Genomic DNA, 71,590 nt, shown 5'->3' with positions numbered 1-71,590 from the left:
AGGGAGCGGACGACACAAGCAATCAATCTGTTAGAGAAGACGAAACCCCACAAGACGCCGCGCCAGACACTGAAAGTGAGTCAGATTTGTGCAGCCAATCAGGCGACATCGTAGATATCTTGGAAAACCAGCTTGGAACGTTGAAGCCAGAGAGTCTTCAACATAGGATAATAACCCACATGCTGGAAACGGAGCAGGCAAAGCAACAAAGACGAGTCCTGTTTGAGCAGGAGCGTTACGCTCAGCGAAAAGCCTGGTTAAAGGACAAAGGCGTGTCTAGCCAGAACGCAGAGCTTCTTCCCGAGGAATCTGATGAACCAACGCCCTCGCCGATCGTGAGAGATCTCGAGAGGTTTACACGCGCCCGAACGGAAGCCGAACAAGACACGCGTCGCCAATCTGCCCGGAAAGCCTTCGAGGGTGCGTGGCTGAAGGAGATGGAAAAAGAGTTGCGGGACTGTTTAAGGCGCTTGCACTCTACCCAACATCCCGCGACAAGAAATTCATTGGAGGCATACCGGGAAGTATGGGAAGATAAGCCGAGAAACCACCACAAAAACCTTGGCACGCTTGGCTCTAAAGAGGCCTTAGAGGAGCGGAGGCGCACGTGCGTCTCCCTTGGTCTATTAGACAGGGGACACCAGCATTTGGTGAAATGCGTCTTTGAGGCCTTGCCAACCAAAGAAGAAGTTGGATCTTTGCCTACAGGCTCACAACAGAAGACAGGAGGGACACGGCCTGGGACAGCGTCAGAAAGTGAGAACGAAAGAAGCTTGTTCATTACGCCGCTGCCCAGGGATGCTCCACTGACCTCGCCGTCGCGTGCAAGTTCAAACGTCTACGACCTGGCGGTTTCAGAAGAGTTAATGCGTAACAGCACTGGTAGTACGCGAAAGAGGTCAAAGCGTCGTGCTCACAGTCAAGTGAGTGAGAAGAGGCCGCAAAAAAACACTGCAGAATTACTTCAGTCATAAATAGAAATGACACTTAATAACGGAACGAATATCATTGTACCAAGTTTAGGCGCAGAAAGAGTTTAAGTTGAAGTTACGATTGACTCATCTAATTGTTTAATGATTATATGTACATGCAGTTGAAAGAGGAACAGAGTTTGACGTTAAGACTGACTACTTTTGTACACGTTTGTAGTGTTATTAAACTAGCGGCATTTTGAGTCCAGCCCTTTTCTAGAGAGAATCTGCTGTTCTTCCCTCTTGAAATTTGAAATCGGGATCTCTAAGAATGGCCGTCCATTGTCCATATCCGTGCCTGTTAATTCCTTGCTTGAGAAAATCGTCTTCGTCTGCCGTGAATTTCATCACCCGATGAAGTTTCCTCTGATTTCGCAGGTTCTCAGTGGGAATGACAACCTTCCTGGGGGGAGACAGGCTTGCCTTTTCCATAGTTTAAACCGACAGTGTCGAGCTAGAAGTTGAACCGCCAAACCTCGCCTGTACATCTTCGTCCATCTCTGAACCCTTGCTTCCTTAAAGCTTTTGTAGACACTCGCGAGCCTTCACAGCAGCTTCGCGCGATCTCCGCTTTTGATAGTGAACTTTGGCAACAGCAGAACTGTGCTTCTGGTCTTCCGACAAAATCCTTTGCTCCTCACTGGTGAGTTGATTGAGGCTTTCCGTCTCAACAATTTGGCAATAACGCGTAGGATGAATGTACTTTCCAATAGTATCAAAACCAGTTTGCTCATAATTTCGCCCAATTTACCGTGTTGGCCGCCATTTCTCTTGACGAGAACGAAATCACACTCGGGTTTGAGCAGCGGTCTGACGTACAAGATGTAGCCATTGAGAACTTGCATGTTTGCATCAGTCAGAATCAAAGAATCAAATCCACACTTTCCAGCAGTCTTGAACGTTTTCTGATCAATGAATCCACCCTTTTCCTTAGCTGTAGCAATCGTGTCCACCGTCAAATATTGATAAGTCATGGGACGCGGCCCCTTCACTTTGATGAACAGATACATGGCAACGAATTTCGTGGCAAATGTCACGTCTTAAGGATTAACTTGAGCTGGACTCGATTTGCAAATCTTCGGGGTATTTTCGTAACGCGGCAGATGAAATTTCACCACCTCCAACAACTCCATTGTTGCCCAGTGGCCTCTTGCTTCCAGTGTTTCAATGTCAAAACCTTGCGTCCACTGCAATCTCGTCATTTCTGCAACCGTCTTTCGCGCTCTTTTGAGGTACAACTCTGTTGAAGAGAACTTTCGAAGAATTGCCTCCGGCGCGCCATGAAGTTTTCTGAAGTCGATTATTTCAGAAATGGCATCTATGTAGCCTAAACGCAAACCATGTCCAAGCTTGCATTCGTCTCGTAAGTAGTCGATAAACTTGAACAAGAAATTGGGAGAACACAAACTAAAGTCCACCACGTCAAAGGTCAACTCTTCCTCGTCTTCAAAACAAAATCTAAGAAACTTAAAGCATCTTGTCACTATTTGTTGAGCTGCGCGATCTTTCTTGCAACCGCCACCACTCCAGTCAACCATCTCGTGAATACTTTGCCAATGTCACACGACAATTAAAATGAGGGAAGTAACTTTCCGGCATGTGTTTGTGGTCTCACTTGTTTGATCTTGAATTGGAATTGGAACATTTCTTGCTACCTTTAGCGATTCTGTGATTTCTTTCGAATTGGGCCTCTCATCGAAATAAAATAATCAACTGTGTTTCGTATTAACATGTTTTCTGCACCCTCTTTGACTTTGAAATCCATCATGGTCACACTCTTGTATTGGGTAGTGATACAAGCTGTCGGTTTCATCCTTTTCCAGGTGAAGCCGTTTTGGTTTGGGTGATGCTCCATCGATATCCGATGGACTTTGCACTACTTGCTCACTTTGCCTTTTGAAGAGCATTTGGTCAACACGATCTCCTTTAAATCTGAACCATAACCAAGGAGTCGATGACAAATAAAGGAACTGCATACATGTTTGTATTTGCCAAGGCATGCCCTTACTTGCCCGCCCTCATTACTATTGTGCACAATTCATGACAGTGAGATGCAACCAAACTTGCCCAAGCAGGTCTAGGTGCGCCCTATTGTTTGCCTAATTCACAAAGAGCACCTTAATTTGGGAACAAAATCAGAATGCGTTAAAAAAAAAATGATCCGAAATCTGTTCCCAAGTGACCAATTTGGGGACAATACGTTCCATTTACAGATAGGAACTCGGAACAAAACAGTCCTAAATGTCCAATTGTTTAACAAACTGTTCCATTTACAGATAGGAACTCCGAACAAAACAGTCCTAAAATTTGGTAATAAATGGCCAATTTGGGAACAAACTGTTCCATTTACAGATGGGAATTCGGAACAAAGCGATCTTTAAAATATCAATTTGGGAACGACATGTTCCATTGGCATATGAGAATTCGGAACAAAACAGTCCTAATTTACCAATTTGGAAACAATATGTTCCATCAACAGATAGAAACTCGGAACAAAACAGTCCTAAATGACCAATTTGGGAACAATGTGTTCCATTAACAGATAGGAACTCGGAACAAAACAGTCCTAATTTATCAATTTCGGAACAATGTGTTCCATGCACAGATAGGAACTTGGAACAAAACAGTCTTAATTCATCAATTTGAGTCCAATATGTACCATTTACAGTTTGGAACTCGAAACGAAATATTCCTCTTTTACACTAGAGTGAACGTTTTGTTCCTACCTTGTAAAAAATCTGGTCCTCTTATGGTCAATAGGAACACAAAAACGAGGGACAGTCGATGCTTGAGGAACGTTCCTTTTGGAATATAGGAACAGCCAACGGAGCTTAAAATCAGCGAATAAACGAGGCAAAGACTTAAAAAATACTCGAAAAAGCGTAGGTAAGGCGCTTAGGTGAAATGAAAACAATATTTAAAATCTGGTGAAGTTTGTTTCACTCAAACGCAGCAAATCGCGCAATGATAAATTTTTGGGAAATGTATAGGATCAAAGGAAGACAGGAAGGAGGGAAGGAAAGTTGAAAGAAAGGAAGGAAGGAAGGAAAGAGGGAAGAAAAGTTGGTAGGAAGGAAGGAAGGAAGGAAGGGGGGAAGAAAAGTTGGAAGGAAGGAAGGAAGGAAGGAAGGAAAGAGGGAAGAAAAGTTGGAAGGAAGGAAGAAAGGAAGGAGGGAAGGAAAAATGGAAAGAAGGAAGGAAGAAAGGAAGGAGGGAAAGTTGGAAGGAAGGAAGGAGAGAAGGAAGGAAGGAGAGAAGGAAAGTTGGAAGGAAAGGAGGAGTCGTTATCGTTATCCTTGATTCTCAAATTAAATCAGACATTTATCGCTTTTCCTCTGTAATTCAGGGATTATTTTATCAGTGTGCACGATTTGAATTGACACAAGTTACATGCGAAATAACGTCTTTAGTCAGCTTCGTTCACATGAAGTAACTTTTGGGAGGCGAGGTTGCCTCATGGTCAGAGCGCTCGCCTCTGGATCGATCGAGCGGTCCCAGTTCGAGTCCTGCCCGGGGTCATTGTGTTGTGTTCTTGGGCAAGACACTTTACTTCGGGCTTTTGTGCCTCTCTCTCCAACCAGGTGTATACATTGGTACCGGCGAATTTAATGCTGGGTGTAGCATCTATCAACAGGAAGACGAAAAACGCTTAGTCGCTTCATGCTACTGAAACCGGAAATAAGCGCCGGCCTGATGGGCCACTTGGTTCGCATGCAGACTTAACCGTTACCTTTACCTTCACTTTTGGGTCTGGGGACAAGCTTGTTTCATTTGCCCTTATATAGGATCTAGAATAGAGGTGAGATACTGGAGATTCCTTACCAAGACCAGCAAAACCAAGAAGAAGGACCACGAAAACTGTAAATCTCATTGTGTTGGATCTGAAATGATATAAAAATTGAGATTGTGATTTAAGGACAAGAAATTGTCTAATTTTGTTAGGCTAGTTTCGCAAAACTTACAACAAAAACCGCAAGTTACGTACATCACCCGCGAGAGGAGCCGGTTAGACTGTAATTCAAGGCTAAAGAACACTTCCCCCTAAAGAATACTGAAGAGCCAATTTTTTTTTTACAAAATGACGAAATAAAATGCAGGAAAGGGGATAAAAGGACACCTTCAACCAGTGTTATTTGGCTGAGTATGTGCGCAGTTTGTACTAAAGGGTTGCACGCCGTCATGTAAAGCCAAACCAAATTTCAGGTATTACACCGGGGATAAGTGTAAAAATCTGGTTACAACCAGTCACACTCTAAGGTTTGGTTTGAAAGGAGAGACCACTTAGTGCTCACCTGGTTGATTCGCCTTGGCTGCTAGAACGTTAACGTTTATTTGGCATGGGTAGTGACGATTTCCCGAATTCCCAAAAGATAGAAATAAAAAATCATGCATCCTATGCCCAAATTATGCCCGCATCCCGGGTAGCAGTCAAATCCCAAATCCCGTCACGTTAATTAGCCTTCTCGCGATTCCCGCACCGTATTTTGGTCAAATCCCGATCCCGGGACCTCTACTGTGTAGATAACTCTATTAACCTACATCCTCTCTGCGTAGAACATACAAAATAAACTCTGTTTGGTGATGTGATCATGACAGAAACTGATGGTTTGAATGAAATAAGCTCGCCTTTGAAGAGGCTTAAATTTTGACTACCGACACAAAGGCATTCTCCCAAGCTGAGAAATTAAAACAACCATTGTTTTATATAGGGAGCAGAAAATAGCCTAAATAAATGCACGTCAAGCCGAGATTTGGAACCGGGTATGCAAGCCAATTGCGACAGCTGGTTGCTCGCAAGTGGCTCTGACGGGAAATATTCTCGACTAAAGTAAAATATCTTTCAAAAGTGAGAACGCTGATTGAACATCAAATATTACCACAAAGGGATCAGTTTTTTTATCAAAATCTGTTTTCTTCGATGAATTCAAAGAAAAAAAGGATTTCCTTCACGGGGTCCTACATAGGTTTTAGTTTCACTTTACTATTTTACTTATTTTCGAGTACAGGTGGTAAACAATTTTAAATCTGTAAACGTCCTGTTTACAGCTAAAAGCCGTTTTCTACAGACCAAACATAGCTAATCCTCCTGTCGTTTTGTCGTTGATTTAGCGCATTTCCTCAGTTGCACATTTGTAGCTTTTTACTCGTTTATAAACAGAAAAATAGGACGAGTCTTGAACTTTAGAATCGACCTATTCTGCGAGTGTTAAATTTTCTGCCAAATGTAAAATTAAAGCGGGTAAACGATGGCTTGCAGTCTGCGTGCTGGGTCGATCAGCAAGTTAATTGTCAACAGCTCCTCATGCTGTTTCATGCGTCAGCAGTCCTTGTTGAATCCATAAGGTCCATTAAGCCTCACTAATATTGCCGCCAAATTTTTAAGAACAACCACTAGCCTGTGGTTTTAAAGGAAGCAAATAAAATCTTCAAAGAAACCGAACAATCATTTTATCCTAAATCAATCACTTAACTCCGTGGATACCGCTCCAAACACAGCTCAATTCTAATCATTTAGTCAAAGAAAAGTTCTATTCTCAGTCCAAAAATAGAATCCCTGCAGCAATTTCTATTTTCTTTGAATGGAAATTAATTGGAAGATAAAGGCTTTAATTACTTATAAGGCCAATGTTAAGGGGTTTATATCCAGTTGATTTACTGAATAATAAATGCTGCGTGTGTGAAAGAATATGGATAGGAACTAAAATTCGCTTTGACTCAGGTTTCAGCGTTTAAAAAGTTCTTGAAATAATTCAGTAAATTCTTGTGCTTTGTTTTCCAGTAGTTTACAAGCATCTAAACCATTCGATCCTATATTGCTTTTAATTAAGCATTGAATGTCAGGAACTACCCGATGAATAATGTTTGAAAGATTAAGATCACACTGACAACGAAACATGTTTCAGCCTAAACTTAATTATTGTTTCATCAACTCTGCACCCTAAATGTTTTTGAAAAAAAAAACCTCATCGCCAAATAACGTACTACTTGCTCCTTAACTCGTGTTGAAGTTTATCGAGAGATAATCTTCTACTTTTTCGTTTTAAAAAGTCTTACTTTCAAAATGGAAAATTGCCCACGTTTTCTACATATTTTAATGAAAAACGGCATTGTTCTTGGAAGGAAATTGATTAATATGAAACATCTAAGACATCCGTTGAAATCGTTAACCAAGATAACAACACAAAATATCTTGATCAATCTTAGTCAGCATCTTCTAGGTTCGAAAGAAATAATATAAAATACTTTGGTAGCTCGAAAAAAGCAAATATTACCTTATAATCTAATTTCACCTAAGGAATCGGAATTTTTAACTCTCTTTGTACAGAAGCTAGGATATATTTGCACTTAAGACTCGGGGGTTTTCTGGTTCGATTCATTTTATATAAGTTAAATCTCTGTTAAGAGTTAACATCAAATACCTAACAGAAGCAGAGGGTTTCTGTTATACTGAGAACTTGTTCAGTCTTTCTCGCATTTTGACACCGTGATGACAACTGAAATTAATAGCCTTTCGTTTATCAAACTCCTATCTGAAGTCCACTAATAAAAAAGACAAACAGTGACCTACGTGTTGACAAATATAAACACCTTTTAAATTTTCAATGTTTAAAATGGATTTCGCCAATAACAGGCGATATATCATGCGTTACGATCACTGACCATATGTTATTTAACACTAAGATTCCAAAATTACTTCCAAATGCCAGTCCTTGCCATTGCATTTGAATGGAAAATCAGTCTTTTAATTTAACCATTATAAACATAATATTTCAACCTTCCTTGGGGTGAATTTGCGATATTAGCTTGTCAGATATAATCGTAGAGTTAAAAGACTGTTGTGCTCTGGGTTATTTTGAATTATGAAACGCGCATTTTCTTGATTGATAAATATCGTGGGAACCTACTCAGCATGTCCCAGGTGCTTTGGTTGACCAGATATTGTATAAAACACAGCAGAAAAAGAACGCCAATGGCAGTATTTGCTTTTAAAAAACAACTCTCTGATAAATCGGAGATCCTGAACTTCCAAACTTTGGGATAAAAATTACTTGATTCGGTTTGTGAAAAGCTCTGAACAGTGCCCTTTTTTCCTTTTTTTGGAGCTGAATTAGGTGTTAATTTTGTATTTTGTGGGTGACTCATGGAGGCGAAACGACTGATTAATAGTCAACGAGTAGAAACGCCCTTAAGTTCAAACATCAAGCTTTGAGGTCCAGTTTGTTCAAATCAAAATGTTCAGAAAATCTCAAGGCTAAAAGTTATAGCGGAAAATGAGCTGTGTTCACAAAATAGAAATATGATCAATCATTTCTATTGTTACACGCAAGAAAATATATATTTAAAACAGCCACGGAAAACTAGGTTGAAAAATACGCCGGAGAAACAAGAAAAAATATATATTTATAGATATAAAGAAGAAGTTTTTTTGTGTCGAAAATTTCGCATACCTGGATACGATATCGTCGTATATACCAGCGAAACGATGCGGAAACTTTACTTCTGGTCTTGATCCCGTTTGGACTTTAAGAATTTTCAGCGAATGGCAAAGACCACACAATACTACTCAAATATAAAGGCATAAGATGATTATAAAAAGCTGCCATTCTATTGGTCGATTAAAAACAAAATGAAAAACTTTCAACGCATCATCAAGAGAACTGCTTTTCTGTGGATGTTATTAGTCGACCGTTGAAAGCTGTCAATCATACATAATACCTGTATTATACCCGTCCCACCGCAAACAATGCACCCAGGTCGATAAATTTCCGTATTGCCTCTCATTTCCATTTACAGTCAAGCGGTAAACGATTTTTGGAAATAGGTGTTGCCAAAGAAATCATCCAAATTTGCCCCACTGACACAACGGGTAATGACAATTTTATATTAAAAGTTTACTCGCATGTAAACAGCAGCAGTAAAATTGAAATTTTGCATTGTGATGATCGATGGCTGGGGGACTTTTAAAAACGGCTGGATGATGAAGTTCTTTTGTGCATGACAACTCAAAAAAAAAGGCAGAGGAAGGATCTTTTTCCGCAGATGCTAATTTCGATGTAAAGGCGGCCTACAGGTGCACTTTTGATTTTACAACAAGAAAACTGACATTAAGATATAAAATTCGTTTTGTTCAACGAACATATCTTATGAGTTCTGTGTTAGCAATTGTGCAATACTGAAAAAGCTTTCATACATGCCACGTAGGTAACCGATCTACATCGAATAATACTTTTTCATTACGCATTAGCTGGTTAGCAGCTGCAATATTCTTCTGTAATGAACTCCAATTGAGTTTATATCTGATCAGAGCATTTCTCGATACTGTGAAGTCCTGTGAAGTCTTGCCCCTTTATATCGCTAATGTAACGGCTTCACTTAACTATATGTTCAATTCTAAACTTGTTTTATTCAACTTCATTTGAAACACGGCACACTATAAGCACACGCTCCGTGTTGACTGACAGGCATGGGCCTCAGTGATCTAAACAGAGCTCGTTGTGAAATCAAAGACATTAAAGGTAGTTGCCGGAGTCAACAAAAACAAACTATGATTTAAATGAGAGAAAGCTCTCGTTTATTCTGATGTCTTACGAAAAATGCTCAGTGAATACGCTATGTATTGCGTGTGAAAAAGTTTCACCATTTTAATTGGTTACCTAAGAGGTACGTATTTTGCAGATTTAACACCTCTCGCGAATTAATATCGCTGATTTGCATTTCTAATGGAAACATTGCACAACGAAAACTGTTTACTGTTAAGTGTAAACCCTCTTCCGCTTATGTATAGTGCATAGTTTTGATTAGAAGACTTGGCTTGTTTCCAAAATAGTTTCCAAATAATACTGTGCTATGTTCCTGTTAAGCCTGTGTCGATGTTTGTTTGGTTTTTTTTTTATTATTTTCAAAACAAACTTTTATATATTAAAGGTTGTAAACGCTTTTGAAAGTGTTTCATTATGTTACATTTAATACTTCAATCCATCGTATGGGAGCAAATTTCTTCCCTTTTTCGCGTTTTCGTTAAATAATTCAAGATGCGTATCGCAACAAAAGACATGATAATTTGCTCTTTTGTGGATTTTCAGGTCGGCCAGACAGAGCCAAGGGGAAATCATCATTAAAAGAACTTCCAAGGTATAAATTTAGGAACCGCCGATGCAAGTGTAGCATTGCGATTGGTCCCCTGCAGGGGCCAAATATTCAATAAGAATCGACTGCTAAGTGGCAGCACTAAAGTATTCACTTTAGTCGGCTCGTTTCTACTTTCTAATAATTTCATTTAATTATAAACTACTGAGAAAGTGCTTGATAAATGCACCAAGTAGATATAATTTGTGTTTTAATTTCTTGCGCGCGTTTCCACACACTGGATCGATGCACGAAATTGGACGGATTCAGCAAAATTGTGAAGGGCCTCTGATGGCGAAAACTTTAATGAGCTATCTTGTTCAGTATATACTGGAAAAATTGATCTTATTTTTATCTTTCTTGTTTCGCTAGTTATTGGTGCATTTGTATATCGTGAACCTTCAACCCTTGCATGACTTCCCCTGACGCGGGCCTGATGTTAGTCCAGCAACATCCAAGGCATATGGTTATCAGTGATAAGATTTACACAAAGGGAGCGGAGTATGGAGGCGTATTTCGCGACCAAAGCAGAATCTGTAAATTGAAAACAAGTTTAATTTAATTCTGTTTGAATACGCCTAAAGCAGGTCCGGAAGATCGCGTTACGAATCACCCACGAAATACTTTCTTTAGCACACGCAATTCATCCGTGAAACAAAGATTTGTTCATGCGAAGAAAATAAGCTGCTAGGGACAATGCGTGAAACTTTTGTCTCGAATTATTCTTTACGGAGATGCGGAAGGGCTCCTGATATTTTTTTTTCTTTTTTTAAAATTTTTTTCACGGCCTGATCATCTAGTCCCTGTTGTATCTAAGAGGAATTGTTAAGAGTTATCTAAACTTCTATCTGGCAAGCCTTTAGTCAGTGTTTATGCAATTCAAAATGCTTTTATGAGATTTTTTCTTTCCGTACCTACACACCATACGGATTCTCATTCAAATAAACAGTCCCTAAAATTTCCTTCTTAGTCTGAATAATTCGTCTAAGTCTTTGTTAGATTTTCAGCCCTATAAATTACCAAAACGGAAATTTATAGCACCCCACGTGTCTTTTTTTGAATTTCAATTATATCATCGACACAGTGCTACACAGCACTTCAATACTTTGTTATAGTTACCAAAGTCTTTCATGGTGCAACTGAATATTGCTAAGGGGATAAAACTACTTTCAGCTTGAAATTGAAAATATTTGGAAGCTGCCATCAAGCTATTTTGAACCATAATTAAGTATTAATTTCTTTTTCTTTATTCTTTAAATATATTTAAGTAAATGGTAAATAGAAAAAAATATTGATATACCTAACCTTTTAACATTCGATTAATCAATGAGGGATACGAGCAAGTTTGACGATATTGGGCAAACATTTTCATGAATAAGTTCGGTACGTGATTAATCCCGAAGACAAAAGTCGACATTCAATATACGTTGGTCGAATCAAAGAAACTAATGCTGAGTTCCTCGAAGTTCAACATTAAATGACCCAAAGTACTTCGTCTGAAACAATTATTATTATAATTCACTACGCAATCATCCGTTCATCGGTAAAGAAAACTCGCCCCTGGAAAGAAATGACCCAAATCTTTTCCGAAACTTTTAAAAATGTTTAATATTTTATAACAGGACTTTTCAGCCTAAATTGCTCTCCTAGAGTTTCTGTTCCAACCTGGAGATACTTCTCATAGCTGATTGCGTCGCCAAACCACCATTCATAAAATTTAATTGGAATCAACCGGAAACTTTGGTAGTTCAGAAATTTACGCCAAAGGTCACAAAGGATGCAAAAGCTACTGAAAGACAAGCTAAATCAAGCTCAATAAAGTTAGTGTTATTAAATACGTATTGATTACTAGACAGTGTTAGGTTTGACTGGATGGGAAAATGTCTCTGTTTATTTCACATGGAAAACGTGACAGGAGCTATGGACTCGGACCAGATGATTTTTTTCCCTCCGGCCCTCCCACTCAGTAGGCTCATAATGTACTTCATTCATGTCTTAAACAAAAATGGCAGTATTTTGGCTTGGTTATCATCATACTGTGAAAAAGCGATATCACATGAAATGGATTATTTAATTTGATTTAGGTTTCTGTACGTGGCATAAAACATTCAAGGCAATAAAGTCTGCATACGAGCCAAATGGCCCATCAGGCCGGAGCTTATTCCGGTTTCTGAAGTATGAAGTAACTAGGAGTATTTCTACTCCCCCCTTTATGGGATACTAGTCCATCGCAGCGTTATCCCCAACTCTAAGTTCGCCGGTACCCATTTATGCACCTGGTTGGATGAGGCCATGAGGCCACCGCGCAATAAAGCTAGAGGCAAATGATTTACGTGAAAACCTACCTCTTGAAGCTCAAAATGCGAGTTGAAAACCTCAAACGTGGCGTCTGGTACTGGTCACGTGCCCCTTAAAGGTTCGCCGTTAGCGGGAAACTTGCATCTAAAACTCTCGATGGGTTTTTGAAAACCGCAAAATTTCTGAGCAGTAAAACCACTAATAAAGCTATTTATTTTTATAAAATGTTGAGTTTTACTAAAATTGCCCCGTGCCACAGAAAACAACGCCTTTTATTCGTCGGGGTCAATTCTCTTGGTGCAATTTATCGTTCCACGCCTCTTCAGTACTGAAAGCTGACACTTTTGTTGCTCGATCAGAAACTGAAGCTCTTTTTGCCAATGAAGCAAATATTGGAAACAAAGATATCCCTACCTACATATTCAAATCTTTGGGCAACAATTGCACTCGTACCGCATCTAACATTTCTTGAAAAGAAATAGAAATAGACCCAAATAGAGCTGTCTGTACTCCTGGTCTCAAGATCAACTTCAGACACATTGGATACGACTACACTGCAAAATTTTCCAAGCGAGGCCATTGTTCGTAGGTGATGTTTTAACAAACCGCTTGATGTCAGAATAGGTTTACTTTACTCTACTGTACACGAACGGATTAGTGGATTACATCTGACAAAAATCGAGAACTTGCTCCAATTATGTAGGTATCTATGAAGCTTTTTACATTCACCACTTTGACAAGTTTGTTTCCAAGCTCTTATCGTTTGCACAGCTTATAATGCGTTGTCTACGGTTCGCAGCTACAGCCCTTCGGACATCGTCTCCAATATATGTATCAACAACAACAATTTTGCAATATATCTCACCCATAATTAACGACACTTGTTCAAAAGTCGACCCCAAGCCTCGTTTATGCTTTGTCAGGAATGGTATTAAATAAGTAGCTTCCCTCTCCATAGACACTGGGTGCTTCCCATTCAACCACAAATTCTGCAGTTTCGAAACGGGGACTCGACAAATGGGAAGGAGATGTAGATTTCGCTTCCTGAGTTAGTTTTAAGCTTCCAGATTATCCGGAAATTGCTGAATTTCTGAAAAATGAACCATTAAGGCAAAAATAAATTCCGGGAGAAAGTCAAAGGGCACGAAATGTAAATCGGAATGTTTGGTCGAATGGAAAGTGCTCACTGACAAAACTAGAACCATGTTGTTTCATTGCATTATTCAACGGGTGAAAATTATTTTAACATGACAAATTGGTCTACGACCAAATGGAGGTTTGTGATTACTTCCCTGTGCGCTCCAAATCTCGCTATGCAGAACGCTGAGGTGAGCCACTCAATTTAGCTCTTTGCACCGGTGTAAGATTGGAGCGTCCAAAGCGCTGATGAGCCAATTTATTGGTTCACCCCATGCAAAAAAAGTATACAAATAAAGAAAAAGTTGAACCACTCTTTTTAGCTCTTTGCACCGATGTAATATTGGGTGTCCAAAGCGCTGATGAGCCAATTTATAAATTCACCCCATGCAGGAAAAGTATATACTACATCGGGCTCGGAGCTTCCGAGACATCGTACTACACCCTTAGATCAGCAAATGAAGTGTATGTACTAATAGGTCGAAAAACGTAACCAGGATTCCTACATACTTGTTTATTTGTTTATCTTATTTTTTATTTATTTTATTTACTTCTTTATTTCTACATTTCCACATCGAAAGGTGTTACAAACGTTGCATAGTTTCAATGAACGACAGTTCTTTGTACGGTTAAAACATTTACCTTTCGTGAGGAAGATGCGAGTGTTTCACCCAAAATAGAAAATTCAGAGTAAGGTAAACTTTATAATAATGTTTCAATAAACTTTAGATATCTAAGAAAAAAAGCAAACTTAAAACCACACTAACCGACGTGTAAGGATTTGGGAGGATGGCTTAAGGCAAATTAAGGCTTGTCTTTTTCCATGTTGATTTTTTGAGCACAAATATCCTTAATTGCATTTCGTAATAGTGTCGAGGGTATTCCCGCAGGGATTGTCGTTGATTTTGTTATCCGGTTGTATGCTTTCAAGTCTTTGTTTGTCCAAATGATGTGGAAATGTCCTGAAAGAGTAGATATTTTCTTCATATGCCAATTATTGGATTGAAAATTAAACATTTCAATTACTGCTCCGCCTGGCGCCATAAAAATAGGAAATGCATGAGCAGCCCCGTGCATTCCGAAGAAAATGTCTGCTGAGGCAACAAGTTCCAATTGGCGTTTTAATGGCAATGAATCTAACTGGGCAGCAGTAATATTTAAGTTTGGAAAGCTGTTCTCCATTTCATTCATCACATCTTCCTCGTTGGCAATTTTCCTGTCGATAACACCCTCTAAATTTCTTGGGTGATTCTGGTAATCTCTTCTGAAGGTGACCAGCACGTTAAGTTTCTTCTGACCGCAGTCTCTGAATCTTGGTTCAGATGGAATGCCAAACCGCTTCAACACAAAAGACCTAAATGGTTGAATGAGATTGGGAGTCACTGCATTCCTGTCCAATAAAGGACAGTTCACTCGCGGATATCTCCAAACCAAGTTTTCAAACATAACGTTATTTGAGTGCTTAAAGATATCATCAGTGCCGAGCTTTATCAGCCTCTGGAACAAGACACTCCAGAAGGGATCCAGTGAAGAGGGAGGATGAGCATCCATTAGCACAATGTTAAGCTTCTCTGGTTCGATTCCCAATCGTTGAGTCGTGATAAAAATGTCCAGCAGGTCAATAATTGTCCAATAAACGTTGGCATATTCAAACCTTTGGATAGCAAGGTATTGGCCTGCATGAAATGATTGCTTCGTTCCAAGAAGTACAGAAATTGAAGGGTTTGCAACTTCAAAAGCCGAGATCCATTTGCTTAACGCGTAATATCCTTCTGCTGAATGTAATCTCTCCTTCGCGTCGTTGACATTACCAACACAATACAACGTGAAGAAGCCTTTCTTTAGGTGAAAAAATTCATCTTCGGCTGCAGGCTGTTTCAAAGAAGTTTCAAGAACCCTGGCGCGGCCAAGCTTTGATTGAATTGTGATATTTCTAAAAAGCACTATCCCTCCATCCATTACATTTATTCTATGTACACATGATCTGTTTTCATTCTTTTGTAAAACCGCCTTGAAAGTGAGATTACTTGCAATCTTAAGATTGCTGCCACTTTGTGGTATTGCCGTTTTCACTTGTTCTTCATTCTCCCAAATTATCTTTGATGTTCCCTTTGTCGCGAAGTCACTTGTAAATGTCTTCTTAGGCAGATTTTCAGTGGTCGTAAAATTCTTTCTTCGTTCTGAAGGGATCGCCTCAACTAGTCCAGTTCTTAATGGGACCGTCCATTTACCTTGTTCTTTATTGTTCCAATTTATCTCTGATGTTCCCTTTGTCGCGAAGTCACTTGTAAATGTCTTCTTGGGCAGATTTTCAGTGGTCGTAAAATTCTTTCTTCGTTCCGAAGGGATGGCCTCAACTAGTCCAGATCTTAATGGGATTGTCCATTTACCTTGTTCTTTATTTATCTTTGATGTTCCCTTTGTTGCGGAGACACTTGTTAATGTCTTTTTGGGCAGATTTTCAGTGGTCGTAAAATTCTTTCTTCGTTCCGAAGGGATCGCCTCAACTAGTCCAGTTCTTAATGGGATCGTCCTTTTACCTTGTTCTTTATTGTTCCAATTTATCTCTGATGTTCCCTTTGTCGCGAAGTCACTTGTAAATGTCTTCTTGGGTAGATTTTCAGTGGTCGTAAAATTCTTTCTTCGTTCCAAAGGGATGGCCTCAACTAGTCCAGTTCTTAATGGGATCGTCCATTTACCTTGTTCTTTATTTCTCTTTGATGTTCCCTTTGTTGCGGAGACACTTGTTAATGTCTTCTTGGGCAGATTTTCAGTGGTCGTAAAATTCTTTCTTCGTTCCGAAGGGATGGCCTCAACTAGTCCAGTTCTTAATGGGACCGTCCATTTACCTTGTTCTTTATTGTTCCAATTTATCTCTGATGTTCCCTTTGTCGCGAAGTCACTTGTAAATGTCTTCTTGGGCAGATTTTCAGTGGTCGTAAAATTCTTTCTTCGTTCCAAAGGGATCGTCTCAATTAGTCCAGTTCTTAATGGGATCGTCCATTTACCTTGTTCTTTATTTATCTTTGATGTTCCCTTTGTTGCGGAGACACTTGTTAATGTCTTCTTGGGCAGATTTTCAGTGGTCGTAAAATTCTTTCTTCGTTCTGAAGGGATCGCCTCAACTAGTCCAGTTCTTAATGGGATCGTCCATTTACCTTGTTCTTTATTGTTCCAATTCATCTTTGATGTTCCCTTCGTCGCGAAGTCACTTGTAAATGTCTTCTTGGGCAGATTTTCAGTGGTCGTAAAATTCTTTCTTCGTTCCAAAGGGATGGCCTCAACTAGTCCAGTTCTTAATGGGATCGTCCATTTACCTTGTTCTTTATTGTTCCAATTCATCTTTGATGTTCCCTTTGTCGCGAAGTCACTTGTAAATGTCTTCTTGGGCAGATTTTCAGTGGTCGTAAAATTCTTTCTTCGTTCCGAAGGGATCGCTTCAACTAGTCCAGTTCTTAATGGGATCGTCCATTTACCTTGTTCTTTATTGTTCCAATTTATCTTCGATGTTCCCTTTGTTGCGAAGTCACTTGTTAATGTCTTCCTGGGCAGGTTTTCAGTGGTCCTAAAATTCTTTCTTCGTTCCAAAGGGATGGCCTCAACTAGTCCAGTTCTTAATGGGATCGTCCTTTTACCTTGTTCTTTATTGTTCCAATTTATCTTTGATGTTCCCTTCGTCGCGAAGTCACTTGTAAATGTCTTCTTGGGCAGATTTTCAGTAGTCGTAGAAGTCTTTCTTCGTTCCAAAGGGATCGCCTCAACTAGTCCAGTTCTTAATGGGATCGTCCATTTACCTTGTTCTTTATTGTTCCAATTTGTCTTTGGTGTTTCCTTCGTCACAGGCCAAAATTTAAGAAAGTAAAGATTGGTGAAAAATATTATTAAACCAAAAGATAGGATTCCGATTAATTTGGTGCTTTTGATGCGTCGTGGTAAAATATAACTTGCAACTAGGCCAGCCATGTTGATGTCTTTTTTCTCCAGTAACAGTTACTAAGCTGAAAAAATAAAACAGAAGAAAACAGTGAGCGAAAAAAGTGCTCCAGGTAGTTTCCTTTGACACCAAAACTCAATTCGCCGACGCGATGACCTTTGATTTTCGTTGCAATGGATAGGCCTCAGTTATCTCGTTATTGCGCTGATTTGTTTTCAAGATAACACCGAAAATTCGCCGGCGAATAAAACAAAGCTCAGTGTGAAATCGTACGGTGTTGCTATAGTGTGAAAGATCACTTTTGTCTGCTTCGAACGTCTTCCAACATTTATTGACGTCACAAAACTGTCTAAAGCTTTCTGATCAAATCTCTCGGCTCGTGACTCCACTTGAGTTTTGAACAATTTATGATCTGTAACACTGTAGACGACCGGGGGGTATTCCCAGAAAAGTTGGGTGGGGTGTGCGGCCCACTTCCCAATACCCTTACCCTATTTATGACCAAAATCTGCGATTTTTGCTACCCTATTCATGACCAGACCAAAAGTTCGATACCATATTTATGACCGTTGCGGCTGGCACAGTTGCCCTAAACATAAGTTATGAAGAGCTTTTGTTGACGGTCTCATTGTTAATGATGAAAAAGTAGTTTTGTCTAAGAAACATACCCAATTCAAGACTAGAGTGCAAAAAAATACCCTATTTAAGACCGAAATGGCCAAAAAAACTCTACCCTTTGGGGCAGCACATACCTATATAGCCCATATAAGGGAGAATCTTCGCCCCCTCCCCCCCCCCCCCACCCCCGCCCGTGTAGACGGTTGGAAAATGTCGGGGTGAATTCTCAAGTTCTACCGTCTTGCGCTGATAACTTAGCGAAATCTGTTGAAAAATAACTAAGATATTGACTTCGGCCTTGTGTTGCCAATGTTAAAAGTGACGATATCACGGCGTCCTTCTGCAACCAACAATGGATCTCAGCAGAAGCTTCTGATTTCAGTTATTTAAATCGTGCAGTGAGTCATTGATCATGCCATTAACCTAGCCCCCAATATGACATCCACAATTTCAGACCCCACGCTTTTCGTGCGAGATTACAATATCAGGCCCCGACAATGTCAGACCCCACGCTTTTCGCGGGAGACTACAATTTCAGGCCCCGAACATGACACCTACAATCTCAGACCCCACTCCATACGAGTGTCTGGGATGTGACCGACAGTCCAAAGACATGCCGGGCTTCAGAGGGTCGGGAAAAGGCAGTGCGTTGGCGTTCTATTCCTACGACGAAGACGCAGGACACCCAGGTTACTGTACATAGTCTTGTGCGAGTAGGTACGGCAATTATTGGGATCCCCTCGAGAGTGATTCGGAACAACTGAATGCGGCTGAACCACCGAATGAGGATGAACAACCAAATGAGGTGATTAATTGAAAGGAACATGAGAGATTTTAGTATTTAAGCGAGACTCCGGAACTTGTTATATTCACTTTTTTTTTTTTTCAATAAAAGAAGTTCAATAAACTAGCAATTCGTTTATCATTCCGATTAGGTCGTCCTACAAGCTTGTTTCTGAGGTTATTTCTATAACTGAGGTATATTTAGCAACTTGAACTACGTCTTTCTAGTTTACAGTAGATAAGTGAAGTACAAGCAAATGGTTTGTCCCTGTGGGGAAATTAGAATTTGTTACAATTAAGCAGAGGCCAAACGTGAAACTTCATTTTAAAATTTTCAGTCAATTACATGTATTTATGTGGAATAAATTGGTCATTTAATAGGAGTCCATACCCGCTGGTTGCAAGCAGACGACTTATTTTCACCTGTAAGACATTGCTTAAATCGGTGTTTGAAAATAGTGAAAGATGCCTTCCAGTGCTGACGATGAATATAACTATAAAAATTTCGGGCGTGAAATTATACAAATATCCCAATAAAGAAATGCTATAAAATCACCTTACGCTTGATCTTTATCAACGTGTTATACACTTCTCGTCGGTCTACCTTATTGCATAGAAAAGCTTCGGTACATTAAACGAGTAATATGCGAGTGTGAGAATTGCGTGACTACATGAAGCAATCGGATAATAACTTCTGAGACGGACATGATACCAATCTGTCAGCGAAGTCTGCTCATAAACAAAGGCATTTCGAGGTCAAAACAAGTTTCAAGACGCTGGTTGCGTGACTTGAAACAAAGTGATGCATATAATTATCTTAGAACGTTCTGGGACCGATGTTTGCTTCAAAAATATATTTTAAAAGCATTTATAATTTATATATTTCCTTTAAAAAAAAAAGTAGTGCCAGAATACGGTAATAAGAAACGCGATGCTGTTAAGTCTATAGGCTAGAAAGGAAGTAGCAACAATGGCGACTTTCTCTTCCAGTGAACTCGCAGTTTGTCATTCGTAATAGCCATATTTCATAATTTCAATCCACTACTGAAAAATTACTGTATTACTTAGCACAACAGTTGACATAAAGTTAAACACGACACATAAAACGGTCAAACCCGACTAATATGATCGGGGTCTGATCCGGGGGGGGGGGGGGTGGCACTGCCATATATGGGCTATATAGGTATGTGACGCTATGAAAGGTATGGTTTTCAAGCAGTTTACTCTTTACTCTACTCTCCACTGTCCAGATATGATAGACTATCTTTACATTATGGCATGTTCAGTTATCAAGCAACAACTCAAAAATTGGCTGAGGGGTCTAAAGCAAGTAACCTTTATAATGCACGACCCCATAAGCCACTGAGCTTTAATTTTAATCGTGCCTAAATAATAATCTGTCTCTGTCTGTTCTGTGATATCGAAATCATGGTAGCGGTTAATTACCGAGCGACACGTGAGAATAAGAAATCTCGTAGTTGCGAATTTAATTTCGATTAAATAAGCAGCAGCAAAGTTTACAAAGCTTGAAAAAAAAAAGTTGCAGGAGCTTGTAGTCGAGTGAAATTTGTAACACATAAGCGGTCATTTATTCGAAATTGTACGTGAAAAATAATTTGAGCGAGTGATTTTCCGTGCAGTTTGAACACAGTTTACATGCAGAGTTTGTAACTGGGTTTGTTCATAACTGAAACAACCAGCGACTCTGTTATTTTGTCACTCAAGACGCTTAATAAAGCTCATCAATAAGCCCTGAAGACAAACTTCTGTGTGTTGTATTACTGCTTTCGCTGCTTCTACACGACTTTCGAAATCAAAACGCTCTTTGTAATGTATCTCCGTCAATCAAATAGCGGTACTTTTATAGAATACTGTTCTGCCGAAGCGGTTTCACACAGCGAAAATGTTGGCGATGGCGAACTCTTAGGTACGTTTGAAAGCGAACAGAGATGATAACTACGATTTATTCCTGCTTGAGCTTTGTCTCTAGTTGTTGTCGGGGGAAGTGAAATCTGTCGGCATGTTGCCGATATGCTTATCTCCTTGTTGCGCACTCTTATTTTTTGTGCGGACACATTAGCTTATACCATGCTCTAAAGTCCAGCGATGTGGCAGACGAAATGGTGCGTGTACGCAGCGTTCACCTTTTTCGCCTAAAGTTTTTCTGTACAACAGTCTTAATTTCATCTTCTCTCTGCAAGTGTTATTGGAAATGAAAATAGTATCGCGGCAAAGGTCACGATAATTCGGCCCGCCGACCATAAGTACAAACTGATTTCATGACGCGACAGTAAATAAGAAACTTACTTTTATATTCGGACTTTTCAATGTCTGTGTGTTCCTTCCAAAGCACGATATTCCCTTTGTTCGAAGCTACCTTCCTTGTTCCCGACATTTACGCCGTGAGGGAATTCACTTTCGCAGTCTAATATTTCATAAAAGGTACCGCTGTACAAAGATGTTTTGACTTCCGTCCCCCCGGGGGGGGGGGGGGGGGAGTACCCCAAGAAAAGTTGGGTAGGGGTAGGCGGCCCACTTCCCAAAACCCTTACCCTATTTATGACCAAAATCTGCGATTTTCCATACCTTATTTATGACCTGGCCAAAACTTCGATACCCTATTTATGACCGTTGCGGCTGGCGCAGTTGCCCTAAATTTAAGTTAAGAAGGGCTTTTGTCGATGTTCTTATTGATAATGATGAAAAAGTAGCTTCTTCTAAGAAACATACCCAATTCAAGACAAGAGTGCTAAAACCATACCCTATTTAAGACCAAAATGGCCAAAATCGATACCCCCTTTATCACCAAACGACTGAAAAACCCTACCCTTGGGGGCCGCACATACCTATACAGCCCATATAAGGGAGTACCCCCCCCCCCACCACGGGCTTCCGTCGAAGGCCGCCTGGCAGTGAAAACAGTCTGGTAACTATTTGCTTAGCTGAGCTTCTATGACCAGAGCTAACTGACCAGTTTTGTTCCTTTTCAATATCAAACAAATTCACAGCGGCCTTTTCACCTTATCTGTCCAATATTGACAATAACCTAACCTTCCCGTCCACCCTAAGAAAAACTGATTAGCTCTTTAGTTTTGACTGATCAGTACTCAAGACAGTCCAAAACTTAATCTACTTGTAATTACTTCCAAGTGCCGTTATCAAACGCCTACGCGAGGATTTGCGAAAGAAAATTACTTCTTGGTGTTAATTGGAGTTTCCGACAGCGTTAAAGTGGAAAAGATCAAAAGTGAAAATATGTATTTACGGCAAAACACTATTCACTTTATAATTTTTCTTACTGGCTGGAGAGCCAGAAACGAATTAAAAGAAAATGACACTAAGTTTAGAGAGTTATTGTCAGTGGTTTTCTAAGAAAAAGCGCAAACCTTTTTTTAAATTGATGTTCAAATCCAAAGATCGCTGTGATTACTACTTGATTCTTCATGTAAATTGCACATTAACGAAAAGAAATTTAAGGTAAACTTAGCTAGATTATAATTGGCGGGAAAGATTTAATTAATTCCACTCGGAAAAATAATATCTCCTAAACCCCAAATGGAAGTAATTGCTTTATATTGAAAGAAGTTCCCCAATTCAAAATTCATGGCTGAAAACAAAATTTGGGGAAGAAAAAAATTAGGAGCAAAATACGATTTTTGTTACTCAGCTTAGTCCCCTTTTAGTGCAAAGTCACGGAACTCTTTAGCGCGAGCTTTCATCAAGTGAGTTATACTCAAGGAAATACAACCACATTTTAACTTCGTTTTCTAAAACCTGCGATGAGGTGCAGGTTGAGTTACTTTCGCGCTCTCAGGAAAAGGGAAATTCTTATACATTCTCTTATGCAGTCGCACGAAAGCAGTGCCTAATTAAATCTTTTTAAAAAAAAAACTTGTTAAATTGATTGTGCCGGTTGTCTTGAATGATCTTTCTAGTACGGAGTAATGAAGTAGGAGACTCTATGCCCATTCATAAAGGAGAAAGGTCGAGAAAATATCATATGTTTCAATTTGACTTTAAAATAATTTGACTTTAAAATATTTCACCTCCCTTAAAATCAAGTACTTGGTTAAACAGCAACAAATCACGCGTGGACTTCTCGCAATCCCGCTCGTGACTCGTATTGGGCGTAACGGCCAATGGGCCCTTTGCACGATCCGGTCACATGGTACTGAATTAATTATGCAAACAAAAAATTCGTACCAGTCCAGCCCGACTTTCCTTTGTTTTGGAAGTCCCACTGTGTAACTTGTGTCCAAGCGTGATTTATTCCGTACCATGTGACCGAATCCTGCAAAGGGCCTATTCCCTCAATGAGAGTCGCCTGCACGGAATCATGGTAGTTGTATTCATGAAAAACAAATATCCAGTCTGAGATGATGAACATAGAGAGACTCTCAATTGCGAGTGGGGATGAGCGGGGGTCCCTTTGACGGTTAAAAATATATGGTTGGCCATTCGTTTCAAAATTACGACAAAGTATACGCGGGTTTTTCTTTCGCGTATACTTGTTTAAATACGTTACATACGTTATTTTCAAAACAAACTTTTATATATTAAAGGTTGTAAACGCTTTTGACGGTGTTTCATTATTTTACATTTAATACTTTAATCCATCGTAAGGGAGCAAATTTCTTCCCTTTTTCGCGTTTTCGTTAAATAATTCAACATGTGTATCGCAACAAAAGACATGATAATTTGCTCTTTTGTGGATTTTCAGGTCGGCCAGACAGAGCCAAGGGGAAATCATCATTAAAAGAACTTCCAAGGTATAAATTTAGGAACCGCCGATGCAAGTGTAACATTGCGATTGGTCCCCTGCAGGGGCCAAATATTCAATAAGGATCGACTGCTAAGTGGCAGCATTAAAGTATTCACTTTCGTCGGCTCGTTTCTACTTTCTAATAATTTCATTTAATTATAAACTACTGAGAAAGTGCTTGAGAAATGCACTAAGTAGATATAATTTGTGTTTTAATTTCTTGCGCGCGTTTCCACACACTGGATGCACGAAATTGGACGGATTCAGCAAAATTGTGAAGGGCCTCTGATGGCGAAAACTTTAATGAGCTATCTTGTTCAGTATATGCTGGAAAAATTGATCTTATTTTTATCTTTCTTGTTTCGCTAGTTATTGGTGCATTTGTATATCGTGAACCTTCAACCCTTGCATGACTTTCCCTGACGGGGGCCTGATGTTAGTCCAGCAACATCCAAGGCATATGGTTATCAGTGATAAGATTTACACAAAGGGAGCGGAGTATGGAGGCGTATTTCGCGACCAAAGCAGAATCTGTAAATTGAAAACAAGTTTAATTCAATTCTGTTTGAATACGCCTAAAGCTGGTCCGGAAGATCGCGTTACGAATCACCCACGAAATACTTTCTTTAGCACACGCAATTCATCCGTGGAACAAAGATTTGTTCATGCGAAGAAAATAAGCTGCTAGGGACAATGCGTGAAACTTTTGTCTCGAATTATTCTTTACGGAGATGCGGAAGGGCTCCTGATATTTTTTTTCTTTTTTTTTTAATTGTTTTCACGGCCTGATCATCTAGTCCCTGTTATATCTAAGAGAAATTGTTAAGAGTTATCTAAACTTCTATCTGGCAAGCCTTTAGTCAGTGTTTATGCAATTCAAAATGCTTTTATGAGATTTTTTCTTTCCGTACCTACACACCATACGGATTCTCATTCAAATAAACAGTCCCTAAAATTTCCTTCTTAGTCTGAATAATTCGTCTAAGTCTTTGTTAGATTTTCAGCCCTATAAATTACCAAAACGGAAATTTATAGCACCCCACGTGTCTTTTTTTGAATTTCAATTATATCATCGACACAGTGCTACACAGCACTTCAATACTTTGTTATAGTTACCAAAGTCTTTCATGGTGCAACTGAATATTGCTAAGGGGATAAAACTACTTTCAGCTTGAAATTGAAAATATTTGGAAGCTGCCATCAAGCTATTTTGAACCATAATTAAGTATTAATTTCTTTTTTCTTTATTCTTTAAATATATTTAAGTAAATGGTAAATAGAAAAAAATATTGATATACCTAACCTTTAAACATTCGATTAATCAATGAGGGATACGAGCAAGTTTGACGATATTGGGTAAACATTTTCATGAATAAGTTCGGTACGTGATTAATCCCGAAGACAAAAGTCGACATTCAATATACGTTGGTCGAATCAAAGAAACTAATATTAGTTCCTCGAAGTCCAACATTAAATGACCCAAAGTACTTCGTCTGTAACAATTATTATTATAATTCCCTACGCAATTATCCGTTCATCGGTAAAGAAAACTCGCCCCTGGAAAGAAATGACCCAAATCTTTTCCGAAACTTTTAAAAATGTTTAATATTTTATAACAGGACTTTTCAGCCTAAATTGCTCTCCTAGAGTTTCTGTTCCAACCTGGAGATATTTCTCATAGCTGATTGCATCGCCAAAACACCATTCATAAAATTTAATTGGAATCAACCGGAAAATTTGGTAGTTCAGAAATTTACGCCAAAAGTCACAAAGGATGCAAAAGGTACTGAAAGACAAGCTAAATCAAGCTCAATAAAGTTAGTGTTATTAAATACGTATTGATTACTAGACAGTGTTAGGTTTGACTGGATGGGAAAATGTCTCTGTTTATTTCACACGGAAAACGTGACAGGAGCTATGGACTCGGACCAGATGATTTTTTTCCCTCCGGCCCTCCCACTCAGTAGGCTCATAATGTACTTCATTCATGTCTTAAACAAAAAATTGCAGTATTTTGGTTTGGTTATTATCATACTGTGGAAAAGCGATATCACATGAAATGGATTATTTAATTTGATTTAGGTTTCTGTACGTGGCATAAAACATTCAAGGCAATAAAGTCTGCATACGAACCAAATGGCCCATCAAGAGAATGAACCATTAAGCCAAAAATAAATTCCGGGTGAAACTCAAAGGGCACGAAAATTCTCGGTAAGAAATTTCCGAAAATATCGGTATACCTTGCAAGGTTGTCCTCTTTTTCTGGAAATTCCGGAGATGTTGTTCAAGTCGCCGCTGGCAATTTCCAGAAATACAAATCGGAATGTTTGGTCGAATGGAAAGTGCTCACTGACAAAACTAGAACCATGTTGTTTTATTGCATTATTCAACGGGTGAAAATTATTTTAACATGACAAATTGGTCCACGACCAAACGGAGGTTTGTGATTACTTCCCTTTGCGCTCCAAATCTCGCTATGCAGAACGCTGAGGTGAGCCACTCAATTTAGCTCTTTGCACCGGTGTAAGATTGGAGCGTCCAAAGCGCTGATGAGCCAATTTATTGGTTCACCCCATGCAGAAAGAGTATACAAATAAAGAAAAAGTTGAGCCACTCTTTTTAGCTCTTTGCACCGATGTAATATTGGGTGTCCAAAGCGCTGATGAGCCAATTTATAAATTCACCCCATGCAGGAAAAGTATATGCTACATCGGGCTCGGACTTTCCGAGACATCGTGCTACACCCCTAGATCAGCAAATGAAGTGTATGTACTATTAAATAGGTCGAAAAACGTAACCAGGATTCCTACATACTTGTTTATTTGTTTATCTTATTTTTTATTTATTTTATTTACTTCTTTATTTCTACATTTCCACATCGAAAGGTGTTACAAACGTTGCATAGTTTCAATGAACGACAGTTCTTTGTACGGTTAAAACATTTACCTTTCGTGAGGAAGATGCGAGTGTTTCACCCAAAATAGAAAATTCAGAGTAAGGTAAACTTTGTAATAATGTTTCAATAAACTTAAGATATCTAAGAAAAAAAGCAAACTGAAAACCAAACTAACCGACGTGTAAGGATTTGGGAGGATGGCTTAAGGCAAATTAAGGCTTGTCTTTCTCCATGTTGACTTTTTGAGCACAAACATCCTCAATTGCATTTCGTAATAGTGTCAAGGGTATTCCCGCAGGGATTGTCGTTGATTTTGTTATCCGGTTGTATGCTTTCAAGTCTTTGCTTGTCCAAATGATGTGGAAATGTCCTGAAAGAGTAGATATTCTCTTCATATGCCAATTATTGGATTGAAAATTAAACATTTCAATTACTGCTCCGCCTGGCGCCATAAAAATAGGAAATGCATGAGCAGCCCCGTGCATTCCGAAGAAAATGTCTGCTGAGGCAACAAGTTCCAATTGGCGTTTTAATGGCAATGAATCTAACTGGGCAGCAGTAATATTTAAGTTTGGAAAGCTGTTCTCCATTTCATTCATCACATCTTCCTCGTTGGCAATTTTCCTGTCGATAACACCCTCTAAATTTCTTGGGTGATTCTGGTAATCTCTTCTGAAGGTGACCAGCACGTTAAGTTTCTTCTGACCGCAGTCTCTGAATCTTGGTTCAGATGGAATGCCAAACCGCTTCAACACAAAAGACCTAAATGGTTGAATGAGATTGGGAGTCACTGCATTCCTGTCCAATAAAGGACAGTTCACTCGCGGATATCTCCAAACCAAGTTTTCAAACATAACGTTATTTGAGTGCTTAAAGATATCATCAGTGCCGAGCTTTATCAGCCTCTGGAACAAGACACTCCAGAAGGGATCCAGTGAAGAGGGAGGATGAGCATCCATTAGCACAATGTTAAGCTTCTCTGGTTCGATTCCCAATCGTTGAGTCGTGATAAAAATGTCCAGCAGGTCAATAATTGTCCAATAAACGTTGGCATATTCAAACCTTTGGATAGTAAGGTATTGGCCTACATGAAATGATTGCTTCGTTCCAAGAAGTACAGAAATTGAAGGGTTTGCAACTTCAAAAGCCGAGATCCATTTGCTTAACGCGTAATATCCTTCTGCTGAATGTAATCTCTCCTTCGCGTCGTTGACATTACCAACACAATACAACGTGAAGAAGCCTTTCTTTAGGTGAAAAAATTCATCTTCGGCTGCAGGCTGTTTCAAAGAAGTTTCAAGAACCCTGGCGCGGCCAAGCTTTGATTGAATTGTGATATTTCTAAAAAGCACTATCCCTCCATCCATTACATTTATTCTATGTGCACATGATCTGTTTTCATTCTTTTGTAAAACCGCCTTGAAAGTGAGATTACTTGCAATCTTAAGATGGCTGCCACTTTGCGGTATTGCCGTTTTTATCTTTGGTGTTTCCTTCGTCACAGGCCAAAATTTAAGAAAGTAAAGATTGGTGAAAAATATGATTAAACCAAAAGATACGATTCCGATTAATTTGGTGCTTTTGATGCGTCGTGGTAAAATATAACTTGCAACAAGGCCAGCCATGTTGATGTCTTTTATCTCCAGTAACGGTTACTAAGCTGAAAAAATAAAACAGAAGAAAACAGTGAGCGAAAAAAGTGCTCCAGGTAGTTTCCTTTGACACCAAAACTCAATTCGCCGACGCGATGACCTTTGATTTTCGTTGCAATGGATAGGCCTCAGTTACCTCGTTATTGCGCTGATTTGTTTTCAAGATAACACCGAAAATTCGCCGGCGAATAAAACAAAGCTCAGTGTGAAATCGTACGGTGTTGCTATAGTGTGAAAGATCACTTTTGTCTGCTTCGAACGTCTTCCAACACTTATTGACGTCATAAAACTGTCTAAAGCTTTGAGTTCAAATCTCTCGGCTCTTGACATCCACTTGAGTTTTGAACAATTTATGATCTGTAACACTGTAGACGACCGGGGGGTATTCCCAGAAAAGTTGGGTGGGGTGTGCGGCCCACTTCCCAATACCCTTACCCTATTTATGACCAAAATCTGCGATTTTTGCTAGCCTATTTATAACCAGACCAAAAATTCGATACCATATTTATGACCGTTGCGGCTGGCACAGTTGCCCTAAACATAAGTTGTGAAGAGCTTTTGTTGACGGTATCATTGTTAATGATGAAAAAGTAGTTTTGTCTCAGAAACATACCCAATTCAAGACTAGAGTGCAAAAACATACCCTATTTAAGACCGAAATGGCCAAAAAAACTCTACCCTTTGGGGCAGCACATACCTATATAGCCCATATCAGGGAGTATCTTCGCCCTCCCCCCCCCCCCCCCCCCCCGTGTAGACGATTGGAAAATCTCAGGGTAAATTTTCAAGTTCTACCGTCTTGTGCTGATAACTTAGCGAAATCTGTTGAAAAATAACTAAGATATTGACTTCGGCCTTGTGTTGCCAATGTTAAAAGTGACGATATCACGGCGTCCTTCTGCAACCAACAATGGATCTCAGCAGAAGCTTCTGATTTCAGTTATTTAAATCGTGCAGTGAGTCATTGATCAAGCCATTAACCTAGCCCCCAACATGACATCCACAATTTCAGACCCCACGCTTTTCGTGCGAGATTACAATATCAGGCCCCGACAATGTCAGACCCCACGCTTTTCGCGGGAGACTACAATTTCAGGCCCCGAACATGACACCTACAATCTCAGACCCCACTCCATACGAGTTGTCTGGGATGTGACCGACAGTCCAAAGACATGCCGGGCTTCAGAGGGTCGGGAAAAGGCAGTGCGTTGGCGTTCTATTCCTACGACGGAGACGCAAGACACTCAGGTTACTGTACATAGTCTTGTGCGAGTAGGTACGGCAATTATTGGGATCCCCTCGAGAGTGATTCGGAACAACTGAATGCGGCTGAACCACCGAATGAGGATGAACAACCAAATGAGGTGATTAATTGAAAGGAACATGAGAGATTTTAGTATTTAAGCGAGACTCCGGAACTTGTTATATTCACTTTTTTTTTTTTTCAATAAAAGAAGTTCAATAAACTAGCAATTCGTTTATCATTCCGATTAGGTCGTCCTACAAGCTTGTTTCTGAGGTTATTTCTATAACTGAGGTATATTAAGCAACTTAAACTACGTCTTTCTAGTTTACAGTAGACAGGTGAAGTATAAGCAAATGGTTTGTCCCTGTGGGGAAATTAGAATTTGTTACAATTAAGGAGAGGCCAAACGTGAAACTTCATTTTAAAATTTTCAGTCAATTACATGTATTTATGTGGAATAAATTGGTCATTTAATGGTAGTCCATACCCGCTGGTTGCAAGCAGACGACTTATTTTCACCTGTAAGACATTGCTTAAATCGGTGTTTGAAAATAGTGAAAGATGCCTTCCAGTGCTGACGATGAATATAACTATAAAAATTTCGGGCGTGAAATTATACAAATATCCCAATAAAGAATGCTATAAAATCACCTTACGCTTGATCTTTATCAACGTGTTATACACTTCTCGTCGGTCTACCTTATTGCATAGAAAAGCTTCGGTACATTAAACGAGTAATATGCGAGTGTGAGAATTGCGTGACTACATGAAGCAATCGGATAATAACTTCTGAGACGGACATGATACCAATCTGTCAGCGAAGTCTGCTCATAAACAAAGGCATTTCGAGGTCAAAACAAGTTTCAAGACGCTGGTTGCGTGACTTGAAACAAAGTGATGCATATAATTATCTTAGAACGTTCTGGGACCGATTTTTGCTTCAAAATTATATTTTAAAAGCATTTATAATTTATATATTTCCTTAAAAAAAAAATAGTGCCAGAATACGGTAATAAGAAAGGCGATGTTGTTAAGTCTTTAGGCTAGAAAGGAAGTAGCAACAATGGCGACTTTCTCTTCCAGTGAACTTGCAGTTTGTTATTCGTAATAGCCATATTTCATAATTTCAATACACTACTGAAGAATTACTGTATTACTTAGAACAAGAGTTGACACAAAGTTAAAGACGACACATAAAACGGTCAAACCCGACTAATATGATCGGGGTCTGATCCGGGGGAAGGCACTGCCATATATGCGCTATATAGGTATGTGACGCTGTGAAAGGTATGGTTTTCAAGCAGTTTACTCTAGGATAGGGTTTATAAATCAGAGCGGTTTGGGTCTAGAATAGGGTATCGTTTTTCACAAAACTGACTGGTTGGTTGAAGATTTTATCTAAATATAAAAAAATCAAACCGGCAAGTTTAAATTTACGCAAATCAGCCTCAACAGTGTCGACAGATGGGGGGGTTTGGGGAGTTTACTCTAGTATAGGGTAGCAAAATTCAGCTGAACTAGCTCTGGTATAGGCTAAGGGTTCCAGGGTCCCAGCGGAACATCCCCAGCCAGAAATTCCCAAAGTACCCCCCCGGGGGTCTGATATGGTACGCTGGGGTCTGATATGGTAGGTCGGGGTCTCGTATTTTATGCTGGGGTCTGATATGGAGGGCCTGATATGGTAGGCCACGTTCCAACTCCAATAGCCAACGTTACTGTTGTCTACGAATGTCACTCAGTCACATTTCCACTGTCCAGATATGATAGATTATCTTTACATTATGGCATGTTCAGCTATCAAGCAACAACTCAAAAATTGGCTGAGGGGTCTAAAGCAAGTAACCTTTATAATGCACGACCCCATAAGCCACTGAGCTTTAATTTTAATCGTGCCTAAATAATAATCTGTCTGTCTGTCTGTTCTCTGATATCGAAATCATTGTAGCGGTTAATTACCGAGCGACACGTGAGAATAAGAAATCTCGTAGTTGCGAATTTAATTTCGATTAAATCAGAGCAGCAGCAAGGTTTACAAAGCTTGAAAAAAAAGGTTGCAGGAGCTTGTAGTCGAGTGAAATTTGTAACACATAAGCGGTCATTTACTCGAAATTGTACGTGAAAAATAATTTGAGCGAGTGATTTTCCGTGCAGTTTGAACACAGTTTACATGCAGAGTTTGTAACTGCGTTTGTTCATAACTGAAACAACCAGTGACTCTGTAACTTTTGTCATTCAAGAGACCCTTAATAAAGCTCATCAATAAGCCCTGAAGACAAACTTCCGTGTGTTGTATTACTGCTTTCGCTGCTTCTACGCGACTTTCGAAATCAAAACGCTCTTTGTAATGTATCTCCGTCAATCAAACAGCGGTACTTTTCATAGAATACTGTTCTGCCGAAGCGGTTTCACGCAGCGAAAATGTTGGCGATGGCGAACTCTTAGGTACTTTTGAAAGCGAACAGAGAAGATAGCTATGATTTATTCCTGCTTGAGCTTTGTCTCTAGTTGTTGTCGGGGGAAGTGATATCTGCCGGCGTGTTGCTGATATGCTTATCTCCTTCTCGCGCACTCTTATTTTTTGTGCGGACACATTAGCTTATACCATACTCTAAAGTCCAGCGATGTGGCAGACGAAATGGTGCGTGTACGCAGCGTTCACCTTTTTCACCTAAAGTTTTTCTGTACAACAGTCTTAATTTCATCTTCTCTCTGCAAGTGTTATTGGAAATGAAAATAGTATCGCGGCAAAGGTCGTGATAATACGGCCCGCCGACCACAAGTACAAAATGATTTCATGACGCGACAGTAAATAAGAAACTTACTTTTATATTCGGACTGTTCAATGTCTGTGTGTTCCTTCCAAAGCACGATATTCCCTTTATTCGAAGCTACCTTCCTTGTTCCCGACATTTACGCCGTGAGGGAATTCACTTTCGCAGTCTAACATTCCATAAAAGGTACCGCTGTATAAAGATGTTTTAACTTCCGTCCCCCCGGGGGGGGGGGGGGGAAGTACTCCAAGAAAAGTTGGGTAGGGGTAGGCGGCCCACTTCCCAAAACCCTTACCCTATTTATGACCAAAATCTGCGATTTTCTATACCTTATTTATGACCTGGCCAAAACTTCGATACCCTATTTATGACCGTTGCGGCTGGCGCAGTTGCCCTAAATTTAAGTTAAGAAGGGCTTTTGTCGATGTTCTTATTGATAATGATGAAAAAGTAGCTTCTTCTAAGAAACATACCCAATTCAAGACAAGAGTGCTAAAACCATACCCTATTTAAGACCAAAATGGCCAAAATCGATACCCTATTTATCACCAAAACGACTGAAAAACCCTACCCTTGGGGGCTGCACATACCTATACAGCCCATATAAGGGAGTACCCCCTCCCCCCCCCACCACGGGCTTCCGTCGAAGGCCGCCTGGCAGTGAAAACAGTCTGGTAACTATTTGCTTAACTGAGCTTCTATGACCAGAGCTAACTGACCAGTTTTGTTCCTTTTCAATATCAAACAAATTCACAGCGGCCTTTTCACCTTATCTGTCCAATATTGACAATATCCTAACCTTCCCGTCCAGCCCCAGAAAAACTGATTAGCTCTTTAGTTTTGACTGATCAGTACTCAAGACAGTCCAAAACTTAATCTATTTGTAATTACTTCCAAGTGCCGTTATCAAACGCCTACGCGAGGATTTGCGAAAGAAAATTACTTCTTGGTGTTAATTGGAGTTTCCGACAGCGTTAAAGTGGAAAAGATCAAAAGTGAAAATATGTATTTACGGCAAAACACTATTCACTTTATAATTTTTCTTACTGGCTGGAGAGCCAGAAACGAATTAAAAGAAAATGACACTAAGTTTAGAGAGTTATTGTCAGTGGTTTTCTAAGAAAAAGCGCAAACCTTTTTTTAAATTGATGTTCAAATCCAAAGATCGCTGTGATTACTACTTGATTCTTCATGTAAATTGCACATTAACGAAAAGAAATTTAAGGTACACTTAGCTAGATTATAATTGGCGGGAAAGATTTAATTAATTCCACTCGGAAAAATAATATCTCCTAAACCCCAAATGGAAGTAATTGCTTTATATTGAAAGAAGTTCCCCAATTCAAAATTCATGGCTGAAAACAAAATTTGGGGAAGAAAAAAATTAGGAGCAAAATACGATTTTTGTTACTCAGCTTAGTTCCCTTTTAGTGCAAAGTCACGGAACTCTTGAGTTCGAGCTTTCATCAAGTGAGTTATACTCAAGGAAATACAACCACATTTTAACTTCGTTTTCTAAAACCTGCGATGAGGTGCAGGTTGAGTTACTTTCGCGCTCTCAGGAAAAGGGAAATTCTTATACATTCTCTTATGCAGTCGCACGAAAGCAGTGCCTAATTAAATCTTTTTTAAAAAAAATCCTTGTTAAATTGATTGTGCCGGTTGTCTTGAATGATCTTTTTAGCACGGAGTAATGAAGTAGGAGACTCTATGCCCATTCATAAAGGAGAAAGGTCGAGAAAATATCATATGTTTCAATTTGACTTTAAAATAATTTGACTTTAAAATATTTCACCTCCCTTAAAATCAAGTACTTGGTTAAAACAGAAACAAATCACGCGTGCACTTCTCGCAATCCCGCTCGTGACTCGTATTGGGCGTAACGGCCAATGGGCCCTTTGCACGATCCGGTCACATGGTACTGAATTAATTATGCAAACAAAAAACTCGTACCAGTTCAGCCCGACTTTCCTTTTTTTTGGAAGTCCCACTACGTAACTTGCGTCCAAGCATAATTTATTCCGTACCATGTGACCGAATCCTGCAAAGGGCCTATTCCCTCAATGAGAGTCGCCTGCACGGAATCATGGTAGTTGTATTCATGAAAAACAAATATCCAGTCTGAGATGATGAACACAGAGAGACTCTCAATTGCGAGGGGGGATGAGGGGGGGTCCCTTTGACGGTTAAAAATAAGCCGTTTTGACGGTTGACGGTTAAATTTTAGGTCATTTGACGACTGATGGTTAATTTTTCGCAGGGGCGGGGCAGAAGTATGGAACGCCAGAACTGTCTTATGATACTTTTTTTTTATTATATTGGGTGGTTATGTCATTATATTGAGTACTTATGTTATTATATTCGGTAATTAACTCATTATACTCGGTGCTTATTCCATTATATTCGGTGCTTATGTCTTTATATGCGGTGCTGTCTTCATTACATTTGGCGCTTATTCCATTATATTCGGTGCTTCCCTCGTTATATTCGGTGCTTTCTTCGTTATATTCGGTGCTTTTTTCATTATATTCGGTGCTGTCTTTATTATATTCGGTGCTTTCTTCGTTATATTCGGTTCTAACTTTGTTTGGTGTTTTCTTCATTATTACGGATGCTAACACTATTATATTCGGTGCTCTCTTCCTTATATTCGGTGCAAAGGCCATTATATTCGGTACTTCCTTGTTCGGTGCTTACTTCATTATATTCAGTGCTTACTTCATTATATTCGGTGCGTACTTCATTATATTCGGTGCTTTCTTCGATATGATCGTCACCAGTCTTCGCAAGGGGCCGTACAATTTGGAGGTAGTCTAGGGAAAGCCGGGAAAAACGGGTGTCACGAAAACTCAGAGCCCGAAACCTCAGACCCCGAAAACTCAGACCCCTCGAAATTAAAAACTCAATTGTTATCACCTGAATTGCTCTATGGCCACAATGGGGCGAGATGTTTATCTTCTCCGGTTTATGTTGTCGCGTCGATCGAACGGTGAAACACAAATATTTAACTTCTCAGGTTTATCGCTGTCGCGTCGGTCAAACAGTGAAGAACTAACAAGGTTTAGAACAGCAGCCGACATTGTTTGTCAAAACAGACCCTTTTTATGCAATCGTATGCAACAAAAAAATGTGTTGTTCTCTGAAACATACTCGTTTGATCGCAATCTGCTTTTTGACTTTATGTGCGTTGCGTGACTGTCGGCACGTAACCCGCAGAAATTAACAAAATTTAGAAAAAAAAAAAAGAAAAAAAGAGTACATAGAGATAGCCATGTTTGCGTTCCAACTTATAACGGGAATAGTGAATATTTCTTACAGGAAACAGTAAGTTTCAAACCAAACACTTCTATTTCTTTTTTTTTTTTTTTTTTTTTTTTTTTTTTTTTCATACCGCTTGGATTAGTTAATTATTAAATCTGCCTCGTGGCGGGGCCTTCGCGCCAGTTTTCAATTTTCGTTCACTCACATTTCGAGACCAGACATGGCGGTTCAATCGGTTCGACCTTCACGTGCTTTTTACGTGTTGACTTTTTACGTGCCGACAGTCACGCAACGCACATAAAGTCAAAAAGCAGATTGCGATCAAACGAGTATGTTTCAGAGAACAACACATTTTTTTGTTGCATACGATTGCATAAAAAAGGTCTGTTTTGACAAACAATGTCGGCTGCTGTTCTAAACCTTGTTAGTTCTTCACTGTTTGACCGACGCGACAGCGATAAACCTGAGAAGTTAAATATTTGTGTTTCACCGTTCGATCGACGCGACAACATAAACCGGAGAAGATAAACATCTCGCCCCATTGTGGCCATAGAGCAATTCAGGTGATAACAATTGAGTTTTTAATTTCGAGGGGTCTGAGTTTTCGGGGTCTGAGGTTTCGGGCTCTGAGTTTTCGTGACACCCGTTTTTCCCGGCTTTCCCTAGACTACCTCCAAATTGTACGGCCCCTTGCGAAGACTGGTGACGATCATATCGAAGAAAGCACCGAATATAACGAAGTAAGCACCGAATATAATGAAGTAATCACCGAACAAGGAAGTACCGAATATAATGGCCTTTGCACCGAATATAAGGAAGAGAGCACCGAATATAATAGTGTTAGCATCCGTAATAATGAAGAAAACACCAAACAAAGTTAGAACCGAATATAACGAAGAAAGCACCGAATATAATAAAGACAGCACCAAATATAATGAAAAAAGCACCGAATACAACGAAGAAAGCACCGAATATAACGAGGGAAGCACCGAATATAATGGAATAAGCGCCGAATATAATGAAGACAGCGCCGCATATAAAGACATAAGCACCGAGTATAATGAGTTAATCACCGAATATAATAACATAAGTACTAAATATAATGACATAACCACCCAATATAATAAAAAAAGTATCATAAGACAGTTCTGGCGTTCCATACAGAAGACTCCTGAAATTTTTGTACTGGATCATCAAACAAAAAGTGACGTCACATCCGGTTTAAACGGTTCCTCGCAGCTCGTTTCACAAAGGGAAAAAATGGTGTTTCGATTGGCGAAGATTTTCCTCTATTTGCAAACCATCAGGTTCGTGTCCTTCCATACTGAGGATAGAAATATCTTGAAGGCACATTTTTTCGACTTTTGAAGCAAAACTGTTGGCAAAAGAGAACAGTTTAGTATTGCTTTGAAGGAAAATAACGGAGAGCCTTCTGTCATCGAATGGCGGATTTTACACATATTCAAAACTGGTGTTGTTCCGACTTTTGGTTCTTATTGTTCGTGATTCGGTGATAACACTAAGTGCAATAGCCTATAATGTTAACAACAACCGGGATGAAGTATTGCTGGTCATAGTTTGCACTGTGTACAACGGCAACATATTTAACAGAAGCCGTTTTTTTCTGGAAGTGAACACAGTTGAAGCTCTATATCCACGTGCGTGTTGTGGAAAAGACATGCTGAAGCGTATACTCAAGGTTAGTATCCTATTTCCGTATCTCTTGTTGAATACGGTTTTTCTCTGTAAGAAATAAGCAATGTTGAGAGGTGAGCTTTGGGGATATCAGATTTCCCCGAAGAGATCAACAAAGGGGTAAAGCACTCCCCCACCAAATTTTCTGGGAGTACCCCACCGGGTACTGTGAAGTTGTTCATAAATATACATGTATGCTGGACAGAATTCAAATTTTTTCCAGTGGTCAATTGTACATTCCCCTGTATTGTCTGAACTGCAATGCAGGCCTGGGGATCAACTTCTTTGGGCAGTTCCAAAAGAGGGGGGTTGGCCTGTTTAGGGTTAGCTCCTTAGCCCTTAACTTTACCTCCGCTTTTGACAGGTACACACTTCTACTGTGACCCGGGGCGGGGGTACTCCCTTATATGCACTATAGGGGTATGTGTGGCCCCAAAAGGTATGGTTTTTTAGTCGTTTTGGTCATAAATAGGGTATCAGTTTTGGCCATTTTGGCCTTAAATAGGATATGGGCTTTGTGCTCTAGTCTTGAATTGGGTAATGTTGTTTAGAAGAAGCTACTTTTTCATCATTATTGATAAGACCATAGACAAAAGGCCGTCAAAAATTATGTTTAGGATAACTGTGTCAGCTACCATGGTGGTAAATAGGTTATCGAATTTTTATTCTGGTAATAAATAGGGTAGGGAGAATCGCAGATTTTGGTAGTCATAATTAGTTAATTCGACTATTTTGAGATTTAAAGATATGTTCTATATATCAAATTGACTCAACAAGAGATGCTGTGGAAACACAGGCTGCTAGTGATTGTTTTCACAGCTTTTTTGGTTCTTCCAAAGATCTGTTTACAACACCTCATCTTCTGTTAACCTGGTGGGGATACAATGTAGCTCTGTAGCAACGGGACCTTTGTTCATTATTTGATCAATGTTTAAATGGCATCTACCTTCCATCTTGTAAAGAAAAAATTAAAAATGGCTGTCTCATATGCATGCATCAAATAATTCACAAAGGTCAGTTGTGATTGCTCCATTGTGGGTGGGCTGAGAATTCTAGCTTGGTTTGATATTAAAGTGATTGTTTGCCATTTATTTCCCCATGCATTTAGCTGAATTTGACCCTGCATGACTATTCAAAACCCTTATTGAATAATCAAATGGGCAATATCCCTATTTGTTTGAGTTTCCCTCAGTCATTCAATCACAGTGGGTTTTGCTGAGTTAATTTTCTCTTCTTTGTAAATTGATATTGCTGCTTTAAATTCTAAATCTAGGCATCATGTGACACTTGCCATGCGAAGAGTTGTCCCGGTTAGCCAAGCCAAAGTGTTTACATAAAGAAAAGTTGTCCTGCCTGTCAGGGTGCCAAGGCATGACATGAGCCAAGGCTAGACAACTCACCCACCCCTGTTGTCTCGCAGGCAAGACAGGTTCATGATCCTAACTGTAAACAGTTGGTTGAATTTTCAAAGAAATAAATGAAAAGTTAGCTTTGCCAGGGTAACTCAGGAGAAGGGTTGTCTTGGGTACCCAAGACCATATAAATGGGCCCTAGTACAGCCATTCTATTTTATTTCCACACTCCCTCTTCCTCTGGTGACATGAGCTTTAGATGGGGCTATAAAAGAGTTATTTCTGCACTTTTATCTTTTCTGTTAGGTGGTAAATATTGACTTATTTAGAGAGTGTGGCTGGGGGAAGGGGGTGTGGATATGAAATGGAATATCTCTAGTCAGCTCTGGGCCCAAGTTGTGTGTTGTCTAACTGATTATACAAACTATACTTTCCAAAATCTTTATGGGTAGGTGTTTGAGAGGATCATCTTACATTGTATCTGTTCATCACTACAGTGGAACCCCACCTTATGGCCACCCCATTCACATAGCCACCTTGTTATTACGGCCTCTTGATTCTGGCTTGAACAAAGGCTCAGTCAGTCGGTCATTTTCCTATTTAAAGAACCCCTTTAACCACACTGTTAATGTGGTCAGATTTTTGTGGCCCAGCAACCGGATTAACAGAGTTCCACTGTAATTTAAAATTGTCAGTGTTGGTTGTTTTAAGAATATTTGTACCTCACAGAGGTGAAAATGAATTTGAGCTATTACCCACAAAACAAAATTCTGGATCGTACATTTTAGGAGTAATATACACAATTTATAGTAAGCATCAGGCATCACTTTGATAGTGAAGTCCCATAACTCTATTATTTGGAGATTGGTGATCCACTATCCCTGAAATTACCAAGGCTGATATCTCTATTATCATGTCATCAAAGCCATAATATTTTGACACCTACTGTACCAAACACAGTTTCCTTAAGCAGTAACAAGAGTCTTTCTTTAGTAAACCAAAATAGTACCTGCTGCCAGGTGCTTTATAAAAGTATAACCCTTCCAGAAGCCTTCACAAAGTAACATCAGTGGCTAACAATTTTTTTGTGGCTGATTTAAACCTTGTAATAAATCATACTGAACTGGCCCAAGTTTAATATACATTTTGTTGCATTTAGCTCACATGTTTTCAGTTTAAAGGAGAAGGTCACTCCAAAAAGTTTACTTTTTTTGTCTTCATTTATAGCAAGTGAATATTCAGCATTTCCACTCACCAAAGGTTCAGCCTCTGAAGTGCCTGCTATCCTTAAGAAATTCATCTCAAAATTAAGAAGTGACTTCGGAGGCCACCATTTTGCAGCTGTCTTGGCAGCCTGAGGCTGTGTTTATGTGACTTCATTCCGTCCAACTCAAAATTGGTAAGAAGGAGAAGAACCTGCAACTGACTTGGCATCTGTCACAAGGTCAGCAAAATCTTTTTTTTTTTTCCAAGCGATTATCCTCTTCACTATCTTCAATGCTATTATTTTGGAGTTTAGAGCATGCTTAGCTCAAAATAATATGTCTCAAGAGCAGCCATAACCCGGAGTGGTAGTCAAAAGGCTTGTCACAAGCCATCAGGACAAAATCTGTCAGACAGAATGATGTCATGAAAACTTGGCCTGGGTGCTTCTTTGGAGGCGAACTTCATAAGGAAAACCTGCACTTTAGACGCTGAAACTTCTGTGAGTGGCTAACCTTAGTGCAAGGTTTTCATTAGCGTTGACATAAAATTTATGTTTTTTGGAGTGCCTCCTGTAAAATACACACATTAAGACTTAACTCAGTAGCAAGGTACATCTTGTATGACCAGTAACAGTATACATGTATCCAAAAAACAAAATATATATTGTCCAAACTCAGTCATGTTAGTAGTGTTAGTGTCTAATGAGTTCCTGCAAAGAGATAATTATACAATCATACTAGCAACTCTCCTCAATATTCTGGGAGTCTCCCACCTACCGTTTAGATCATCCATCCCAGGCAAGTTTTGAACTATTGTCCAGATACAAGGGACCATGGCCTCCTAGGGACAGTGCTTTAAAGTGCTATTATGATGAAATTTGCAGATATCCTCCATAATATGAGCATAACAGTTTTGTTACCATGGCAACATACTGGGTTTCAACCTTCCCTGATGATTATAGGCTTTTCTGGCCACCTTTGGCTTTCCATTTTGATATTTGCCAATGGTGCCTCATCAGCACGATCTAGGAAGCATATTAACATGCAAGGTCAAAGTCGTAGCCTCGTTTAAGGTTTTTCAAGCTGAAAATCACTGAATTAGTGAAATCAGGTTAGAGGAGACTGGAAAAGAGCAAGTTGCCATGGGAAAATACAGGCTGTATATAATTTTTATAGCCATAGGTGTGTTTCCTGTAGTTCTAACTATAAGCCTATTAACCTGATGTAATATTGGGTTAAGTGTATGACAACATCAGTCACCTCATTTGCATATTTCTATTTTTTAAACCTACATATCTTTGGAACTGATGCAGATATTTGCAAAAGGTAAACAGCATTTTTAATCTTTTGTGGAATTCTATGTGATACACCTGAAAATTCTGAATCAAGGGGTAACAATTTAAGGATAGAAGCACTTTAAAGCATTGAGTTGAATTTATGCTGTTGGCAAAATTTTACTGTAAGGTGTCGAAAGGGATTTGGAGGGGAATTTGGTGTGGTTATTGAATTGACAGACATTGGTTCTGTTATTATTGTCATTATCTTCTATATTTTTGAGGCAGAATGGTTGTTGGCAAAAGCAAAACTGGCAATATCCTCACTGACCTGTGTTTAGATGTTTTTAGGTTTTTGTCTCTGACAATGAAGGTCAATTTGAGTAGTTATACTGTCTTTACAATAGAACATATGGATATTAATAGTATAGTTATTTTTCAATATCCTCATACTAAAATTATAGTAATTTTATGGCTCAATTTCTACCTCTGCTTTAATTTGTTTAAACCAGTTTATTTTTTTAAACCAATTTAATTTCATCAAAGGGGAAGGGGCAATCTGAGAGCAACAATAAATTAGACCAACAAATATAAGGACATTAATTTTGCAATGGTTGCTTTCATGGCCTAATGGAGAGGAAGTGGACCAAAAAGTCAGAGATCTGATGTTTGAATCTAGGTCTATCTGTACAAAGATTGTATTGTAGTGTAGGAGTATTATGGTAAGTTATCACTTATGTTGGGGGGTTGATATGGGATCCTGACTGTACTGTTGTAGGGTAGGAATAGGGACTGAGGGGTGGGTGGTGTGCTTGTGATCCTTTTTAAAAACCACTCTAAAAGTGAAAACAAACTGATTTCAATTGAAAAATTTACAGCACAGGTAAAAATGATACATTATATGTTGTTTTTTATAGGTGGTAAATGAGCAAATACCCTCATGATCAAGAGACCTGTCCAAGTGTGATTTTTTTTACTGATAATGAAAATCATAATAAAGATGCAAAGCCACCTTGGTGTGATTTCTTCCTTGACAGTGAAGTGCAACCTAACCAAAAGTTGCATTCTGTAAGAGATTTACAAAAATTAAATGGAAAATTAAACTACACCAGTTTGTATTAATTTTATAAGTACTCCTCTCTCCAAAATATATTTGGTATGTTGTCGTACATGGACTGGCAAGAATATAATGTAGAAATTTTATGGGAAATGTTTCCATTTAAAAAATATGCAGCTGAGACACAATAACAATAATTCTCATTTCTGTGGTGTTTTCTTTGGTGTGAAAGTGTAAAAACAGATTCTATTACCCTACATAAAAGTTGAAGAATATAGGAGCTCCTCTGAAAAAGTTTGTTGGTTTTTTTTTTTCTGTTCATTTTTTGTTGTTGAACATTTATATTTTCCTATAGGCAGTTTCTTCACAACACATTGTAAGATAATAACTAGCCATAAAAAGGACGTTTTTGTCTCAGAGATCATTTTCAAGATAAACAAAGTGATTTTCATTTATATTTTTTTATTTTCTTTCGGCAGAGACGTTTTGAGAATTTCCCTAAAAATATCACAAGGTACAAAGGAAGGGGCAAAAATAAAAGTTATGTTTTCATTATCAGTTTGAGTCTCTCTCTGAAGCTGCAAAGTATGGTTATTTTATACTGTTGTGGATAATGTTAGGCCCATTTTAATTCAAAATACAAATGGGAACTTACAAATTTGATAATCACACAATCCCTTAAATTGGCACTGTTTTGTTTTTTGCTTTCTTCCAGAAAACAATTTGAACATCCTTGTTACACAAGGAGAGGGGGAGGGAGGTATTCTACATAGTTTTAAATGAGGAAGCTGCACCTCAAGGTCCAACCCCTTAATACTGTATCCCTTTTCTAAACCCTTAGAAAGTAGCTTTAAAATATCTTTTTGAACAATATATCAGAATCCACTCATTCTGGCTCATGAGAGTAAATGAGAGATTATCAACAACATTTTAGAACTAGAAGAAGGGAAATCCCTAAAAGAAAGATTTCCGTACCCTTTCATTATACACCTGAATTCAACTTGTCAGAAATCCCTTACCCTTTAATAGTTATATCTCAAGCCTGAAAACTTTTGAGCAGAGCTTCCCGATAGATGTCATTACATGGAGTCCTCCCACATACACAATCCAGGAACTCTTGACAAGTTGCGATGAAGCTGGCTTTAAGACTGTCTGATCAGGCAGCTTCTTCAGTTTTTGAGTACAGACTTGTTACTCTCAGTCAACTTCTAGTATGGAACCTTTTCTTTTCTGGTCTGGTACAAGTTCACAGACACTACTAGCTAGCAATCACTTTCACAACACTAACACTAGCAATGTCAGTCGCAGTCTGGTTGTTCAGTTTCACCGCACCATGTTTCATGGTCACTCATCATTGTCAGACATGAGTTCATAATAGCTTGTAACATTCACCAGCCTGGCAGTGTCATTGTTGCTATTACCTGTTCCCAGACTTCCTTTTATGGCTGGGTGTTGGGGCATGATATTTCATTGCTGTTTGCAAATAGTTTGTTAAGATCGCACATTGAAAGTGTGATGAATTAAAATAATTGAACTCTATGAGAGAGAATTGTCAGAATTGCTAGGGTTCTCTCATTCCCTGGAACTGAAATGTCTTGATGTAAGCTTATATAGAGAAAGCAGACTGAAAATAGAGCAAAATGTCTAAGTAACCTTTCAAAATAAGTAAGCAAATACATTTGATAGTTAGGGATTAAAAGATAGGGAACTTGGTCTGTAAACAAGGCAATTGAAAGGTGTCGAAGCAATTAAAGGTGCATGCTTGACCTCACAGGATCGGGGGGGGGGGGAGTGTATTGAAACTTTATAGTGTCACTGACATTTAACACTGTTGAAACAGAAAAATAAATTACATTATAACTGGAAAAAAAAAAAAAAGAACACGACATGCCCCGATTACTAAATCGCCCATAAAAATATCCTCTCGTTTATATTTAAGGGGTTCACGGCCTGCTTATGTACATGTTAAAGGAAGCGTTTACCATTATTAAGGGATTACCAAGGGAGAAGTTAAGATATCTCGTTTAAGATTCTTAACAAATCGTAACTGAATTTATGATGCCAGTTTGAGTCACAAGCCAGAACACGAATCTGAGTTAGTGTCGATTGGCAAGAAAGTTCCGCCCCGTTATGTGTGTGGGTCGTTACAGTGTGATACGATTAACAGCTCTCCCTTACTCTCAAGTGTTTGTCGATGGTAAATTTCGAAAATTGGGCTTCTGTTAAATAGGTTCTCCCACGGGTAGAAAACTGTCATTGCGCTTTTCTCTCAGTGTAATGCCTACCTAAGAGAATAGGATATTTGAATTGAGTGCAACTTACCTAGAATTCATTATTTCCACGTAAACGATGACTCCTGTGGAATTCAGCTACGAAGAAACGACGACATTTCGTAAAAACACACGCCTTCAAAACAGCGTCTTTTTGAAGAAATAATTGTTCTGTTCCTCAAACAAACGATATGGCGAGGAAGAAGACAAAATTTTGTTTTTCATGGCCAAATAAAACGTTAGAAATATCCCGCCGATTGCGAAATATTGCTGTTTTACTTACAGGGAGAACGATTGTGTCGCAGTCAAATTTTTTTTTTGTCACTCAACCCGCTTGTTTACCGGATGTGACGTCACTTTTTGTTGGATGATCCAGACACAAAAAAAGTGCCAGGCGTCGCAGAGTGTTCTCCCCCGCCCCTGATTTTTCGGAATGACGTTTATAACACGAAATCGAAGTAATGGCTGTAATTAGTTATAAAAGAGTACAATCTTTCCCACATTTGAAAAATCGAACTAGTCCTATAATTTGTGCATTAAAAATTAGTGAGTTTTTTTTTTGGCCTTCCAAAATGTGTCTAATTAGCGTAATTACTTCCCCTTTGTTACCGCTGGATGTTTTAATCGCCTGCTCGCGAGACTCAAAAAGTCAAAGGACTTGCACATAAAGTGTTTTTGTGAGAAATTTTGATATATCACAAGGAACTCTGTCGACCTAAAATTGTGTAAGACGTCAAGTTCTTTATGGTTCTATAACTGATGAAGCGAAAACCTCAGTAGGATAGGCTTTTTTATTCAGAGTGGAACCTCCGGTTGCGACCACCTCTCCTCAGTGACCAGTTTTCCTAAAGACCAAAAGTTTCCAAGTCAAATCACCATATCTGGAATATTTGTAAGCGACTACCTCTTGTAAGCGACCGCGACGTTTAACCTCCCGTGAGCGACCACTTCACAGATATTAGAGCGAAATTGGATAATAAGGGGTTATAACATACTGCATTCCTGGATAGTACCTGATGTTTTCTCAAAATTAACTTTTCGCATTAATAAAACATTTAACAATCTAGAGAAAAAATGCACATACACTGTACCCTCTCAGTCTTACAAGAGACGACCTTAAATGTCATAAATTACCATATACTAACGAGGCAAAATTTTAACCCAATATGGTCTAAGCTCTGGTAAGCGACCACTTCCCGTAAGCGACCACCTAGGCTTGACATTTTGGGTGGTCGCTTACGGGAGGTTCGACTGTATTGATTGATTGATTGATTGATTGATTGACTGACTGATTGATTGATTGATTGATTGATTTTTAATTTTATTTCTTTTTTTTCTTTTTTTTCCTTCATTTCGAAATATGATTAAGTCACGTGAAAACCGGCAACATTGATGGGGAAAAAACATTGCGTCCTGGTCTGCAGCGCTTTTTATGAGCCACCCCTTTGTATCATTGATAGCAAATTATGGCATTGTTGGTGGAATAGGAGAGTCCAAATTAAGTACCCTTGCTACAAATAGGCCAAAATTTTAACATAGCGAAAGAAATCATCCATTCAACCCTCCACTTCAATGTCACTTCTTTTGTTTTAATAGTCCTTTTAGCCTTGGAGCCTTAGAAATCATTTATTCGTGCCTCCACTTCAATAAATGTCACTTCTTTTGTTTCAAAAGTCCCCTAAGCTTTGGAGCTATAAAATAATTTCAATAAGTTGACCCTCTGTAAACATCTCATCAAAGCTAAGTTCTCTCATGTCTTGAAACTAGGTTACCAAGGTGGCAAGAGGACAATTCTCAGTTTTATTCTGTAAACCACGCTAGGGGGTAAAGCGGTAACTGAAATCCACGTTCCTAATATAATGGCTTCCTTTGGCCATTTTTGCTGCCAATTTTGTCGCAATTTCCGCTGTGGCCTTTTATTGCGTTCGTGGTGTAACCAGCTGCAATTTAATTTGAACACGATGTCGCTAGGATTTTAGCGAAACGTGATAAATAGAACGGAGTTGTATCAACTGCATGTTCAAGCCGGATAGTGTTATTTTCGTGGTAAGCAGGAAACCTTTGGCGATATCACCCGGAAACTTCGACCGAATCGCACTGGAATAAGCATTTGTTTCGCACATGCTATTCGTTGCAATGGAGTTACAATCCAAGCGTGACAAAAATCCCGGTGGCAATGGCGCCACAAAAAGCCTGTGTATAGGACCTGATTTGCTGAAAATCGATTTTCAATTTCTTTACTTTGCCGCAATTTGGCTATAGCTAAGCCTTGCGGGAAAAAAGTGCTTTAGTATAGAAATTAAGGGCACACAAAACGTCGAAATAGAAATAAAGACAATTTCTTTTGTGTGTTACTTAACAACAGAACTAAAAAGACAGGTGAATGCTTTTAATACACGAAAATTACTTAGATTAATCTGATCTTTTGAATTTGAATTACATTTGACTATTTAAATCTACTTTCTTAGCAACAAGAAAGAGAAATACTGTCTTCTAATTAATTTGAGCGAGGATGCTGATTCTTCACGAAACATTCTACAGGCAAATGTTTCGCAGAATGTGGTGTTTTTCGCAGCGAAAATTACGCTTGCTTTGTTTACTTACTTCATGCAAATTGCTTGGATTTAAGTTAAGGTTGAATCAGAGGAAAAGGATAGGCTATCTTGGGATTTTGCATATAAACAAATTCAATTCTAGTTGCGCCAACGTGTCAAAGACTTAGCCCTCTATGCTAGTCCTGAATTTTGAGGCAACAGTGATCTACTCAGCACCACATCCAGATGTACCAAGTTACGATTTATTTTCCCCTCGACAGACTTACACTTAGGTCACAATGTCTTCGAACAGAGCTTGAAATATAATTTTCCCTTACAAGACAAACACTGCTGAGAATGAATGTGAAGAATGATCATCGCAGTAAATTTTCCAATCTAAGCAATTGGAAAGAAGAAGCCTGAAAAAAATCAGAGCTTCAACGGGATTCGAACCCGTGACTTCCGCGATACCGGTGCGATGCTCAATTAATTGACCTCGCTCGCAATGTGTGGCTTCATAGTTCAGTTGGTAGAGCATCGCACCGGTATCGCGGAGATCACGGGTTCGAATCCCATTGAAGCCCTGATTTTTTTCAGGCTTCTTCTTTCCAATTGCTTAAATTGGAAAATTTACTGCGATGATCATTCTTCACTTTCATCTACAACCGCAGTTCAAATATGAATTATTTCAGATATGCTTCACATCGCTGCTGAGAATATTCATGAAACATTTCACAATGATAATGATATGATTCGAAAGGGAAATAACTCCATATAGTGTTTAAAAGGCATTTAGACGAACAAATCGCATAAAACAATTCCCTTAAAGCTTTCATGCAATGTCACCTACCTTGGTAATTGAAGCATGTATAATGAAAATTATGTCATGCGATGAAAATTACTGACTTCCAAACTTTGGCCAACGTCTGTAGCTAATAAGATATCCCCACTGCAGCTTGTCATCTGACTACAACGGTGGCGATAACGTGGCATTGCTTACTAAAGAAACTATCGTCGTTTTGCAGTTTTACAGTCCGCACTGTGAATTGCAGTGCTGAACTGGAGTTAGATTATTTTGAAAGGCTTGTAATATGTTTGGACAGCCGCAGTCGTATTCTGACGTCACACGGGATAAGACACGTCCAGCAAAATACATACAGCCAGTACAAGAGAAAATGGGGAGCAAAGAATGTCACCGTGACAGCCGGGCCAATTCGTGAAAATACTGAAAGAAATATTCTGACTGGTTCCTGCCAAAGAAGTAGTATGTAAAGTAAAGTACAAACCAGCTGAGTAGCGTAATACTATTCCTTATTTCTCAGTTACTTTTTAGTTTGTTTAGGTCCATATTAATTCCCACTTAGATAATAAGATATATTCATTTTCCGCCGGATTAAATAGAACCAAACCAATAAATATCGGATTTCTTGATCGGAGTAGTATATAGCTGCCCCTTTCTATGCAAATGACCTTTAATCAGTGTAATACGCAAGGTACGTTTTTTCCTTTGTTAATAGTTCGAAGCTTTAATTTTTGTAAATCTGAACATTTGCATGTGTCCACAATTTTTCTGACTGAAATTAAAATTAATATACTTTTACAGCTGAGCAATCAGTGGCGTTCGTTTGATGAATGATATTATGTTGTTTTTTTCGCGACGGTCCCGCGTTAAACGATCAAAATTATTTTGAGAAGCCTCAGCACTCTCGCATTATACTTGCAAAAAAAAAAGGCCTGAAGACGATTGAAGCATATAAAGAAAAATTCAATTAAATTGCTGTCTTAAACCCGGCCCAGGTTTGTAATCATCACAATCACAGAAGGCTTATAAGAACGCTCTCAGCTGTCACAAGAAAAGTTGAAACCCTAACGCATTATGTAAATACACCTTCTGATAGTCACAACACGGTTGCCATAGAAACGTCAAGTCACGAGACCAAGCAATCCATACACAAAAATGTTCCAGGGTAATTTCTACGAAACGTCACACAGCTTGACCACTTAGATTAAATATATATAAAATGCTATTTTTACAAGAAAGAATTTCAGTCAGCGCGGCCACTTTATGCTCCTCATCTCCTCGGGTCAAATAGGGCTTATGTTCACTTCCATCTCAGTAAGCCTGAATTGTAAATATTAACCAAAACAAATTGTCTTCATAATAACGCTTGGTGATCAAATAGTTTATTATTGGCCAAAGACTGTATTAAAGACCCATTCGAATCCTGCTAGGAACATAAAATTTTTCTTTCATTTCAGAGACGCCTGTAATTTGTTTACATCGTTCTATCATTAATCGTTCCGATCACGCGAAAGATAAAGCTCACGATAAGAAGTAACGAACGTTGCCACTACGATCAGTGATGGGTTGTCTCCATATGATTTGTCTCCATATGATTGAAACAAAAAAAGGGCGAGCGATTCCTTCGCTTTCCATATGATCACTACGAGCGCGCAAAATGAAATAATGCCCCGGAAAACCTTGATCATGCAAACATCGACGCACATAAGTCTGGTAGATTTTTCATCGCGGCAATCGTCACTACGGTTCCATAGGGCTTTATTAATCCTGGCTCCAGACCTAAAACGTTGGGGTTCTTTTCGGCTCCAAGGCGAAAAAAAATTGGGGGCCCAGGACTCCACAGAACCTGCTTTAAGGTAGTCTTATACCTTAAAACTATTTTTTTGCTTATATACATATGTCTGGATTTATGAAAACAATGCTAATCTCAACGCAACCACCCTGACACTTTTCCAAGAAAATACACAGGCTTTTTCACTCAAATCACATGCAGTCTGTCACTACACAGCCTACTCTCCCGCATTGCTTGTTTCTGGCTAACTGGCTGCCAGGCTGTCCTGCAAAGAAAATGACCAGTTTTACTCACAAAAATGCCTCTCTCTGTGACCCAACCCGCCCCCAAGGGTTAGACCCAGGGGGGCCCCGCTTGGTATCAGCTGGTAGCCAGGCACCAAAGAAAAAAGTCAGTTTCACAAAAAAAGTGAAATACGAGTTTCAACTCGAAGGAAACGAACTGGAACAATTTACTGACACGGATTCGAAAGACATACCAATATTTCGTCTGAAAATTTTATCAATTAAATACAACCTCAAATGGTCACTCGAGTCGGTGATAAAATATGTACTTAAGACTGGGACAAAGCTTTGATTTATCGGTCAAAGTGAGAAGTGGCAGTTGGTTTTACTTCAAGGAATGCTTGATGCACTGATTTTGCTATTTCGCATATTGAAATTGTTGTTAGTGTATAACACGCTGGACGATGTTTCACCAAGTCGATTTAATACCAACACCTTATTAGGACATTTGATGACTACCAATCACTAACCGTTGCAAAAATGTTTGGATTTTTTCATGTTATCCTACATATACGCATCAAATTTGTATCAAAGCCATTTTCATTGTTCTTAAAGGAAGTAGATCGATATCCAGCGATCATATGGTAAAACGTGAGCGACACAGATATGATAAGGAGTTAAAATATGCTTTGTTGGGGTATTGTTCTGTTCAGTTTGATTGCACCCGTTGGGTTTTCATGAAGCGAAGAAAATTGGTGACTGGAACGTTCCTCCACAGATTACCTCTTCATTGTTTCTGATAATCTTTCATGAAAGTACAAATATATGACTATACTCTTAAGGTAAACTGTTATACTTACGATCGAATAGCTGCAGGAAGCCAGCAAAACTATCAAATCAGTTTGAAGGTCTTTGAATCGGTGAAGACATCTACGACAAGAAAGAAAGTGACAGTGCTTGACCCGTGTTAGTCTAAACAACAATGAAGATTAGTTAGCTGAGAATACATAGTAAAGGAAATAAAAATGAAGAATGGAAGCGACGAAAATTAAAGGAAAAGAGAATGAAGAATAGAGGATTGAAAAGGACAAATAGAAAATGAGATCAGTTGTCAGTTGGTTGTAAGCCTTGTCAGTTCAGTCATAGCTCAGTAATATCAAAATTTCAAAGTAGTTATCGCTAGTTGAATTTTAAAGTAGTAATTAATCACTGGGCCTTTCTTGTCTCGGCAAATTAGCTATTATTCTTGGTTTAGGACCTAAGCAGGTCTAGTTTGTTTCTGGGGTGGAATGATAAGATAATTCACGTATTCATTAGTGGAAACGTACGAAGGAATTCCTTCAAAATGCATTTTCAAACAATCAATCAATCAATATATTTAACGTGGTCGGTACGCTTAGCTAAAAAGCTAGTTTACAGGTACGCTACGAAAAAGAAACAGAAAAAGCAAATTATAAGAGCCTTATGAAGGTATAGAAATTTAAATAAATTAAGATTAATCAATTAATTTGACGTAGTTGCACGATCGACAATCAAGAAAAAACAAACTATTAAATACAAATTAACCCGGACCGCTCGCTCCTGGGACGAGCACTAACCAGGAGGCCACCGCGCCTCCCACGAAGAGAGCCGAGTTTCGTTCTTAACACCCTAGTGAGTAAGACCATTATCTGGGATTTCCAACGAACCGACTACAAGCATCCCGGAGAAGGGGGCGACTCTGTGAATCTTTGGGTAGGGGTGTGCCGCTGGTACATTGAAACGCCTACCCTATCCTAGACAATGATCAGCTTGACTTTGCAACTCTATTCTAGATTAGGAACCAAAAACCCCTACCCTATCTTAGACTCTACCTATTTTCCATGCGGACTCTTTTTCACTGTCGAAGTCACTTCCGAGTTTCAATTTCTATTATAAAACCCCGGGTAAAGAACCCTTAGTCGAGAGAAAAATTTTTATACACTGGTCCCATCCTAGAACAAAAGTGTTTGATTTCTACACCCTATCCCAGACTAAGATGCCTGAGAACTATATCCTTCACAGCTGCACATAGCCAGCTTATATATGGGGACACCCCCCCCCGACCACCCACACTTCCTCATATAGGATTCTTCCAACCTCCCCCCCCCTCCGGGGACCGGGACATTCCTCTAATCCCGGCAGCAATAGACAGTGCCAAGCTTTGGCATTGTTTGCTAAAGTCTTTTTGTTCTTCTTTTTTTTTTTCTATACTCGTGGACAACAATGATGCAGAAGAAACTACTTTACAAATTAAGTTATATTTTTCTAACGTTTTATCATCGTCCAATTTTACAAAACAACATTTACAACTTTGCTTTTTCACATTTAACTTGACAAGCATCTATCAATAGCAAAGCGCAAAAGGCTTTGAATTGTAAGTCAGTTTTAAAGAATCTTAATTCATGTTAAGTTGTTCTTTATTATGCCGAAAAGCATGCACCTTAAAAAAATTACTCTTCGTTAAAAAATTCAAAAGACAATTAAAATTCGTAAGCAATTCTAAAACGAATTCTTGGCGTTAATCTGGTCTAAAACAAGTCAACAGCTTTCCTGAATACAAGTAAATCAGTCGTATACTGAAATTTGAAAATAATATTGCGATGCGCAACGGAATTTTGCTACAATAGGCCACGTTCGATATATCAATATTCTAACATGGCTTCGAGGCTTTCAGGACAAACTTCTACATTTGTTTGCGTTTTCTTTGTATCCAAGTCTCTTTGGGAATTGAGAGACAAAACAAACTTAAAAAATTTGCAATTTTGACCCGAAAGCCTCGGAGCCATGTTAGAGTATTGATATATCGGACGTGGCCTATTAAAAACTAAAACACGCTTATAAATAATAATTTCTACCAATTTTAGAATTAACACGCAATTCATAACTCAAAAGATACTGATGTGAAGATCAGAAGATGCTGATGACTTGCATGGTAAATAACGCTAATTGGAGAGCGTATAATTCCGATATCAAGAACCCCCCGCCCTTCCCTGGAAACAACCGCAGAAATCAACAAAACTAATCCTTCCCATAAAATGTGTTCTGATGATAAGTCTCTCATTGGATAGTTTTTTTCTATGTATTTTTTGTGTTTCCAGTATGCAATTACAAATAATTATATCGCTAGCTCAGCGAGCGTGCAAGAGGTACCGAATCCTGCGTTGTGATTGGCTACCCGAGCGGACAAGATGGCGGTATCTTGCCAGTTAGGGATTACCCGCTGTGTCCCGCACGAAAATAGTGCTGTTTTGGCCTATAATGAATTCTTTGTTGACCAAGCTTGTTCGGTCAAGACAGCTGGATATTGGCCTTGCCCTTTTTTTGCCTGTTTATATCCATCTCGGTCCATCAACACACAAGAAACGAACTTGGCCAACACCCAGCCATCTTGACCTGAAGCTTGGTCAATAACCCATATATATTTTCTTATCTGTATGGGCTCAAGAGGTTTACTAAGCGACAATTGCACTTGCTTGTTTCATATCCGGCTATTCTTAGATCATTTCAGCAATCTTCCTTTAAACTACACATGTTCCTTTGAAAATAATAACGCCCCTACGCTCCCCCACCACCACCCACTCCGAAAATACTTTGTAATGGACTTAAGCAAAATGCTTACTATAAAAATTTCAGTGTTTTGCGGACAACACTAATAAATAAAAGTTTCGTATGAATGAATACATACTGTTTTTAAACAAATATTTTTTCAGTTTCTGGCCATGATTTCTTTAGTTCAAGTTTCTTTCTCTTTTTCAGTTCTATTTTTCTGTTCTCATAAATATTTACTCAAACTTGATCAAAATCAAACTTCTTTCAATGTTATTATTCACAAATTTTCTCAATTGCCTCCTTTAACAGCATCGTGGGTATTCCCGCAGGAATCGTGGTGGATTTTGTTTTTGTGTTATACGCATTTTCATCTGTATTTGTCCAAATAATGTGGGAATGTCCGGAAAGCGAAGATATTTTCTCCATGTGCCAATTACCAGAACGAAAATTGAACATTTCAATTACTGCCCCGCCTGGTGCCATAAAAATGGGGAATGCATGGGCAGCCCCGTGCATTCCGAAGAAAATGTCTGCTGAGGCAACAAGTTCCAACTGACGTTTCAATGGCAGCAAGTCTAACTGAGCAGTGGTTATGTTCAGTTTTGATGAAAAGTTACTCTGCATTTCATTTACGACTTCTTCCTCATTCGCGATTTTTCTGTCTACAGTACCACGTGACTTTCTCGGGTGGCTGTGGTAATCCCTTCTGAAGCTGACCAGAACATTGAGTTTGTGCGATTGACTGCAGTTTCGCTTGCGCACTTCCGATGGAATGCCAAACCTCTTCAGCACAAACGACCTGAAAGGTTGAATGTATTTAAGGGATTTAACATTTTTGTCCAGTAATGGGCAATTATCGCGGGGATATCTCCAAGCCAAGTTTTCAAACATAACGTCATTTGAGTATTTAAAGATATCATCAGTGCCAAGCTTTATCAGTCTCTGGAACAACACGCTCCAGAAGGGGTCCAATGGAGTAGCAGGATGAGCATCTATTAGAACTATGTTAAGCTTCTCTGGTTCGATTCCCATGCGTTGTGTCGTGATGAAAATGTCCAACAGGTCGATGATTGTCCAGTAAACGCTGGCAAATTCGATCCTTTGAATTGCAAGGTATTGGCCAGTTTGAAATGACTGCTTCGATCTACGATGAGGCGAAAGGGATGGATGTGCAAATTGAAAAGCGATGATCCAATGGGATAACACGTAATAAGCTTCTGCTGTTTGTAATTTCTTCCTCGCTTCGTTCACATCACCGTCACAGTAGAGGGTGAAGAAGCCTTTCTCCAGCTTGAAGTATTCATCTTTTTCTGTTGGACGCTTCAAGTGCATTTCAAGGACCTTAGCGTGGCTAAGCCCTGCACGTATAGTGACGTTTCTGAGCAGCACTATCCCGCCGTCTATTTCGCGTATTCTTCGAGCGCACGAAGTCTTCCTATTCTCAAAACGTTTTGATTTGAAAGCGAGGTCACTGGCAGTTGTGTCCTTTGGCGGATTTTCTGTTGCGGCAAAATTCTTTCCTTGCACTACAGCGATCGTCTCACGGTGCCTAGGCTTTAGTGGGATCGAGTCCTTCTCTTGCCCTTTACTCTTAAATTTTGTCTTTGGTGCTCCCTTCGTCGTAACACACTTTATTTTAAGCAAATAAAGATTGGCGTAAAATATTATAAAACCAAGAAATATCATAGTTAAAATTCTAGTACTTTTGATGCGTTGTGGACAAATCATGTCGATATCTTTTTCGCTGGCAATGATTTCCAAGCTAGACAAAGAAGAGATAAGAAAACTATTAGGAAAGAATCAAAAATTCTCTCGCTGAAACATTAAGATAACGTTGCCTTTTTATTCTTTTGGAGAAGTCCTAGGCCTTGATTCCAGTCGCGTTTGCTTCTCCCCCGCCTCCTTTCCCTCCAGGATTGATGTGGAAAGTGTGATTTGTTTTTAGAAAGTTGCAAAAACTGTTCCACGGTGGATAACTAATCAAATGTAAGTTTGCACGTTGTGTAATAAATTAGCATGTACTTCAACCCAGGGTAGTGGAAGGCGCGGTGGCCTCATGGTTAGTGCGCTCGTCTCCGGATCGAGCGGTCCAGGTTCGGGCCCTGGCCGGGGACATTGTGTTGTGTTCTTGGGCAAGACACTTTACTCTCACAGTGCCTCTCTCCACCCAGGTGTATAAATGGGTACCGGCGAACTTAATGCTGGGGGGTAACCCTGCGATTGACTAGCATCCCATCCAGGGGGAGTAGAAATACTCCTAGTCGCTTCATGCTACAGATACCGGGATAAGCTCCGGCCTGATGGGCCACTTGGCTCGCATGCAGACTTTACCTTTACCTTCAACCCAGGGTAGCCCTTTGTGTGGGAAAATGTTAACCCGCCGAATTCTCGTCAAATGCCCAGAACAGTTTATCTTGCTTGGAATTGAGGGAGTCATAATTAGCTCTTATTAACCGGGCAGGAGGTCTGTATGGGAGAATCTTGACCGAGCTCGTGAGTACAGACCGAGCGCAGTGAGGTTTGTGCACACGACCGAGGTCAAGATTCTCTCATACAGACCGACTAAGCTCGGTTAACAAGATATTTATTATATGACAAACGAGAACAATTTAATTCGTTTAATGTAACTGTGGCTTATACTAGCTTACTGATTTTGCTTGCGAACGGCGATGAGCTGAACTTAAATCTGCCATGTTTGCTCGTTCTCTTTACTTTTTTCTCCTCATCAGGCTTTTGGCACTTCCACTAATATTTTTGGAAGAAAATTCTCAATATTCTTGTATTTTAGTTTGCACCTTTTTCACCGCAAAATGTAACGGGTCTAGATGGGAAAATCAAAATCGATTTAGCCAATCAGATTCGTGAATTAAGTAGTTCCTAGTCCTTGTGAGACAACCATATAATATATAATAAAAGATGATCTTTTATTAAGGTAAATTAAGGACGTATAATATGTTTGGAAGACGCTTGCTGTTTTGACCTTGACGCCACACGTATGACTGTGGTAAGCCTTCTAGAATTTTATAGGGTACAGGTAGTGACATCGCCTTACGTGACACCTAGTCACGAAAGGTACGTACATGCAGTGGCATAGCGTTGGGCGAAAAATACGCAAATCCTGCAAACAAATATCCCTACATCCCCGGAAAAAAAGAGCACTACTCTTAAAGGCGCTACTTAACTGTATTTTACTGTTGTTTTATTTTCTCTATGTTCTGTTTAACCGTCTCGTTTGATACTAACTACTCTTAAAAATCGCATTTCCATGTGTCCAATTTGTCTGCCTTATTTTCGTATCGCTGGGTAATTAACGATTAATTACTTGCTCGTTTGATTAACGATGATTATGCGATTAATCATAACAATTACAATTTCCTCAAAAGTGATTGGTGCATAAACTGCTGTATTTTGCTCTAATTAATCTGCAAAGCTGTAATCGGACAGTGTAATCGGACAGTTGGCTGTAATCGGACACCTGTAATCGGACAGTTACATGAGCCAATCATTTTAAGTCCTCTCCACTAAATCCACCAATCACAACATTGATTACAATTACTATGGTGACCAATTCAAGAGACTGACTTTGTAAAATTGTGGAGGTTTCGTCTCTGGTGACTGTTTTGAAAGAAACTTAACAGCCATTTTGCAAGCTGTTCTCCATATTTTTAATTATGATATTTAAAAATGACTATTAAACGCTCTTCTTCAAATGAATTTTTGCTTTTGTGGGAAATTGTAATTGTTATGATTAATTGGTAACAGGACATCGTGTCGTCCAATTCAGTCTGCAATCACACTCGTGATTAACAAATCGGACTCCCGCTTCGCGGTCGTCCGATTTTGTTAATCACTCGTGTGATTACAGACCAAATTGAACTCCACTCAGTCCTATTACCATTATTAATAGTGTCGGACGAATTATTTCCTCTCTTGTTTTCTGGAAGACCACATGGTAAGAAAAACAACAAACCTGGGGCTATTGAAGCCAAATCATGACGGTACAATTTCTTTCAATGATCACAGGAGGATCATAGGGCAGATGTTCTAAGCTGTCACGGGCTGAAAACTTGGCTTGCTGTGTAATCCCTTCTTCTCGATTACAGTGGTTTGAGCACGTATAGAATAATATTTTTGCCAGAGGAGGGGTGGGTGGGGGTACCAAAGGGTACGGTTTTCATCTATTTTGATTTGAAACAGGGTATCAGTAGATTTTGTTCAATTTGGTCTGAAATAGTTAACACTTTGCACTCTGGCCTGAGTGCGTGTTTTAAAAGATAATTATCATTAGAAATGTTTACGTAAATTGATACCATTCCTGGTCAGATAAGGTCAAGTACAAGAGGCTAATTTTAGAGTTCTTAAATAGGGTATCGATTTTTGGATCAGGCTTAAAACAGGGTATCGAAAAATTAAATCACGTATTTTGAACCGAAATGAATTATTAGCTTTAGTGTTTCAAATCAAGCTGACTCATCGCACAGCCCTACAAAGAAATTTCGGGGAGTACTCCGCGGATTTCTATTCTAGTTTGTTTGTTTGTCAAATTATTCCTTAGATTCATTCACTAATTCTACCTTGCATGGGTCACATTGTTTTGTCCATTAATTATCACTTTTTCGTTCAAAATATCCTAAGCTGACTTAAGCTGTTTACTTGTTCCCAATTCTCCACTCAAAATCAAGCGAGATTGAGATTTTTCTTTAGGGTTACTTGAAAGCAGAAATCCATGAAATGTACGTTCAACTCACCCTGGCGACTCTCACACGTCGCTTCCATGTCTTCCACCTTCAGTAAACGCTCCCTTCCATCTCGCACCATTGAAAAGCTTGTTCCTAATTCTGCACTCAAAATCAAGCTAGATTAAGATATTTCCTTAGGGTTACTTGAAAGCGGAAATCCCGAGAAGAAATGTCCGTTCAACTTACCCTGGCGACTTTCTCACGTCGTTTCCATGTCTTCCACTATCTCCCATCCCGAACCATTTTAAAAATTTAGAAAAGAAAGAACCGTTCCTATTCCTACCTAGGCATCATCGCCTGAAATATCGGAATATTTATTAACTCTTTAGTATTTTATGTGACCTTATGGAGAAAATGAAAGACAGTGAACGCCGAGTCACGTGACGCTTAAGTTCGTGATCACTGCGTGCCGCCCGGACGCGGACCTGTGACGCGAACGTGACGGATAATCAACATCGAATATTTACAGTATCAGTATGAACATCAAAACGACAACAGTTCTTACATCAGCCATGATCTCACCGTACAGTTTAAAGTCAAATCTGCGAAGGTCTATAGTCCGAAGCGTGAGGAGTTAAAGTCAACGAGGTATCGCCGGTTTAACGGCAGGACTTTATTAGGAACGTCAAAGTCAAATCAGTGACGTTCCATGGTCAGTTCAGGCGTGATAGTGTGCCTGCTTCGCAGAGACAGGTTCATTCCTTGAGCAGCAGTAGCTAAATTCCTTAAGGGAAAAGGCAAGATCGATCTTTAACAGCCCAGCCGACCTCGCGGTCTGACTGAATATCATTTGTAACGGTCAAAAGGCGATACGGCTTTGCAAGAAATTAAAAACTGGTACAAAAACACAAATTCTGATTCTTAACTGATCGCCACCTTGAGAAAAAAAGTGCAATATTCTTGACGGCCGTCGATGCACTGTTTTGTTTTGTTTTGTTCTGTTTTGTTTTTTTTTTAATAATTTTAAGATAGGCAACAATTTAAGAATGTGACGTTAACAGAAACGTATTATTAATAATATTAAAATTTAAATTGTTCTAACTAATTATACCATTGAAACGAACAGTGTGGCAAAGATCAGTGTATCTTGTATACTTCAATGCCTTTTATTTCCGTTTAAAACGTGTTAAGTCTCACACTCATCTACAAATGCATCAAATTGTAATTCATTTTGATAATTTAGTGACATCCAAACCTGAAGAAGGCTGGTCTGGCCAGCCGAAACATTGTTTTAAATATACGACGTTGTGTCATCTTTGACTTATCACCGTTTTACTTTTCAAGTTTGGCTGATTAGATCTCCTGTGAGATCCAGCGTTCACGCACTGAGGATCTTCGTTCACGGCTTTGCTATTTAGTTAGTTTGTTATCAAATTGAGAGACTTACTCTTTAGTTGAATGTACAAGACGTGCATACGACCCTACTACACTCTGCAATAATGTATAAGAACATTGTCAGCGTATTTAAATAATAATAATAATATTAATTGGTTTGGGCAAGAACAACCGTACGTACTGCATCATCTGGAGTACTACGTGACGACTCCACTAGTTTTAAAGATGGATAAAAGCGACCTTAGAATGAAATTTGCGTATTCTCAGGAACAAATATAGGAGAATATGATGCGATATTTTTTTTCATAAAAAAGTTCGTGAAAGTGGCGATAAGACGACTGTAAATTAGAATGTTGCTCTACATATATTGAAATAATCTGTGACAGCCAAGACGCTAAAAATGTTTGAATTAAGCATACTTACGTTACCTTGAGTCGTGAGACGTGAAGACTGTCTAAATGGTGACTGAATAAGGTAAAGTGAACGTCTTTGTTTATATTTGGGAATTTCCCGTTCTGTCGTCACCAGTGTATAATTGATAATTTTAAGTGACAGAGAACACGTCAAGCATTCGTCACGGGAAGATACAGAAGTTATCTATATTTATTTCATAGTCACTTAACAGACCCGTGACGGCCTCATGACGGTCGACAAAAACGATCTGTTTGTACTCGAACGTCATGGGTTTAAATTATCAACACCAAATTTGCCTTATGTTTTGCATGTGTCTGTCGAGTTTATGCATGTACTTGGAAAGTTTTGAAGAGAAAGATGGAAACCATGGCATCAGTTTTTCGAGATGTAGATCGGATCACTATGACTGATCGCGACTATTCTTCCCAACAGGGGTCGGTACATTTCGCTGACCCCTAGTCCAGGGACTACCGGACATATGTTTGTGGTTTCACAGGGACGTTACAACCTGCGTGACAGTCGGATTTCACTCCGCAGCATTTTTGACCGTGCATGGATGAACGGTGACCCTAGACTTTGGAACATGGTTTTAGCTGTTGATATTATGAATGCCTGCGCAATGGACAACTTTAAAACTCGTGATAAGACTTAATTGTTTTAATCTATATGTACATTTTATATTCACTATTCTTATTTATCTATTTATTTACTCAATTATTTGTCTGTTTGTTTGTCTGTTTGTTTGTTTGTTTATCTATTTAGTTATTATAAAGATCGGTTAGTGTTTTTATCCAACCTGTCAAACAATGTCATATTATTCTCCATGTTTAAATCTTTGATGTATTATAATTTTTATGTAATTTTTATGCGCGACTGAGCATCCTTTAAAAGTTTGCGGGTTAAACTTTAATCATTATATTGATTATTGCCCGACGGACCTTGTTTTAGGAGGGTAGTCTCTTTAAGTCGTCCACGGACTAGGTCCGTGATCAGGCTGGTCTCCCGGGGGGAGTCCATCCATTAGGGACTGCTTCATGTTTCTTTGAAACCTTTGAACTGATAAAAGAGAGGACAAACTTCATTTTCCATAAAGTTGGAAAGATTGCATGCGTACATTTAAGTGCTTTAGCGGGTTTTCGCAATTAGGATGTGTGCGAATAACGAAGCACTCATATCAGGCATTTAGTCAAAAAAACGAAACTATGGACTCGGTCGATGTGCGACCCTTGGAAGGCCTACACGACTCCTACGGTTCGTAGTATTTGTGCATTTGCCGTTCCTTTTGGACCTTTGGATTTTCGGTGTCTCAAGCTTCCTTTGCTACACACGTGTTTCTGAATGGCAATTGGATGTTGTGCACTGGGAGGTATTGTAACTGCCGTAATGATTCGATTTAGCACCCTCCTTCCAATAAGCGCCCCCTTTCGAATAAGCGCCCCCCTTCAAATGTGTTTTTATTAATAAGCGCCCCTATTCCAATAAGTGCCCCCATTCTAATATTATTCACTGCTTCAAGGAAAAACAGCCTTGCCATGTAGAGCTAGAACGGTTCAAGATTGCTCAACAAGCCAGTGAGCAATTCACGCGACAAGGATCCTTTCGACGCCATCACCGGGTCGGACGTCGAAGATGCCCCACCAGAAAGCTATTATTTACGTATCGATGTACCGTAAGTGACACTGTCAAAGCTTTTCGCGTCGAAATAGATTAAAATTCCCTCGCCTTAACTGAACATTCGCCGTATATTTTTTACTGTTTCAGTTTCTGTTATTGTTCTTTTTTTAATAAATACCGTATTAAAAGTTTGTTTTAAACATTCGGTTGTTTCTCAAAAAAAAAGAAATAAGCGCCCTGTCCCGAATAGACGTCCTGCCTTGGGGTAACAAAAGTATACTATGGTAAGCGTCCCGAGCGTTAAATCGAATCATTACGGTAATCATAAGTCTGCATGGTTTCCGCTGTTTACATCAATGGCGTCCCAAACTCATGCCTTGAGAAAGTGCGTAGTTATTCATGAGAGCGTCACGCGTTATGTAAGTCTGCCGTGACGCGGTGGTAGGCCAAGCTCAATATGTAAGCGTCATAATAGTGACGTACAGTGTAAGAGTTTTTAAAACCCTGGTTAAGTATGCGAAGCGTGGTTAATAGCTAGTTAGTCACGACCTTCGCTGTATAAGAGATTGCATAGAAAATACTACTGCTGTCGCTTTAAATTGTACAAAATTGTCAACAAAAGTTTCCTTTAAACTCGCCCGTGTTGACTTCTTTTCGTTGCTTGTGATTTTACAACCTTAATCCACCGCTAAGAAGCTTTTAGCGCCAAAAATGGATAAACTAACACAAAATCAATTGACTCTTAATACAAAAAAAAAATCAAATTTCACCATTTTCAAATCCCACAAAAAACGGTTAAAGAGACAGTTACATGTTCAGTTTAAGTGGCAATGATTTGCAGAGAGTGGAAGAGAGTAACTTCTTCGGAATTGAAATAGATCAACACTTAACATGGAAGAATCATATTGAATACGTCACTAAAAAGATTATAAGAACAACCGGACTTCTTCGTAGAATTTGTTTTTATGTCGATCAATCGCTTTTAATAATGTCATGCAACGGCTTAATACATCTGTACCTGCATTTCGGGAATATTGTTTGGGCTAATAACTATCCGACAAAGTTAGATGAATTGTTTAAACTACTGACAAAAGAAGATATTAAGAATTATAACTTTATCATCATACTCTGCACCATCTCTTTCGCTTTTTACTCGTTTAGGTCTTTTAAATATTTATTTTTCAAATAAATGATTTTGTTATTGGTTCCTTCAGTTTCATTCTTTTTACTCCCATTCTGTTTTATTGACTTTTGTATAGATGCACGAGTCCGTTAACATAATACTAGAGAGTCAAAGCATCTACATAAGATTTTTAGCCGAACCAATTACGGTAAATTCTCTACAAGAAACAAGATAATTGAAAACTGGGATAGAATACCGTTAAATATCAAACATTCATCACCTATAAAAATATTCAATAGGGGATTAAAACAGTTAATCCATTATAGACTAGTTATAGCTCAATAGAAATACAATTAAAATTTATTAATGTAATTACACATATGAGATCTACTGGTTATATTGTAATTTATCCCCGGTAAAATGCTGATTTCACTGATACCTTCTGTATGAATATATGGTTTTTATTTAGAATGTAAGCAACGTAAAGGAAGACTACGTTGCAAAAGCCTGTAGGAGTTTCTTTAGTCTTCCTCCCAAAGCAATTTTGTATGTAGCACTATTCAATGTATACTTTATAATTATGGAAAATAAACATTCAAAAGAATAAGGAATAAGGAAATGTGACGAGTAAAATTTCGCGTGATAATTTACCTGGCAGAGAAACTGCGTTTTCATGTGTTGTGGGCGAGGAGAGTATACTCCCTTCCATGGGCTATAAAGGTATGAGTAGCCCCAAAGGGTATATGGTTTTTGAGCTGTTTATGTCTCAAAAAGTATAGATTTTGACCATATTGGTCTCAAACAGGGTAAATTTTTCACCATGGGCTTGTTTACAAGTAGTCAAGTTATTTTCCCTATCAACACTAGCAACTTTGTAGCCCTTCTAAAATTGTGTTTACCCAGATTGAGCCTTTTCTGGCTAGCAGCGGTCATATATTAGAGCTATTACAACTATGATTTTAGAGGTCTGAAATGGAGTATTCTTCAGTTTTTGGCCCAGGTCCGAAATAGCGAATGAAGAATTGTAGAAGTACAGATTAAATTTTTGGTCTGAAATAGGTTAAGGTTCGAACCGTACAACCCCACCAAAACTTTAGGGAGTACAGCTTGGGGAATTTTCTGTCTGACCATTTTATTTGAGATCAATGCCAAATGATGTATACTGCCATGGAAAAGTCCCCGAGCTTCTTTGGAGAGTTGGTATAGTCGACAGATCAACACCCATCTTTACTCCTAACAAAATTCCGCTAGGTCTTCAGGCCTAGCTGGCATGGTGTTCTTCAGGTTATCACTGACTGTGTACTGACATCTTCTTATGTTATATAAGTAACAGAGCAAAGTACGTTTAAAGCAGTTACAACATTTATAGCAATTAAAGAAATTCCGGCATGTTTAATGTATTACTGTCAGAAAATTATAGCATGCTACAGGACAGCAACGCCTGACTAAACGTAGGCGGAGGTTGTCACAAGTATTTGAAAGTTGAACTTGCCTACAGACTTACGTTGAGTAGGTAAACGGACTTGAAATCACGTTTATTTGCCAGTGTGCAAGCTAGTTGCAATGTCAGGCGGTCGACCTGTAACGAATCAATGACGTGCGATCAACTTGTGTTGGCTGCTCATGGGTGGCCAAAGGGAGAAAATCCTATGTGGACTTGCCTGTAAATATTGATCTCGATCAAAGTGAAGGCAAGTCATTGCAGGCAAGTCTTTACGTCTACTTACGATTCCGTTTGCCCAAGACTTCAGGTCTTGAGAAAAAGATTAAGAAAAACACTATTTACGTGCAAACTAATTTCACTGCCAGAATCGATAAAGATTGTCAGAACAGGTTCATAGCCACCTTAAATTTTCCAAAAATTTGATTACACTCGCCAAAAACTTAAATCTTAGCTTAACATGCTGATTACAGCTCGATGAAAAACATACGGGCTGTCGGAATCGCACATTAGTCATAAACCAATAAATCTAAAATTAAGGGTGTTGTAAATGGGCTATTCTGTCGCAATAGGAACCTTTTGCGTCACGAAAATGGCCGGCCATTAATGTGGAATGGAATGTGTTGGAGTAACGAGAAGAACAAAAAGAAGACATCGCGTCTTCTATCTACATCCCACGCACTTAAAATCACCTCAAGAATAAAAAAAAGTAAACATATGAAAAAAAAAACTGTGTAAAAACTGTAAACTGCTGATCCTCGTCAAATTGAACCCAGAATTATCGAGTCAAGCATTAGAAGAAGCCAGAGCAACTTTAGCACTGTCTTTATTTTTGTTAGCTGCGAAGAAAAATGCTTTTATCGTGTCGTTTCGTTAGGACAGCCAGGTTTCTCTCTCGCTATTACTGCGGGCGGAACAAGGATGCAATCGTATCGAAAAGTTGCAAAACAAACAAACAAATATTCCCAAAGCCTCGGCTAAAAAAGGTATAACACTTTTCTCATTTTGGTCTGAAAAAGTTTACTCTTTGCACTCTAGCTCGAGTGCGTTTTTTAAAGGGTATCAGTAATTTGTAGCAAGAGGCTATGTTTATACAAATTATTTACAGATTAAAGTCGGGGAATTTGAAATAGAAAATGGAATTTTTACTCAAATTGATCCCATTCATGATTAGATGAAGTCAAGTATACGAGGCATGTGCTGATTTTACATTTCTTAAAGGTCCTTAAACAAGGTATCCATTTTTGGGTAAAAGTGTTACTTTATTCACCAGCCCGTTCCTGAATCACTGATTCTACCTTCAGTTCGCTGCAATATTTTTGTGCACTAATTATCACCTTTTGGAAACATTCTGAGCTGTTAGGCGTTTCAAATTTTACACTAGCCTCAAACTCAAGCGTGGTTAGGTTTTCTCTTCTAAAGGTTTACATCTCGAGTATCGATTTGTAAGCGAAAATTCCCTGTCTTCCATCTTAACGCAGTAATAAAACCACGCAGTAATAAAACCACTTTTGATGTATGCAAGCTCAGTATGGACATCGTGCAACAAAGAGGCACGCGAGAGAGTTCTCCGTATGCAGAAACGGGCCGCATGTATTATTCTTGAAGAACAACGCATTAGTCGAACAGTAACATTGTTTAACAACCTAAGCTGGATCCCCTTTTATAATGAAGCGTATATAAAGCGATATGAACTGGCCTATAAACGGATAAACGGTACTCTACCCGACTATTTAAACGCATCTCTAAGAAAAAACTCCGATGCTCACTCAAGAATCACGAGAAATGTTAATGTAAATTTATTGCGCCCCCTTCACAGAAACATCTCGGAGGGAGGACGCACCTTTGCCGTAAGAACTGTAAAGGACTGAAACAATTTGCCTCCATCACTAAAGACAAAGAAGTCTTTGAAATCCTTTAAGGCTGAATTATGGAAAATAGTGCTAAATTCTCAGACGACAAAGGGATCGTTTGATATAAATTAATGACAATAGATGGATGTTTGTATGCTCTTCGTTTAAAATCGATTTGTCCCGTTATCAAATTCCAGAAATATTTTTATTTCTATTGTAAATAATATATATAGCTAATGTAGTTTTTAACATTTGTATTTTTGCATTCTTTAGAGGGCCACAAGTTCATCAGTAATGTTAGTTACAGTGACGTGTCACCCTCATAACATAAAGTCTCTTACTCTTTCTCTTACTTATCTTCCATATCGCCCCATTGGAACACTTAGAATCACATATAATTTATTGTATTTACTAAAGTTTCAACACACAAAATTCTATTCTTTTCAAAATCTCAGCCTCGGATTTATTCTTAAAATGCTCTTAAAATTTCATAACTTTCAGCCTCGATATTCTTATAAAAAGAAATCTTACACTGTTGGGAAAAAAGAGTGTACTTACGTTATCTTGAGTCCTGAGGCGTGAAGACTGTTTACGCGGTGACTGAACAAGGTAAAGCTAATGGCTTTTGTTATATTTGGGAATTTCCCGTTCTGCCGTCGCCGTTAGATAACTGGTAATTTTAAGCTAAGTGGCAGGGAACTCGTCAAGCGTTCGTCACGGGAAGATATACAGCAGTTATCTAGATTTATTTCATAGTCACTTAACAGACCCGTGACAGCCCCATGACGGTCGACAAAAACAATGCGTTTGTACTCGAACGTCATGGGTTTTAACAACGCTAAATTACGGAGTTTTCATTTAATATTAGGTTATGGTTTACATGTGTCTATCGTGTTTATGGATGCACTTAGGAGTTTTGAAGAGAAAGATGGGTAATATTGCAGACGTTGCTGGAGGTGTAGATCGGATCATGGCATGACTCGGATCGCGGCTGTTTTACCAAATAGGGGTCGGTACATTTCGCTGACCCCTAGTCCATGGACTACCGATCATATTTTTGTGGTTTCATAGGGACGTTACAACCTGCGTGACATTCGGAGGTTTACCCCGCCATTGACCGTACATTCATCAACGCTGAACCTAAACTTTGGACCGCGCATGGTTTCAGCTTCGATGGACTACCGATCATATTTGTGTGGGTTACAACCTGCGTAGTGACAATCAGGGAATTTCCAGTTTTATTTTAAGGAACACCTTTTTTGAACATGCTTCCAGCTGATGCATGCTGATGCTATGAATGCCTGTGCAATAGACAACTTCAAAACTCGTGTCTGTTATGACTGACTGTTAATGCCTAACTTTTTGCATGATTTTATTTCTACTATTCTTACCTTTCATTTACGTATTTGTTTATTCGTTTATTTATTATCCAGATCAACGACGTATATATTTTACAGCAATGTCATTTTATCCTCTACATTTAAATCTTCATTTAATATTTAAATTTATAATTTTTATGTATTTTTTGTGCGTGACTGAGCATAAATGTCTGCGCGTCAACGTGTTGGCTATTGCCCAGATGGACCTGGTCCAAGGACGGTGGTCCATTTACGTAGTCCATGGACTAGGTCCATCGGGGTAGTCCCCCAGGAGTAGTCCATCGATCGGGGTCAGCGAAATGTACCGACGATACCACTCCATAGTGAAATTCTAATCTTGTATGGCTCGTGAGAAGGGAAGCAACAGTGGTATAACTTGTAGCCTGTCTCATTTAGGTTAGTTCCCATATCATGCTTTACATAGCATTGGCAAGCAGTTTGCAGACCAAGCATTCGTTTTTTCTTCACACGTTCCCTTGGGTCTTCTTTCCTTTATGTTTGCCGACAGCCCGGTGTAATATCTGATTTATTTTTGTTATTTATTTTTTTGTGCTAGGATTTCATATATAGTTTAGTTTCAGTTATTTATCATTTATGGTATTTAATGTTAGTCATATTTTGCTGAAGTCTTCAATAATTAAAGGCTGCGTTGTAGCCCGCCCTAGTGGGTTATTTTGGTTTGACTTAGATTAAAACTAGGCGACAAAGAACTCGAAAAATCTGGCTCAATTTCATTTCGCGTACACTTATCAGAGTTTATCAGGAATTCCCTAAAATATTTTTAAAACACGATTATTCTCCCTTATTCTTGTCCTTTAATTCTCTCTCTGGAGTGTAGAAAATCCATTGAAGATCTTTACCATCGTTTTTCCATTTCCCAAAGTAACAATGATCTTGCTTGTTAAGTTTGAGCGAAATGCACCAATTGCTGCTTGTGTACGTGGCGATAAACTTTGCACACTTCGAATTCATTTTATGAAACACGAGGATTTTTTGCCATATCCGACGATCGGGAGTCACTGGAATACATACCCGTGTGGATCGCGCAAATTTATTCATAAATTTGGGCAGAATTCCCCGAACAGAAGTTAAAATTTAAATCTCGTCAGGAAAGAACTCGTTACAATTCTGTCGCGTCTCTCTGTGTCCTCGGACCCAGAGGCAGTAAGGTAGGGTGGGATGATCACGTAATCCCAGCAAAAACTGCCTGACTACAAAGTTTCCAATAACGTTGGAAAGAACCCACCCTTCTTCAAAACGCTTGCCGCTATAATTTTTGCCGGGATTACTTCGCCCTCCTCTCAGCTTTATGCCCCTAGATTCACGAGGATTGTATGACAGCCTTCAACCCTGTAACAGTAAGATTTTCCCTCAGTTGTACCCAGTCGACTCTGGTTGAAAAAATGCAATAGACGGGGTACGGGTCAGGGATATTTCTCGTTCCGAGAGCCCCCTGTTCCTCAGTGCTCGTGTTCCTCTTAGCCGGCAGGGTCTTGGTGCGAAAAAGATACAGCTCTGGAAACATTTCATTTGATTGGCTAGATACTTGGACAAAGATTTGCACTAGTCAACTCGTTTTATCTCCGAAATGTCCACTGGTTGAGCTCTAACCAAAACCGCTTGATTGCAGCACCAGAGCTTCAATTTTTATTTAAAATTTGTTAGTTAAACTCTGCTTACTTGTGCCAAGGCCCCGCGGGCTAAGAAAGACAGGCGAGGGACAGGCGGTTGTTGGGACGACACAGGAGTCAGGACATCCTACCTATTAGTCAAAGTATTCTGGGTCTTTGGCGAGTAGTGACGTCACCAAAGTGCACAACGAAGCAAAAGAGAACAGCACGTGACGTTTGCAATTGGTTATACGGTGATTTCTTAAATTATGAACCAAGAGAAAACGACCGCTGGTCTTCACTGACTTGTTTTCAAATCAGCGCAAGGCTTATATCTTTTACAAGAGCGCTTCAGTTTCAATTGTGCGTCAGAAAACAAAAACCAAAGTTATCACTCTAGCCAATCACAAAGGACATGGACACAGGCAATCAAATGAACCAATCAAAACTCGGTGTGAACACATGTAGCTAACGCGAAGCACCAGAAAACGTATGCGAGCAATTAGTCACCTTCGGTTTTTGCTTTACTTCTGCTCGGATGAAAAAGTGGCGCGAGTTTTCTAACCAATACACTGTTTTCGATATATTAAAATGTAGCTTGGCAAAGAGGTCTAGAGGACACAAACAAAGGGAACTAAATGACATTTCTTTTGTTTGTGTCCTCTAGGCCTCACTGTCAAGCTGCATTTTAATATGTCGAAAGTGAGCTATTGCTTAACGCAGTAATGCAAAACCAATTACTTTTCGAAACTAAAGTCAAAACCACACTCTATTTAATTTATTATAAAACCTACCTAATTGCAAGATCATATAACTAGCTAAGGTTCGTTACAGGCATTTAATCCATGAGTAGTGACAAGGTTTGAGTGTTTTCGTTATATCCAAATATAGACCAAGGTCTTATGCCCAGAATTCTATGGTACATGTAATGATACGAATAGACAGTCAAGTGAAACGCAGTATGCATGCATCTGTTTGAATCTGTTAAACGAAGGAAAAATGTCCATCGTTGCGGGGATGCCTTTCCCGATATTAAAGCAAAGTAGCTCGGCACTCCCTAGGTTTATACGAGTACAAGAGGATTATAATCTCTTGATGAGTATGAATATGAAACAGATAACGGCACCAAAATCAAACAACAAAACCGAATGAAGGGCCGAGAAACGAACAGTCAAACGAGAGCAAAGCAAACGAATGCCAAGCACAACCAAACCTGAAAAACAGACAGTCGAAAAAAATGGACAGGCGTCTGCATATGAATGAATGCAGAATATCCTTTGAAGACGGTAGCGTTTTTCTTCCCTTCCTAGTACTTCATCAGGTTTAAAGTTTCCATTGCACGAGTCTCTTGTTAGCAAACCGTCCACAATAGCTTACTTGCTCGATGTCGTCATCTGACTATATATATCTACCAGAATTCATTTCGTTTCTCCTGTATTATATGAGTTTTCAAACAATAGTGAGGTTTGCTTTTTGATGACAATTGTTCCAATTAGTACGGAAAAAAGAAAAAAAGTGATCGGAGTAGATTCTGGTACTTGTAGTCAAATGACGCCATCATGAAAATCGTGAACAGTATGACCAAATACGCCACGGTTTCTTTCTTTTTTTTATGGGAAAACATCTAAGATGATGAACCAGCCCACGGGAGGATGCTCTGCTCTCTTGACTTAACCAACTTTCTCCACAGAGAATGTGAAGGTACAGGCTGCATGAGGCACAGAACCATTCACGCTAAATTAATCGAGATATAACTCCTTCAATGTTTCTCTTCACAAATTTTGACAATTGCCTTTTTTAACAGCATCGTGGGTATTCCCGCACGAATTGTTGTCGATCTTGTTTTTGAGTTATAAGCGTTTGGATTTGTACTTGTCCAAGTAATGTGAGAATGTCCTGAAAGCGTAGATATTTTCTCCATGTGCCAATTGCCAGAATTAAAATTAAATATTTCAACTACCGCTCCGCCTGGCGCCATAAAAATGGGAAATCCGTGAGCAGATCCATGCATTCCGAAGAAAATGTCTGCAGATGCAACAAGTTCCAACTGTCGTTTCAATGGAAATTCATCTAACTGGGCACTGGTTATGTTCAGTTGTGAGGAAAAGTTTTTCTCCATTTCACTTATGACATCTTTCTCATTGGCAATTTTTCTGTCAACTGTACCATCTAAATTCCTCGGATGGCTCTGGTAATCTCTTCTGAAGCTTACCAGAACGTTTAGTTTGTGCGGCTGACTACAGTTTCGCAAGGGCGATTTCGATGGAATGCCAAATCTCTTCAGCACAAACGCCCTGAAAGGTTGTATGTAATCAAGAGACTTGAGATTCTTATCCAATAAAGGGCAATTCACCCGTGGATATCTCCAAACCATGTTTTCAAACACAACGTTGTCTGATTCTGTAAAAACGCGATCGACGCCGAGCTTTATCAGCCTCTGGAACGACACACTCCAGAAGGGGTCCAATGGAGTAGCAGGATGAGCATCCATTAGAACGATGTTAAGCTTCTCTGGTTCGATTCCCATGCGTTGTGTCGTGATGAAGATGTCTAACATATCAATGACTGTCCAGTAAACATTGGCATACTCGGCCCTTTGAATTGCCAAGTAATGGCCAGCCTGAAATGACTGATTCATTCGAAGAAGCGAAACTAGCGAAGGATTTGCAACTTCAAGGGAAGCGATCCAACCGATTAACGCATTGTACTTTCTGGCTTCATTTAATTTCTCCTGCACTTTGCTCACATCACCACCGCAGTACAATGTGAAGAAGCCTTTTTGTAACTTGAAAAATTCATCCTCTTCATTTGGGCGATCCAATTTGACTTCAAGGACTTTAGCGTGGCCCAGC

The 71,590-nt window shown here is 39.1% G+C and overlaps 5 protein-coding genes, 2 long non-coding RNA genes and 1 pseudogene across 17 annotated transcripts in view; 3 read left to right on the top strand and 5 right to left on the bottom strand.

Annotated features, from left to right (window-relative positions):
• LOC149111852 (uncharacterized) overlaps nt 1–974 on the top strand; it is a 2,875-nt pseudogene extending 1,901 nt beyond the window's left edge.
• The window catches only part of LOC110066716 (uncharacterized), a 12,966-nt gene extending 4,456 nt beyond the window's left edge, over nt 1–8,510 (bottom strand). Inside the window, exons 1-2 of the mRNA XM_020773959.2 lie at nt 8,420–8,510; nt 4,794–4,852 (exon numbers count right to left, since the gene is read on the bottom strand). Coding sequence (XP_020629618.1) covers nt 4,794–4,842 — 49 coding nt within the window. The 5' untranslated portion in view covers nt 4,843–4,852; nt 8,420–8,510. The remainder of the gene's footprint in view (nt 1–4,793; nt 4,853–8,419) is intronic.
• Nucleotides 8,511–14,031: 5,521 nt separating this feature from the next.
• On the bottom strand, nt 14,032–21,298 carry LOC149111851 (uncharacterized). Its single transcript, XM_089289603.1, has 2 exons — nt 21,175–21,298; nt 14,032–17,530 (listed from the first exon to the last, which is right to left on the bottom strand). The coding sequence occupies exon 2, from the start codon at nt 17,493–17,495 to the stop codon at nt 14,337–14,339; it is 3,159 nt and encodes a 1,052-aa protein (XP_089145729.1). The 5' UTR covers nt 17,496–17,530; nt 21,175–21,298; the 3' UTR covers nt 14,032–14,336.
• A 5,134-nt stretch (nt 21,299–26,432) lies between these two features.
• On the bottom strand, nt 26,433–48,088 carry LOC149111848 (uncharacterized). 2 transcript variants are annotated; one of them, XM_089289429.1, is made up of 2 exons: nt 47,693–48,088; nt 26,433–28,185 (listed from the first exon to the last, which is right to left on the bottom strand). In XM_089289429.1, the coding sequence occupies exon 2, from the start codon at nt 28,148–28,150 to the stop codon at nt 26,738–26,740; it is 1,413 nt and encodes a 470-aa protein (XP_089145555.1). In that variant the 5' UTR covers nt 28,151–28,185; nt 47,693–48,088; the 3' UTR covers nt 26,433–26,737. The 2 variants fall into 2 exon arrangements, with proteins under 2 accessions (XP_089145555.1, XP_089145554.1); XM_089289428.1 differs by lacking the exon at nt 47,693–48,088 and adding an exon at nt 32,246–33,246.
• On the top strand, nt 37,062–43,898 carry LOC149111849 (uncharacterized). Of its 2 annotated transcripts, none has more exons than XR_016207158.1 (2): nt 37,062–37,154; nt 41,899–43,898. It is a non-coding gene; the product is annotated as an uncharacterized LOC149111849 (long non-coding RNA). The 2 variants fall into 2 exon arrangements; XR_016207157.1 differs by lacking the exon at nt 37,062–37,154 and adding an exon at nt 39,819–39,946.
• LOC149111850 (uncharacterized) lies at nt 37,161–39,809 on the top strand. The gene is made up of 2 exons (XR_016207159.1): nt 37,161–37,589; nt 39,730–39,809. It is a non-coding gene; the product is annotated as an uncharacterized LOC149111850 (long non-coding RNA).
• Nucleotides 48,089–51,920: 3,832 nt separating the features above from the next.
• On the bottom strand, nt 51,921–66,413 carry LOC110055093 (EGF domain-specific O-linked N-acetylglucosamine transferase-like). Of its 7 annotated transcripts, none has more exons than XM_020761472.2 (3): nt 58,156–59,713; nt 57,979–58,085; nt 51,921–54,992 (listed from the first exon to the last, which is right to left on the bottom strand). In XM_020761472.2, exon 3 carries the CDS (start codon nt 54,956–54,958, stop codon nt 53,504–53,506), a length of 1,455 nt encoding a protein of 484 aa, XP_020617131.1. In that variant the 5' UTR covers nt 54,959–54,992; nt 57,979–58,085; nt 58,156–59,713; the 3' UTR covers nt 51,921–53,503. The 7 variants fall into 7 exon arrangements, with proteins under 7 accessions (XP_020617131.1, XP_020617130.1, XP_089145552.1 ...); XM_020761471.2 differs by having other exon boundaries at nt 57,979–58,068; XM_089289426.1 differs by lacking the exons at nt 57,979–58,085; nt 58,156–59,713 and adding an exon at nt 66,308–66,413.
• A 3,076-nt stretch (nt 66,414–69,489) lies between these two features.
• LOC110055089 (EGF domain-specific O-linked N-acetylglucosamine transferase-like) overlaps nt 69,490–71,590 on the bottom strand; it is an 11,138-nt gene continuing 9,037 nt past the window's right edge. For all 3 annotated transcript variants that reach the window (XM_089289421.1, XM_089289423.1, XM_089289422.1), the window contains exon 2: nt 69,490–71,590. This exon is cut by the window's right edge and continues 416 nt beyond it. In XM_089289421.1, coding sequence (XP_089145547.1) covers nt 70,498–71,590 — 1,093 coding nt within the window. In that variant the 3' untranslated portion in view covers nt 69,490–70,497.

The sequence above is a fragment of the Orbicella faveolata genome, unplaced genomic scaffold (genome assembly GCF_042242905.1).
Source record: "Orbicella faveolata isolate gen_17 unplaced genomic scaffold, um_ofav_v1 contig_2, whole genome shotgun sequence".
NCBI classification, from domain to species: Eukaryota; Metazoa; Cnidaria; class Anthozoa; order Scleractinia; family Merulinidae; genus Orbicella; species Orbicella faveolata.
The sequence above is the reverse complement of the archived record's forward strand: the minus strand, read 5'-3'. Positions and strand labels throughout refer to the sequence as shown.

Excerpts from the sequence above, each read along its gene's own strand:
- LOC149111848 (XM_089289429.1), bottom strand. The coding sequence starts at position 28,150 with ATGGCTGGCCTTGTTGCAAGTTATATTTTACCACGACGCATCAAAAGC.
- LOC149111851 (XM_089289603.1), bottom strand. The coding sequence starts at position 17,495 with ATGGCTGGCCTAGTTGCAAGTTATATTTTACCACGACGCATCAAAAGC.
- LOC110055093 (XM_089289426.1), bottom strand. The coding sequence starts at position 54,958 with ATGATTTGTCCACAACGCATCAAAAGTACTAGAATTTTAACTATGATA.